Source organism: Oreochromis aureus, linkage group 5, assembly GCF_013358895.1.
Source record: "Oreochromis aureus strain Israel breed Guangdong linkage group 5, ZZ_aureus, whole genome shotgun sequence".
Classification (NCBI taxonomy): domain Eukaryota; kingdom Metazoa; phylum Chordata; class Actinopteri; order Cichliformes; family Cichlidae; genus Oreochromis; species Oreochromis aureus.
This window is the reverse complement of record NC_052946.1, coordinates 5435381-5507469: the sequence shown is the minus strand read 5'-3', so window position 1 is coordinate 5507469 and position 72089 is coordinate 5435381. Positions and strand designations below refer to the sequence as shown.

The 72089-nt window shown below is 41.3% G+C and overlaps 2 long non-coding RNA genes across 2 annotated transcripts; one reads left to right on the top strand and one right to left on the bottom strand.

The window, feature by feature from the left end:
• Nucleotides 1-26084: 26084 nt before the first annotated feature.
• On the bottom strand, nt 26085-33402 carry LOC120440263. Its single transcript, XR_005613121.1, has 4 exons — nt 33193-33402; nt 31901-31956; nt 27287-27340; nt 26085-26769 (listed from the first exon to the last, which is right to left on the bottom strand). It is a non-coding gene; the product is annotated as an uncharacterized LOC120440263 (long non-coding RNA).
• Nucleotides 33403-36535: 3133 nt separating this feature from the next.
• LOC120440262 lies at nt 36536-66031 on the top strand. The gene is made up of 3 exons (XR_005613120.1): nt 36536-36894; nt 38566-38711; nt 56738-66031. It is a non-coding gene; the product is annotated as an uncharacterized LOC120440262 (long non-coding RNA).
• Nucleotides 66032-72089: the final 6058 nt, after the last annotated feature.

The window sequence follows — 72089 nt, the reverse complement described above, 5'->3', positions numbered from 1 at the left end:
AAGAAGATGATTAATGGTACTTGCTTCACCAGCCAGTAGTTTTCTTCTTATAGCTGCTTGGTGTATGTATAAATTGTGCTTTCACCTAATCTCACTGGTCTTCTGCTGCCAAAACAATAAGTGTTGCTTTACTTAGAGTAAATGTAGTTCCAAGTCAATCCCCCTCAATTTCCCCTGCTCTGTCTATGAGAGTGCAAGTATGTGCATGTTTGTTAGAAAGTGATTCAAATATAAAATACAGTGAGGTTTGACTGGGTTAATGCAGCTTATAGTAACTGGCACTTAGCCCTCAGAGTAGAAGGCGATATAGTCCATTTACCAAGTTAGCATCGCAGTGTATTACGAGTGATAATTATTAAAAGTGACCAATTCCTGATGCATTCACATGTGACTTGAATTTTAACCCTCTGAAAAAACGTTAACAGATTTTAAAGCATGACCATTAGGGCAATACCCTTATTGCCAAGACTTGTGAGAACAGAGTTTAAAAGAATAGAAACTGGATATTGTGATGGCATATGATTAGGGTTAAGGTCATTACTGATGATGACATCCACTTCAGAGAGTTAATATTCTAAAGGGCTCCAAGAAGCCTTCTGGCTTGTCTTTTAAGCAGTACAAGCCTGGATAGGTTCCAGCCCCACACAGGTTAGGAAGCAAAGTAAAATATATAGATGGATGTGACTTACATTTTAATTAAAACCAGCAGTACAGTGACATACCTTTTTTTTTTACAGGGTAGCAGAATTATTACTTGGAGATAATTTATCTGAATTTCAGGAGCAGGGCCATACCTCCGTATACGCAAGAGGAGTATTTGTACAGATGGCCTGTACACCACATTTTACTTTGCACAAAAGTGTATTTGCTGTCTTGGGCTGAGCTTCTCATAGAAACTAAAGAACTTTGCTTTCAGTCTGTGCCACTTAAAAGACCTGTAATGCTCAGGTAGATGCCCATATGGGTGATGGTTCCCAAGACCAAGATCAAACATGACTACAATCTACAGCTACACTGTACTGAATACAGCTGTGAGGCTAAATACTGTCTGCATGCAAGCATGAGATAAGATAAGATAGATAAGAGAGCTTTATCGTCACCGTTACAAGAACAATGAAGGCAGTTTGGCATCTCTCCATTAGCAGTATGTCGATTTTTATGTTAAAATTACTTTAAAATTAAAGATAAAAGATACACAGATATATACAGTTGTATACAAGTTATATATGCTATAAGATGCAATACAAGGAGCAAGTGATCAGTGCATGTTAACATCCTTACAATGTTAACATGCACAATGTCATCTTGTTCTTTAGTTTATTGTGTTAGCATGCTAATATTTGCTAAGTAGTGCTAGACACAGAGTTTGTAGTTATGTGGTTAAAAGCAACATATAAATGGAGATCAGGTCATATTTCAACCTGATGATGGCACTAGAGGAAAAGATTACAAATGTTTATTTATTTTATACTGAGGCTACATGATTTTCTGTAAGGCCTAGTATATATATATACTCTGAGATATTTAAATCAGGGTCAAAGTGCCAGAACATTTATCAGCATCAGGCAAAAGGTCGCCGGTCACCATACCAGAACCACATATCACTGATGGGCAGTTTTGAACAAACAACCTTGTTTCTGTGAGGCAATGTCTTTCCTAGATATTAAAACGTGTTGTGGTTTTCAGAAAATACATTCAAGGGGACAACATGGAAAAGATTTTTTAAAAAGAGCATCTTCTTCAATAACAAGGAAATAACAATGCAAATGGGAAAACTAAGTACAAAGGAATGTGCTGAGACAAAATTTCAAAACAATGGTAAGTTTAAAAACAGGTTAGGGAACAAAACGGGGTTGTCAAAGAACAGAGTACCGTAAAGAAAACAACAAAATAACTGGCCAAGAGCATGTGGAAACAACAAGCATGTGCTGTAGAAGAGCAGGTATGAGAAAAAAAATACTATGCTGTAAATATGTTCATATTGCTCTCATATGACAGGATCGCCTGAACAAACATTTTTAAGCCTGGCCAACAAAACAGTCTGTTACATTTAAATGTTCTAATTGTTGACTTTCATGTGCCACAGACGATATGTCAGGGCAGAGGTCAGAACACACGGCATACATGTTCAAATCATTTATCCTTGTTAAGAATAAGAAACTTTATTAAACACTAGCTTTATCAGCACTCTCCACAGTTGGTGTGCAGAAATGTGGTACACAAGCAATGCATTCAGTTAGATCAATTGAACTAGAAGAAAGGGTAATAGATAATTTACTCCTTTCTTGGAACTTGAGCTCTATCTGATGCATTCTCCATCTTGCAGTTTGGTCCACTTCATTGTCCAACTTTCTGATCTTAAGTTAGAACTGGAACCTGTTGGTTGTGAGCCTTTTTCTATCAGAGATTATGTTAACTCTGAAACACCAGTAAGGTACTTTACTGTAACTGGTGACCATCAAATTGTTGATACTGCAGGTGTGTACCAAATATAAAGCGATCAACCTAAGACAAAGCAGGGCACACAGCATCATCACTCACAGAACAAGGTTTTTCAATAGTTTCTCCCGAACAAGAGTCGGACTGATGGCAAAGCAAAAACCACTGAACAATGTGCAATATTAACTCCACACTACCTCACTTTACTTGTGATATAAATGACAAGTGAGAAATGTGCATATCCTAACTGTGCAAAATCTGCAATATCATCAGACTCTTGTGTATGTAGTGCCACCCCTCTTGTAAAAGGGTATAATTTATATTTTACAATTTATTTTAGCATTGTATTGTCTTGTTTATTGTTGTTGATTTTTCTAACATGCTTACTATGACTGAGAGAGCTCTCCAAAAGAATTCCAATGTGCCTTAACTGCTGGTTTTATGCACAAATGGCAAATATAGAACCTTGAACCTTGAATAATAAAGTATGTGGCGGATAATGCTTGATTGACATGGTCAAATCTAAGCTGTATCTACGGCCTAAACCCACTGCTGTAATCTGACATTTATCTTCCCACGAATGTAGCTACTTGTCAACACAGACTTCACTTTCAATTTAATTATATTTATAAAGCACCAAAATCACAACAACATTCGCCTCAAGGTTCTTTATATTGTAAGGTAGACCCTACAATAATACATACAGAGAAAAACCCAACAATCATATGACCCCCTATGAGCAAGCACTTTGGCGACAGTGGGAAGGAAAAACTCCATTTTAACAGGAAGAAACCTCCAGCAGAACCAGGCTCAGGGAGGGGCCACCTCTGATGGGTGGCAGTACCCAGCATGCATTGAGTAATACTGAGTTTATAATAGGGATGTCACTGTACCAGTCCCAGTACAAGACAACATGGAGCCAGCATTAACATTATAGTGAGTAGCTAACATAGCTAAGTTATAGAAGTAACATTACCTATTAGCTGCGTGTAACACGTAGTTACAACTTTGATATTTTACTGTAAATCTCTATAAAGTTTTTCTGTCTTTAGACAAACTATATTTTTAAATGGATACATAAAACCAGGTACTTTGGGGAAAAGAAACTGAGATAATGGAAAAATATCCAGTGATTTATCAATATGGTTGACATTATCTCTACATTTGGGTGGTTATTTTTCTTTTTAAAAGGAAAAAGGATGATGACAAGATTATTAAAGTTTAAAGTTTTTGTCAAAATAATTCCAAGTGCTTTTTTCAGCAGTGATTTTCCAACCTATTTCTAACTATATTAGTTTTCTTTATACGCATAAATAATTTCTGTTTCCAAAGGAGTCCATTTAGACTTGAAAAAGAACTGTTGATCGAATCAGGAGATGGATACACAAAGTTATCACAGCATTTAAAAGACCCAAGAACAACTGCCAAGACACAAGAGAGTGACGAAGTCGGGAATTGTGGTCTCAAAGAAGATGATCACTAGAACTCTGCACAGGAATAACTGTGAGGTTTCAGACCAAGAAAAACTCCTCTTCTGCAGAAGAACCACCTTCAAACCAGACTGAAGTATATAAAGATGACCTGAAGAAAGATTATTTATACTGGAAGAACATCCTTTGGTCAGATGAGATGAAACTGCATTTCTTTAAAGAGATGCTGCTATTGTTTAAAGAAAGAAGGGAGACACGAACAACCCACAGAACAGCGTCCACACAGTGAAACACACTGGTGAGAGTATTATGCTGTGGGGATGCTTGTGTTCCAGACCCAGTGCTTGTGTCTGGAACAGGGAATATTGTCCAGGTGGAAGGAATCATGAAGAAAGAAGGATGTGTGAAGATTGTGAAAGAAAACTTCAAGCTGTCAGCAGCAAAACTGTGACTTTGTCCCCCAGCACGACAATGACCCAAAACATACATGCTCCTGATGAAGAATGACCTCCAGAAGAAAAGGGGAGCATTAATGACTGACCTACACAAAGCCGTGACTTGAATCCCACTAAAATTTGTAGGATAAACTGAAGACCAAGGTTCATGCCAAAAGATCATGAAATCCTGACGGGTTTGAGAGATTTTCCAGCAAACGACTGCAGGCTGTTATCTATCAAAAGGGATACCCAACTGACTATTAGCTGATAATTGGTATTTTTTCTTTTTTTGTGAAATAATAATGTTTGTGTGTAAATTAAAATAATGTAAGCATCCAAGATTCAATTGGGATATTTGGAAAAGCTGTGTTAAAAATCTCTTGCTCTGTTTAACAGAACTTGGAAACTGTTTTTTAAAAATTGTTTTTTAATTGCGATTTTTACAGGGTGGCTGTAGAAATCAGTTTCTAAGTAACATTTCTATGTTGGAATATCTGCATGTATAACCAATGCATATTTCTCTTCGTAGCCAAAGAACAAGCACAGTTTAAATTCTTGAGAGAATTTCTGTTTTTAGTTGAGTTTATCTGTTAAAAAGGCTTGAGAACTTTTGAAAGGTTCACTAAGAAATGCTGTTACATTCATTCAGTGAAATGTTTCAGTGCTTTGGCTGCTCGCATTAAACTTTTCCCTCTACTAGATAAATTGTCTTTATGAGCCTGCTGAAAAACAGCATGGCCTTTGATTAAACATTGTAACTCAGCAGACAAAGTGAAATGGCTCATTGAGAACAATGTGAAGAAAGAAAAACAAGTCTGAAACACTGATTTGCATGCAATTACTTTGGATGTTTAGAATCAAAAGTGGAAGATGTAACAGTAAGGATAAGCAGGGCTACAATCTGCTGAAATTTATGAAGATGGAACAACAGGGAGGAGGCGTGTTTGTCTGTGTGTGGGAACCATTGTTTAAAGTCTCCTAGCTGAGCTGTGACGTACTGGCTGGGTAGAATCGGCCTCCTGGCAGCAGCCTGCCAGCATGCCTTGGTGGTGTGAAACAGCAATACAACAAAAAGCCCCTCAGTGGATGATAAACAGTCTGGCTAGCAAGCATTGTGCAAATCAACAGTGAAATCAGTCAACATACTGTGTGAAAATTTTGTGTGGATTGGATGTCTTGCTTGGGAGACCGAGGAAACACTTCTGATTTGTATTATCTGATTTAGCCTGACTAGTTGAATGAATTTGACAAAATGAACAAAAGCATTTTAACCTTCATTAGAATAGGTTTCATTCATTTTAACATCAGAATAGTTCTACATATAGACAATAAACCTGCTGCTGACTGTTAACAGCATGTCTCTAGGAAATGCTACTCTGTCAGTCTGTCACATCAACAATTATCAGACACATCGGTCAAGACAGATATAGATTTCCTTTAATTCCTTTAATAGCGACAAGTTCACACATTCAATTGACTTAACAACTGTTGTGTGCCATGAAATTTGGTAGACACATCCATGTCATAATACACCCGATACCATTTTTCAAATGTGTGACTCATACTCATCTGACTGGACAGACAAAACCCAAGTTGGGCAGTTTTTATGTAGGTTTAAAGATTTTATATTTGTATATTTTACTTTTATATCTGTTTTTAATGTTACGTGCATAATTATAAGATCTTAGTGTAGACAAAACGCATGTGATATATAGCTCAATATTGTGCCTCATGGTGGCTTGGGAGTCAACTGATGGAAAATGGTACTAACTCTCTACTAAGTCACGATACACAGGGGAAACAGGTCTTAAGTTTCAGAATGGGGAAGCATGGAATGAGGATTAGGTGGGGAAAGCAGACTGTAAACAACATTCATAGCAAAAGAGGCTCTAGTCAGTTGTCTTGTTTAGAGAACACTATAGTGGGGCTGTGAGTCTTAAGCCAGGGGTGTTCCAGAACAAGCGGCGTATGCGTCATATCAAAAATGTACAGGTAGATGTTTTAACTGATTTCCAGAGAGCAGAAGAGACAGGTGGGGGGTAATATGGACAAGATTGTTGCCACTTAGAGTGGAGACCTGGAGTGGGCGTTCTAACGGAATGTCAAGTTGTTTAGTTAGTTTTTTATGTCCAAAAAACTTTGTTCCTCCCTGGAATAATTTAAAGTTTGGTGAGACACGGAATAATTTTCACATCAAATCTTGGCTGAAACCATTAAATGAAATAGGGAGGTCTTTTGGTCACTGGGGGGCAGGATTCAATGAAATGTTCTTTCTCGCCACAGTATAAACACGTCCCAGTCTCAGTTCTTCTGCTACTTTCCTCTAGAGACAGGTGAGACCTTAGAATTGCATCGGTTCAGCACCTAATTCATCATACTCGCTCTCTTTCCATGTTCAGTGAAAGTGGAAGCTATCCACAATGAAGCCTCACAGGAACGATAAGCTTAAGTGAGGCAGTGCTTATGAAAGTGGTTGTCCATCCCAGTACCCATAGAATCAAGTGAGTGAAGGTAATCAGGCAACGCTGGAGCAGCTAATTCACTCCTCATGTAATTATTTAATCAATGAGAAAAAGCCCAATGGGAAGCTTTGTCCTCCCAACCACTGTCCTCAGCCAAAATCCAAACAAATCCATGGAGTAACCCTCCACACTTCTTCCTGTCACAGACTAAATATTCTGGGAGCAGCAGCATCTGAACCTGAACCTTTATCAAATACACATTGAAATTTAATAATGAACTCAGGCAGTAAAAAATGCTAATGAAGCTCTTGCTTATACTAAGTCCATTTGAGTGTTCTACCCCTTAATAAATGAATAATAAATAACGTTGACAGAAGACGTCTCGTGTAGAGGCGAGATGACAGAGGACTCACTCATGTTCTCCCAGCACAGCTCCATGAAAGGTAATGGCTCTCTGGATTAGGTACATGTCCGTTGGGTCCATAACCACCAGATTGTTCTTTCATGGAATTGGACTTGACCTGGACTCACACGCAGCACAGAAGGATCAAAGTTGAACAGGTTTAATGCAGACAGCAGAATGTTTGACTCAGACAATAACAACAGAGGGGAGCAGGTGGGAGGGCTGGCTGCGTTTTAGCTGAAGCTTGATCCATAGGTAAGTCCAAAGGTACGCACACGCACACACTTAACAATGACAGTGGCTTTGGCACAAAAAAGAAGCTTCCGAGAGAACATGGAGCCAAACTCCACCTCTACAGTAGACTCAGTGGTCTGGTAACAACTGAAAAATCTTGTCAGCCTTAAGAAGGCAGCAGGTGATGACCGCTTGCAAAACAAGTTAGTTAATCAGCAAACTGTTTTCAGGTGTGCTCGCCAGGAGGGCTGAAAGGCACAAAGGAGCACCCACCTCTGAAACCAAGTAACAGAGTAAAAACTACTCACCCTGACTGGAGAAAGAGGGAGCACAAGCAGGATAGACAGACAGAATAGGCAAGTCAGCACAGGTGGATGATAACTGACTTTGGTAGCTCCTATTATCATCTGTAGCTCAGGAGGTAGAGTAGGTCATCTACGAAAAAGAGGGTTGGTGGTTTGATTCCTGGCTGCTCCAGGCTGTATGTCTGAGTATTCTTGGGAAAATAGCAAAGTCCCAAGTTGCTCTCCGATGCAAATATCAGAGTGTGACTGTTTGGTCAAAAGCACTTAGGTGTAGAAAAACGTGCTTGTGAATGAGACATGTTGTATAAAAGCGCTTTGAGCGATTGACCAGTTACACCCCTCACACATGGTTATAAGCTTTGAGAATTCACTGAAAGTTCTTTTGTGTGGTTTGGGCTCACCATTCATGGGGGCTTCACACTAGAACCCATGATCCTTTGTAAGAAAAGGAGCCAGTTCAGGTGATTCAGATAAGGATGCCCCTCCACCCCCACCCCCAGACCCCAAAGTAGATCCAGAATACTCTGGAGGGATTATTTTCCAGGTACTAGACCCTGAACATAACATTTCATTGTCAAATGCCACTGTTCTGACTTTCTCATCAGCCTACTGCAGTGTGCTGGTGGTGTTAAACTAAAATAGAAATGGTAGTAAACATTATACAGACCCTATGACTACTACACAATGCCAATGTGAGCATGTTACCATGCCCACATACAATATAGCTGCATTTGATTGTTAGAAACTTCAAAAGCATAAAGGCTGTCACACTGTACTTATAGTAGATTATAGTATCTTGATTACAAGGCATATGAAATACCTAAAAGCAGCAATGCAACATTCCTTTTCTCAGATTTTACTCAGAACTCTCTCCCTTGAGTGGTGCTTCTTATAAAATGCTACTTACAACTGTAATCTATTAAACGTCGCACTGCACTTTTTAAAGTAATCTATGACTTTATCTGTTTAAAGTAGGGCTGTCAACATTAATGCATTAAAGCGGATTAATCTGTCATCACGGTTAATTCGATTAAAACGTTTAACGCAACTAACCCATCTGGAGCGCAGAATGACTCAAAATCCCTGAAATGTCTCTGTCAATGCGTCTCGGGCAGTTTTGTCCAAAGTGTGTCCATTCTGCGCTTCAGATTTGTTAAAATGCGTTAAAAATTTTAATCGTGTTAATCATGATGAGGCGTTAATGCATTAATGTTGACAGCCCTAGTTCAAAGTAATTTTTTACACTACTCATTACTTGTAGTGTTATCCAGCAACACACATATCAGCACTACAGTTTAATCCAGGGAATTCCCAGAAAGACAAGTCAAGACCTTTTCCCAATTCCCAGAAAATGTAATGACAGGAAACAGGAAAAAAACAACTTGGGTGCAATACATTCCAAAAATGTCTATTAATGAATACAAAGCCTTGTGGCTAATTAGTAGAACCATTTTCCAACTTCCTAGAATGATCTTGAGGAACTATGTTTGTATGGTAATGCCTCATTCAACGCCTCAGGCTGCTTGCATCATTACTGCAGTAAGCCTCATACAGATAGCTAGTACAGGTTACAGGTAGCTAGTACATGTTACAGGTAGCTAGCAGGCTATTTTGTCAATCAAGCTAAACACAATGTCTGTTACCAGCTTTGGCTTGCAGCACAGAGGATAGTGGTGCTAAATGCAGATTGTGTGACCAGGTAAGAAGATCTTCAGGAGTGTCAACAAGCAGACTGTGTGATATTTAGAATCTCAGCATGACAACATTTCTGAGGAAAGGGCCATAGCAAAGGCTATAATTTATTGCTTTGTTATTATTACAGTAGACTGAATACTTTGTGTTCACAGCCTCACACCAGCAGAGCGGCTCAGCATGCTGGATGTGAATGTAGCTCATATTTTACTAATAGTATTGAAGAATAAATTCTGGGTTTTTTGGCCTTAATGATGATCCGAATAATTGACATGCCATGTTGTGAACACATATTTAGATACTTCTCCTTGTTGTATTTTTTGCTGCTTTAAAAGCCTAAGACTTACCTGAAGTTTTTATTAGAAAGAAACATGTTTATTTGCTGGGATTCCTATAAAAACTGGCTTCAGTTCCTGGAATTAAAATGGGCTGATTTCAGGAAAAATATGAAACACTTCTTCTTTTGTCTGCTCCTTTTTCATCTCAAAGCTGCTCAACCTGTGTTGTCCCTCTGAAATATTGATTTCTAATCTTGTTCATCCTTCTCACTCCAAATGAAAACTTTAAAATGTTCAACTCTGCCACCACCAGGTCCTCCTCCTGTGCCTTTGTCAGTGCAACCATCTCCAAACTATACATCATAGCAGGTCTCGCTACCATCTTGTAAAGCTTCCCTTTCACAAATCACCCCTGACACTCCTCTCCACCCACTGTACCCTGCCTGCGCTCACTTCTTCGCCTCTCTTGTGGAGTGTACATTGATTCGGGTGGTTCATCCCATGTATTTAAAGTCATCTTACCTCCAATACCTCTGCTGTTTGCAGCTTTACTGGTACACCTGTCTCCCACTCATTCACGAAGATGTATTCTGGCTTGCTTCTACTGAGTTTTATCCCTTTTCTCTCCAGAGCATACCTGCGCCTGTCCGGGCTCTCTTTCACCTGTGATCTCTCACTACAGATCAGTGTCATCTGCAAACGTCAAAGTCCACAGAGACTCCTGCCTGACGTCATGAGTCAACCTGTCCATCACCACTGCAAATACGAATTGTATCAGAGCTGATCTCTGATGTAATCCCACCCCCACCTTTGACCAATGTGTGACTTCTACTTCAGCAACCTATTCCCATATCTTCATGGTGTGGCTCACCAGCTTTGTCCCTCTGTAGTTACTCAGCTCTACACATCAACCTTGTTGGAAATTGGTATAATATAGTTTTTCGCCTTTTTCAGGCATCCTGTCACTCCCCAAGATTATGTTAAACAATCTGGTTAAAAAGGATATCTCTTAACTGTACTAGTATGTCATCTGAACCAACCCTTTCCACTCTAAATCCTCTTCATAGCTTCCCTCACTTCCTGCTTACAAATCGTCTGCACTTCCACTGACTATCCTCCATCCATCCTCTCACTCTCATTTTCTAAATTCATTGGCTCCTCAATCTACTTCTTCCATCTTTTCAACACACTGTCTTCACTAGTTAGTACATCAATGTCTTCTTTCTTATATCCAGAGAATAAAACAAGAAAAATATTAGTCATCAGTATTAACAAACCCTAATAGGACTGGTTAGGTTATACCACAAGGTTGATACCAAACTCAGTCAAAAATAGAGCACTTCACTAAAAAGGTGGTTCTTCTGCCATATATATGACACTGATTAAATTAAGCTTTAGTAAGAAATTGAGAAAGTAAACAGAAGCTCCTTGAAGGACAATCCTACGAACTATTTTCGTATAAAATAACATTATTACATGACAATGCAATCTGAATTCTATTTCAGAAGAATGTACTCTGTTTGAATCTTTTATGTAGGACAAAAGCAGTGAAAGTTCATTTTAAAAATGAACCATTTTCTGTTGCCTACATTGTAGAGGGTGATTTTACCCCCACACCTAAACAGTAAAATGAGTACAGTCACAGGTTAAAGTGGGATTTAGCGGGGGGGGGGGGATCTATGTAGAGGCTCAGCACAGGGAAAAGAATCACAACTCAGTAATCACAATAATTTCTAATGTGAGCTCCACTGGGTTTTTCAGTCTAGTGTTTAGTGTCTATGTGGATTTACACAATTCAACCAGATGTCACCAGTTTCACGAGCTGTCTTGGCCCTACACTGACACTACACTGTTTATACTGTCTTTATACAAAATTCAGTGAAGCATCATCATCTTAAAGGTAAATTCATCTCTGCTACACCTGATGTAAACTAACTCTGACCATGAGCACCACAGCCACTCTGCACCAGGCCAACACAGTGCTTTACATTTGAATAACACAAAGTCAGTATAGCTTGGTTTGGTTTGCAGGATGTTTGCTTTGTACGTCGTAACTTCCCAACTCTGATCCCTGACAAGTTGGTGCTGTTTTTACACTGATGGATTGTTGTTTGATCTGTGCCGTCCCATTCTTTATCCTTCATGGAATTAGAAGTAATTTTAATTCTTGAAAGGTTTTAGGTCACCATACATTTTCTCCTTCCACATAAACTCAGTTTAAATGTCAGTATTGGTTGATTAGTAACTGCTATGTTGTTACTGCGTTTAGAACATGTAGGATGGTGACCATTTTACACATATTATATTGCTATGGAGTTGCACCTGACACTGACTGAAAGTACAGTGTCATGTGCAGCCAAACATTTTTAGTTCTCGGTAATGAAAATATTTCCATTTTTACTCACGCGATTTGTAAAAAAAGAAACTTATCAGAATTTTTGATTTCCACTCCATCCACTTGTATGTGTATCTGTGCTCATAAGACACAGCCATTAACAAGAATGTTACATGTGTGTTAAGGAGCTGGAGCACTTTTATGTCACCATGCATGTGTCTGTGGGCTGATGATTGATGATGAGCATAACGATAAAAGTAGTAATCACCCTGCCAGGGAACTGAAGGCACAGTGGCTGCTGTTTTTAAAAAGTGGTACATTCTCGTGTGTGTGGGTTCGCAAACAGATGACATTTGTGTGTATGTCTCATCAACACCCCCTCGCCCAACTGTCTGTCCATCAAGATGTTCCGTGGCACAAGTTTGTGCATGTGTGTGTACGCCCTTTGGATGGGTGCTTGTCGCCTGCTACTACAGTATAGTGAGTGCGTGTGCGGCTTGTGTAAATGAGCTACCAAGCATGTGTGACATCTTAAATTAGACAACGTTCCTGGCCGCAAAACCATTCAACCCTGCCAAACACAACGCGGACAGCACCATTCATGTGTGGCAGACTATGATGATGAGACACACACAGTCTCTGTCTCTTTCTCTCTCTCTCACGCACACGCGCACACAAGCGGACATGGTGACTCATACATCTTAATTAGAAGCTAAGCAGCATCGTGTTAGTATTAGCGAGGAGAGGCGAGCCTGTCACTGGAGGCAAATGAGAAGGGCCACGGTTATATGCACAGTCACATTAATGCATATGAAGTAAATGCATGGCCTAAAGTCCAATTAGTTTACTACCTGTGCAGTTGGCAGATTGTGTATGTGCGTGTGTGTGTCTATCTAGGACAACACACATATTGTACATAAATATCAGGTACACACACACTAGTATAAACTTTTGGGGGAAAAAAATAGCAGTAGCAAAGAAGGGTAAAACAAAAAGCTGGCTGCTGTTAGTGTATGTTTGTGTGTGAGCGTGGCCTCGGCTTTGTAAAGCCAGCCCTCCTAACACGATCTGAAAACCCTACCAAGACCCTGTTGTTTGGCTTGATAGTGTCACCGGTCAGTGGCGTTTGTCAGAGTTCAGGAAACACAAATATGTGTACATCCACGTTCACACAGACACACACAGACACAGACACACACACACACACACAAACAATGGCATTTGGCCAGAGTCGTGTCGTGGTTTCTGGGAGCAGTGGCAGTGATGGTAGGGGAGTTCACTGACGTTCCATGTTGCCACGGGGACGAACTGACCTTAAACAGCTCGTAGTGAGGGACATACGGGGGAGTTTCCAGTGACTGATCAGCTCACCTTAACGTCAAACACACAAACACACAAACACACAAGCACACACACGCACACACACACACACACAATCATATATCACCCATCATTAAAGCTGAGTGTTCTCATATCCCCTTTGCTTGTTCTCCATCTGACTCCATTCAGATTTATTTAAACTTGACTCTGTCACCCAACAGCCCCTTTCCAGTTATCTTATCTCTGCTTCAGGTTTGGATTGGCCGTCTTTTGACATTCAGGTGTCCAGTTAACTTTGTTTTAAGCCTAGGTCTAGGTTCATTTATATTCCTAGTTTTTATTCCTCATTTTATAATTCTACATTCCCCATTTTATCCTTCTACATTCCCCAACTCCTCCTTGTCTCTGCTTCAGGTTTGGATTGGCCGTCTTGACATCCATCAGGTGTCCAGTTAACTGTTTTAAGCCTAGGTCTAGGTTCATTTTTATATCTACCCCTTTAATTATTTGACACACCCAAATTGATATCTCATAGTAAAAAAGAGTTATTATCTTCTGCTTATTGAAAAGCTGTTTTTTAGTTCTAAAACCTGATATACCCCTTTGTTTTTTCCTTGTTCTCCATCTGACTGAACAATTTAATTCAGATTTATTTAAACTTGACTCTGTCAGTAGAACTTTTTATTCATCTCATTTTATAATTCTACATAACCCCATTTTATCCTTCTACATTCCCCAACTCCTCCTGGTGATCTCTGCTTCAGGTTTAGGATTGGCCGATCTTGACATCCATCAGGTGTCCAGTTAACTGTTTTAAACCAAGTTTAGGTCTAGGTTCATTTTTATATCTAGTTTCTATACAGCTGTGTGGGTGCTATGTTACTGATTTAATTATTTTGACACACCCAAATTGATATCTCATAGTAAAAAAGAGTTATTATCTTCTGCTTATTGAAAATATGTTTTTTTAGTATCCAGGTAAAACCTGACTCTATACCTAAGTTATAGGGTTTTTTCCCGTAACCTGTTGGGTGCTAAGGTGCTTAAAGCAGTGCCCAATAAAAAAGTGAAATACTTGAACAATTTAATTGTTCATGTGGCTTTTAAAAAAAATAATAATTCTGAGTCTTACAACAAACAAAAAGTTCATATATACCATCAGTCATCAAACAGATGGGCCGGTCTCTAAAAATAGACTCTCAGTTTGCAGCTCATCTGGTTGGTGCACTAATCAGTAGAAACAAGTTCTGAGTGGTGGAACTGTGTTGATGTAAAAAGCAGGCTAGAACCGGTTTGACATCTGCGGTCTGTGTGTCTATTTTTGCTTTCATGGTGTCATCCTGCATGTGAGATAGAAGACTGGCAATCTGGCTGGGAATCAGCTAACAAGAGCATCCAGTAAAAAAACTTTCTGTGAGTACCTGTGAGTTTGGCAAAAGATTTAAAATGGTCATAAATTATTTATGATAATTCCATCCACTGTCAAGGAAATTATCTCTTTTGTTTTTTTGTTTTTTTTGAAGAAATACTCAAAAGTCAATTCTTTTTTTTCTTTTTTTTTTTCTTTTTTTTTTTTTTTACCAGAGTTGAGGCTTTCTCACAACTTTCAGGATTCTGGTTGAAAGATAATTTTTAATTTTAATTTAATTTTTAAACTCTTATTATCCCACACATGGGAAATTTTGTAGTCCTCTGCATTTAACCCATTCACTCAAAGAAGCAGTGGGCATCTACGCCTGTCCAAAATATAGGTTCCACTGAGATTTGAACTCGGATTGCTGGATTCAGAGTCCAGAGCGCTAACCATTACACCATGGAACCACCGTTCTCTGTCCTGGCATAGGGATACAATCGTGTATCGCTATCATATCGACTACATTTGTAAACCAAGCATCCAGGATAGCTTGTATTTTTATTTGGCATTAAGTTTTAGAAAAAAAAAAGGCATTGTATAAATAAATGGAATTGAATTGAATTTTAAAGATTAAGATCCTTGATTTTCATTAAGAATATGAACTGACTGCACTTTGACTAGCACAACTCCACCTTTACATAATCCCAGCTATATACTGAGAACAAATATTCTTTAAAATAGATAATTCTGGTGATTAATAACCTAATAAAGTAGGCATTTGGCAGAGTTGTCCTTCAGTGTAAGTTTATCAGTTTTTTGTTCAGAGCTGTATAAAAGCTAACTAAAACTAAACTAAACTCCACAGATGTTATTTTTACCACATGATCCAAGACTGAAGCCTGACACTGTGCACAACTTGAAAGTAGACGGGGGAATGATAGACTGCTGAGCTCGAGTTCGATACCATCTAAAAAGTGCATGCAAAATGGCAAAGAGAGCTTTTCAGATTTTTGTCAGCAGCACTTCAACTTTATTTTTACATGGACCTCCTACCTAGCATGAATGCACAGCCACTAGTTTTTCAAATGCAGTGTGGTTCAATCAGCTTTTACAGCCTGTGTTTTGTCAATAGCTTTATGGCTGCTTTTTGTTTGTTTGTTTGTTTCATCATAGGTGACTTTATCTGGACCTTTTTCTATTAGAAGTACAGCCTGACACTTTTAGAGAAAAACAAAGGTTTCTTTTAAGACTGTCAAAATAGTCATTTTTTTCAACACTATTCATTTCTAACACCAACATGTAGACCTTTTATTCAGGGGGCTCACATACAAAAAATGCTTAGATTTATTTAAGTATATGATAGATCCCTTATTTTTCAGTTCGGTTTGTTTGGTGAAACACCTAACTTACCCTCTATGGCCTCAAACTGCTGGTTTTGGCAGAAAGAATACTTACTTTTCCCAGGTTGGAATACCCATGTTTAAAAGCTTTGAATTGAAAAACTGTCAAAAATAACCAAATGTATGAGACTTTCTTTGAAATGTAGCATCTTCTGTTTAGCATGCGGCCATACAAACACACAGCTCGAACCCTACACCCTTGCTGGTGATCTGATAAATGGAGAAAGGCTGGTGCTTTTGGATAAGGTTTAGAGTTAGGACTAGATCAGGTGACCCAAAATCATCCCTTACTTGTGTTGCTATATCAGCTGCCTGGATTCCCATGATGTACTGGTAAATGGACTTATATAGCACTTATCTACTGTCCTGGAGCACTCAAAACACTTTATACAACATCCCTCATTCACCCATTCATACAAGCACTTTTTTCTATGCGTTTCTGTCCTTGTAATCCTGCCCTTGTACGTCACAGCAGACAGCTGCTCCTCTCTGATTCTGGTTCTGTGGGAGGTCTTTTCCTGTTTAAAGTGGGTTCTTCCTTCCCACAGCCACCAAATGTTTTCTCATAGACGACTGGGGCTTGTAGGACCTTAGCTTACTAAAGGTCTTTGAGACAACTGTTGTAGTGAATTGGTGCTAAATAAATGAATTATATTGTAATGTAATGAACTCAAATCACTTAAACAATAGTAGGCAACCCCTGCAGCCTGGACCTGGATAAGTGGATAAGTTGTTGAAGATGGATGGGTAAACAGTTTAACTTAGTTCTAGTAAAAATGTGGTTAGAGGCCATACACATGAGCACAGCAAAGGCCAGCTGACTTCAAGCACAGGCTGCAGATGTATGCCAACAGACCGTATAAATCCTGTTGATATTTCTTGAAACACTGCTAATACATATTTACATAAATATTATATTCCTGTCTTCTTTCTCCTTTTTGCAACTTTTCCAACCGCAACCCTTTCTCTATCAACCATCCCTCCATCCGCCCTGTTCCTTAACTCTCTCTCCTCTCTACCCTCACCTAGCTCTTCACTCGTTCCTCTCTGTTATTTTCCTCACCATTCTCCTATTGATTTATCTCCATCACTCCTGCATTACTTTTCTCTCCTCCTTCTGCCTCTTTTCAGCTCATTCCTCCATCGTCCATCTCTCCATCCCCGCCCTTGTCCACGGGCTGTTTGTTCACCCATGTTACCTCTCCACACCCATCTCTTTCCAATTTTCCTACATTCCCCCCCTTTTTTTCCCCACACTGATGAGCTGAGATGCAGCTCTACTCATCAGATTGCCTGTCTCTCCTCCTTGCTTTCTTTAACACTTGTAGAAATGACCTGACACATCCAATCCCAGGTTATTACACAGATGTGCCAAATCTCTCTCTCTCACACACACACAGACACACACACTTAGTGCAAGAAAAAGCACATTCCCCGCGGCCGCTACACAGACACAAACTCACCCTATTACAGCAATCCAAATGAAAATGAATTATGCATTCTGTCCTGCCACTTGTAACAAGTATATGATGCATCCCCCATTTCCACACAATTGGGCACACAAAAACACGTGCAAAATGGGAACGGACATGCTCATGTAAACACGCAAACACAAAACGTAGCAAAAACAAAAGCACGAATGCGTTATTGATGGAAATATCAGACAAGCACAAGCTCGTTCTTCACCAACATGTTGCTTCGCACTGGGCTAATGAAACTCTTCACAGCCCTAATGCTGTTATTTCTACTTAAATGGACGCGCACATCACACAAGACCATCATTGTTTTCAGGCCTCGTGTTTACCGCAGTTTTGAATGATACGCCACCCACAACCAACCCCTCCTCCTGCCTTCCAAGTCCATACCAAGGTCGTCGGCCTCCCTCCCGGCTTTAGCATTCTCCTCATATCCCCCATAATCCTCACTGTTTAAGCCTGAGGTACAAATACATTCTATTCAACCTGCACCAAGGGGGCTGATAATACCCAGCAGAGTGTGTTTGTGTATACGTGTGCATGCTTAAGTGAGAAATGTGTGCCTATATACACCTCTGTGTGTGTATGCACACGGGTGTCTGTACAGGGCTTTGTGTTAAACACCCATAGGTGCTTAGTATTCTCTCCGCCACGCGTCCTTGCATCCCCGCTCTTATTTTTTCCGTCTCTGTTCTCCTCTCTCAGATGAGAATCCCAACGGCTGATGGAGAGTGGAAAGAAAGAGGGTTGGGGGGAAAGGGGGAAGATGGAGATGGAGGTATGAGCAACAAAATGCAGGTGGATAAAGTTTACACAGCGTGACTGATGTAACCTTGGCGCTATACCTTGCTTTCTTTATAACAGACAGTTAAAGCATTGCTAATGCTGAACAGGACATTATCCACTGAGTGTCGATACACAGTAAACGTGTTAAACAGAGAGATGGAGTGCAAGGTACACCCACCTGCACTCAGTTTATACACCTTTAATAAGACACAGCTGAATATAACCCCCTTTAATGCTCAGGTCTACCTAATATCACAGTAAATTGAGACAAGTTATATAATCCATACTTGTGTCACACATACACACGCCTTTAGCCTGCGGCGTGCTTAGTAATCACAAGTGATTAGCTATATCCCAACAGAGAGAAAATTGAAGCTTGTAGCAGCACGAACAGCAGTTTACTCCAAACAAAATCTAATTTGGCGTCTTCTCAGGCTGCTGCCGAAATGTGTCCACGCCAGATGGTGAGGCTTGCATGTCGTGGTGGGAGCAGACATGCCTTACAACGTCCTCAAAGCAAAAAGTACAGACAGGAGTTTTAGGAAAACTAGTAAAACAAAATGTTCAGACCAAATTCCTTCATGTAACTGTGTAGACAGCTGTACTTGAAACTATTGCAGCAATTGGTCAAGAAGATTGTGCAACAGATGTGATAACCAGAAGTGTTAGAGACTGAAATAATTAGTGGAGGGAAAAACGGCTACAGGTCTGGACTCACTGGAACTCGTTGGGAAACAGTATGCAATGCATAGTGCTTCCATACATGTGCAGTACCTTTATAAAGGAATGCTGCAAAAGTTCTGATCACAGGCCAAAAACAGAAAAGCCTTTTGTCGTTTGAAAGTCAAAGCAGTGATTCATCAACTTGATTTTCAGAACTTTTGAGAACTACACAAAGTTGTAGGGAGGCAAAGTTGACCTGACAACAAACGTTCTCCTGGCACAAACTGCCTGGCCATAGCTGGAGACTCGTGTGTTTGACAAACTTCAAGAATATTTGTATTTTCTTGTTTTTATGACAGGTGGTCTAATCAATTTGTTAAGCACATTTTCTTGGTGCTTTCTTTAAAAGTATTTTCTCTCTATTTTCTTTTGTATTTTTGGTAGTTTCCTCATGTTCCAAATTATTTTAAATTGACCTGACACCTGTGTATGACCAATTATTTTCAGCATTGGTGTCTTAATGTTCTTTACTGTTGTTGACTTGTGTTGTTTTGTGGTTTTAACTATATATCGTTTCTCAAAGAATGGGCCAGTGCTACTTAAATAAAGGTTAAGCGCCTATACAATTGAGGTGGGGGGGAAAGAACTGCATTTCCATAATCTAGAGGTGGTATTAGTAGCAGTAAAAGTATTAGAAAGAAAATTCTCACTGGGTTTTTCCACAGTAGGGACGCTGGTTGCCCCAAGCTATGTTGTGAATAGCTGCTAGCACTTGAGCCACACTGACACATTTTAAGTGTTTTTCCATTACAATGCAAGATATGGTTGATTAAGTAACAGAGGTGTGCTGTATCTGTTTGTGCTATTGCATTACACAGGTCTAATTTGATTATTCTAATATAGAATTCACCTGGGTGAATAAGCATACACTAAATTCATTACATTTCCTTTAAGGTTCTCACAATAATAACATCCCAAAGAGCGATGTGGCAAATAAATATCTAAAGCAATGGTTAGCAATGAATCTCTACAGTTGGGCTGAACTGACTCACCATTGTTACTGGTGGTACGGATCATTTGCTCATACCAGGTACTTTTTAGCTAACAAAGACATTTACAATCATAATCTGATAACATGTGATAAACATAACGTGCAGTGTGCTTAGTTTTAGATTATTATTTTTTAATTGAACAGCTTGTGGTCAGTTATACTCTCAGAAACAGATACTGCAAATGTTCTATCCCTGTAACTAAAATATAAACAAATTGATCAGCAAAGGCTAATTTTGGATCTCAGGATAACTGTATATCTTTTTCAAGGGTCAAAAATATATATATTTGCATTGTCTGGTCTAAATTTTAAGGAGCAATATCAGGAGACAATTTGTTTACTAGCTATATACATATTATGTAAAATATTATTTTTATTATTTGATTTTAAGGTTTTATCTTTATTTTCCTTGTTTCTGGTGAGTTGCTCTGGTTTCCTCCCACATGCATGGTGACTGTAGGTGTGGGGATAGATACACCTTTGGGCTGTCAGTAACAAAAAAGTACTTTACAGAAGTTAGTCCAAAGCATGCATAATACTAAACCAATACAGAATCAATGCTTGACATCATAACCATCTACCACTGTATTCAATAACTAGCTTAATGAAAAATTAACATCCTATTAGTTAATTATGAATCTTTTACAAAAATAAATCATAATTTGAATCACAACATGCTTTTGTGTTTATTTGCTGGTATGCCAGTGTAAACATAATGTAAATTATGTTGGCTTTGTATCAGCTCTAACTTAGCACAGCTCTGATACAGTAGATTAAAGCTGACGTCTGCAATTACCAAAAGAAGCAAAACTTGAGGCCACAAGTTTCCTTACCACTTTACGCTGGGCAGTTGAGGTCGTTGGATTCAACACTTATCACAAGCACTGCACAGGCACATTGGCATAGTTATACATTATATTACAGCATTAGCTGATAACGTAGCACTATGTTCTCTCATCCAAATATGGATGAGCTAATGCTAGAAAGCTTACTAACTAAGCTTGCTTACAAATCCAGATGTAACTTCTGGCTCCAAACAAAACCAACAGGGTACCAGTCAAATTGCCAAAACCAATGAGTGGCATCACTATGGCTATGTAAAATATATATGTATGTATTATATGTAAAAATTCTGTTTAATCTCATTGCTGACATAGTGAAAGGAAGCTGGTAGTTTCCACAGACAGAATGACAGGATTGGAATGATATTTAGCAGCATTCAAACACTTGAGCCCTGTGCAAAGATATCTCCCAGCACAGAAGATATTGTGACATCAAATTGGCTTAGAGAAGTAATCTTCCTCACTGAGCTGTCAGTCAGTCTTCATTATGAAGCTCAAACAGTGCACATATTCAATTTGACAGTTTTTGTGTGAAATTTTGAGTGTGCCAAGTTACATTTCATTAGACGCACAAATTACAGGCATGAGAAAAAAAGCCCTGTGCCCAGGTTTCTGCAATCATGGAGGATACTTGACCTTAAGAACTGTTTAAGTGGATAGAAATATGAATAAAACATGAGAAATGGCCATCACATATAAAGAATCAAAAATAATTATATGGTTGCATAGGTGTTTTGCAATTACATCGCTTGCTGAGAAGAAATGAAGTACCACTAATGCCAAGTGACAGCTGCAATTTCCAAGTGGGAAAACATTCCTATGGTATAATTTTTGCCTACTTAATTTTGAGGGGATTGGAAGAGAGGGCAAAAAGTAATAAAAGAAAATAAAGGCAGTTTCAATAATAGTTAGGAACATCTAGTTAAATTTTAAGTCTATGTGCAAATTTAGAATTTAGAAAAAGAGATTTTAGATCTAATTCATCTGTAACTGACAGACAAAAAAGACTCTGGAGATCAGCTCAAACTCGAAAGTCTGTTTCACAAATATCTGTGCATTATAACTGTGGTATGCATAAAATACAGTTATAGTTTGTTATAACAAGGTCAACACCAGAGCGGATTATTACACCATTACTTCACCACACTGCATGAACCGTAAACTGCTTCCTAGACCACTGGATGTAAATCATGTCTTGCAGAGACACTCAATACAAACATAATTCCAAGGCAGACTGCTCACACAGAAAGAATTCTTGTACAAGAACCACAAATATCGGTGGCATTTGTTCATAATAGTTTAAAGAACTCATTTTTTACATTTTGCTTTGTCAGAGCCTGACGTCAATTACAGTCTGCTCTTTCTGTCTTACAGGTTGGAAATGCAAGAGTTAAAAGCATTTGAAATGATTGTTTATCTTCAATAATTTTGCTTTGCACGACCAACAAGTTATTATTTGTTTTCTTTGTTAGCATTCATCTTTGAGCTGGTGTGAAGCTGTAAATCAAATCCTGGTATTGACTATATACACTATACTGACAAAAGTATTTACCCATCTACCTTCACACATATATGAACTTGAGTAACATCCCATTCTTAATCCATAGGGTTTAATTTGATCTCAGCCCACCCTTTGGAGCTATAACAGCTTCAACTCCTCTGAGGAGGCTTTCCAAAAGGTTTGGAAGTGTGTTTATTGGAATTTTCATTCTTCCAGAAGAGTATTTGTGAGGTCAGACACTGATATTGGATGAGAAGGCGTGGGTTGTATACTTCGCTCTATTTCATCCCAAGGCTGCTTTGTCAAGTTGATGTCAGGACTCTGTGCAGGCCAGTCAAGTTCTTCCACACCAAACTCGCTCAGCCATGTTTGCAGCAAATTGTCCAAAATGTCTTAGTATGCATTAAGAGTTCTTTTCATTTGAACTAACAGGCCAAGACCAACTTCTGAAAAACAACCCCACACCATAATCCCTACGTCCACCAAACTTTAAACTTGGCACAGTGCCGTCAGACAAGTACTGTTCTCCTGGCAACCACCAAACCCAGACAGAGGAGCCTGATCTGTCATTTCACAGACCCTGCTCTGAAATTTTACGTGGTCTACCACTTTGTGGCAGAGTTGCTGTCACTCCCAGTCACTTTAACTTTGTTATAATGCCATTAACAGTGGAATTTTTGTGGAATATTTAGTAGCGAGGAAATGCAACAGCTGGACATGTTGCATGGGTGGCATCCTATCACGGTACCACGCTGGAATTCACTGAGCTCCTGAGAGCGACCAGCTCTTTCACACATGTTTGTAGAAGTAGTCTGTATGACTAGCTGCTTGATTTTATAGATCTGTGGGCATGGATGTGATTGGAACACCAGAATTCAATGACTTTGATGAATGAGTGAATACTTTTGGCAATATAGTGTATACAGCCAATTCCATGTTGACTGTCTTCTTATTTATGGTGGCAAAACTAAACGAAACATTCTCATAGTGTGAGTACATATGCAGACTAAAGCCTCACACAGGCCTAGAGACGTGTCAGAATCCATGTTGCAAACAAATGTATATTCACCAAACAGTTGCAAGTGATTGCTGGCAGTCACTGGGGAATCTATAAACCCCTATTCATATGACATAAGCTATAAATGCACATTTTTTCAGATAGCCCTGACCGGGCTCTAGGCCTTGGTGACTGAGGCATAAGTAATTTTAATCTGCAGTGTCATGAAAATTAGAATATGATGTGAGTCTGAGTATATCAGTAAAATGCTAACAATAAACAAGCTACTTATGAGTCCATATCTATGCAGAAAATGTTCATACAGCATGTGTTTGAGTTCATCTTGTGCACGTAATCGAAGAAATTTGCTTCTGTTTTAATGTTTACAACATGAAACATGTTTGCATTGCTTTTGTTACACTGTTGTGGAAGCAAAATTAATTATTAATACCCAAGCTACAGATGTGGAAGCACATTTATACTAATATGCAGTGCTAACAACTGGCTATAAGAAGTCACTCCCCTGTGGATTAGGATAATAAAATCTCCAATCTCCCAACATGCTCATACAAAGGACAGCTCTCCACACAGCAAGTAAGCTTTGACTAAACTAAAGTTAATGGAAGCTATTTGCCATTGCCTGGTCCCACACATGAGCATTTACTAATCCTATTGTAAATGCAAAAATTACATTTACAGGGATCTGCAGCACATCTTAGATTTTATTTGGGGAACTGAGGGAGCTAATTTCTTAGAGTACAAAAAGGAGAATGTAATTTATGTCTACTTTATTAATATCTGTGCAAAATATGTCATTCGACCTCTTTTAATTGTATTGTCAAATGAAAGCAATTTTGACAGTCCATCCCTGCCACCTGGACCTGTTTTAGGTTGCCTGTGGCTCAGGAGTTAGAGCAGGTCATCCACTAATCAGAAAGTTGGTGGTTTAAACTTGGCTGTCTTTGAGTAGAAAAGCACTATATAAGAAAAACCACATTTACCATTTAGGTGGTGGGCCATCTGCATTGACTGTATGTAAAAGATGGATTTAGGCACTGGCACCTCAACTTTGGCTCTGTTGTTCTTTTGGAGGCAGAAGTAACTGCATTTAGATGAAAGGAGGCTGAAATATCAGCAGAGGTTAGATAAAGGGCATTTCAGAGCTGATTTAATTTCTTAGCGCTCCATGCGGTCACTGGCCATCTGCAGTGGTTGTTAGCTATAGCTTTCACTGTGTAAGATGCAAACAGGTGAGGGTATTTGATGTCTTATGCTGTCATTCTTCCCCACCACTTGACAATGCAACATTAAAACATTTTTAAAGGATTTTATGTGGTATAAAACTCGCCTGTCTATGAGTGCATACAAACTAGTGTTCAATATAGTAAACCGACAGTTCACTGATAACTTGTTGTGCAGTTATCAGTTATGTACTGCAAAAATATGGGGACCACGTGTCTAGCAGCACCTCTGAGGTAAGGTGGCCAAAATCAGGAGGAGCATTAAAGGCATTTGCTCATATCTGTTGCAGTAATGGCTTAGGATGAACCACATAACTGCAGTATTTACCACTATATCAGATCTGAATGTCAGTGTGGTGTGCGTGTCATCATGGTTACAGCCTCTATGGAGCATGTTATGAGCCACGTAAGTGGTTGGATGGAGCTGCGCTCGCAGCTGATTGATGCTGGCCGGACCGGCTCTAATGCTGTCTGGCTTGCAGCATACAGAATGTGACACTGGTTTGGTCTGGAGAATATTGATCTAGAATGGTTCTTGCCGAGCGTAGATATGGGGGCCTGTATTGATGTTCACTATGGCTCTCATTTCAGGCTTATCTCACCCTGCCTCTGTGTTTGTGTGAGGGCGTGTGCATATGTATGTGTGTGTGTGTGGGGCAGCAGCAGTGCCGGAGGCTACTCAAGTGTGAAATCGCGTGACGTTTTCTCCATTGCGCTTCATTTAGCCACACATCGCCCATCTCTCATTCCTGACAAGTTTCTTAACTGCTCCAAAATGTGAGAGCCTCAGGGCGGGGTGGCCATGTAGCCCCGTCAGTGTACAATGAAGTGTGTGTGTGTGTGTGTGTGAGAGAAAGTGGGTGTGTGTTTGTGGGGGCTGAAGCGAGAGTCTAATAAAGCTAGCAGCTGCCATGGAAACCAGGGCAGAGGCTAACTCATCCTCTGTGTCTAGGGACCCATCAGGGCCTCGGCCATGGTGCAAACACATGCATGCACACAGAGATACACATATAGACACAGACACACACACACAATCAGGTACCAAAAGCATGGTAAATGACTCTTACTGGGAGGCCTCTCATACACGCTCTCATATAAACAGCAGACGAAGAGCCGTGAAATAAGCTATGGCACCACAAGAAATGGGAAAGCAAGCTGCCTGTTCAAGAGCCCCTGTGACTCTACTTCGTCTGTCTCACACACACACACACACACACACACACACACACACACACACTGGTACAGAATGACATGAGAGTCAGGATGGCTTAAGATGCTCAATATCCAGCTGTAATCCTCTCCCCTTTCTTATCAAAAGTGTGTGTGTGTGTGTGTGTGTGTGTGTGTGTGTGTGTGTGTGTGTGTGTGAAATAGGTAGATAAGAATGACAGCAAACTCAGGTTTTGACGACATGACAGCAGCATTCTCCATGTGGCAGGTTTATTGCATTTTTAATCTCTGCTTACATAAACCCTCAAACCCTCAACATCTGACACATGCACGCACACACACACACATACACACACAAACACACACATATATATATATACATATATGCATAGTGTGCACACACAGACATTTAGGCACACACTTCATCATCTCTCCCTTCACTGTCGCTCACACAATGAAAAGGGCAGCGGAAGCCAATCAAAATGATCTCTAATAAGAATATTACCCACCACGCTATTTGTGTGTGTGTGTGTGTGTGTGTGTGTGGGTGGGTGGATGGCTTGCCAGGCTTCATCTGACATTTATAAAATGAATTGCAGTTCACATGCTGAGGAAATGGTGCACGTCTACGCGTTATGCGATGCAGGTTCTTCCCCGGGCTCGTGCTTGACAAATCTCATATCCTCGCCGTGGACTGAAATCCCAGCACAGAATTAGGCAATTGCAATTGAAAGTGTGATTGAAAGGTGGATGTTGGTGGAGGCGACTCCGAGCGCCACTCTGGGTGTCACTGAGGTGTCACGAGATGAGGAAAGATGACAGCAGTTAAGGCAGGCGACTGACTTGTTTCCTTAGCTGGGCTGCAGATTCTGTTCGGTCAGACGAGTTCAGACTTAAACGACCCCGGTGGGGAATATCAGCTCGACGTGTCAGGAGAGGACGCAGAGAAGATAACTGTAAGACAAATAGTGAGCAGAGAAGATGATTATAAAAAAGAAAAAAAAAGCTAGCCTTGCTTCTTGTGTCATGTTTCTGTAAACAGGCGATAAACTTATTAAAAGTGCTTTTCAAAGGTCTTCCATTATGATCTGTAGCCAAAAAACTAAAAGCTTCAGAAATGTATTACATGAAAAACTGAGGCATATTTGTGAAGCTCTTACTAACTGCTATAATCTCAGGGGGGTTTGATAAAGCCTACGTTATAAATGACTAACTGAAAATGGCATCCCATAGTCTTGAACCTAGCGCGAGAACAAAGTAAGCCACCCACCACGCCTTATTAAGAAAAGAAGAAAGAGAAGCTTCCAGGGCAGCATTTCACAGAGAGTGAGTCCAAGTTTAAAAACACTGGGCACATATTGTTCTTTGATCACAGAATGTGATGCAGTGTTGATCAGCCTCTGTGGAGACAAATATGAGATGATTTTCTACAGCAACGCTTTAGGATATTAAATAAGGCAGGTATTCATACCACACTTTTCTCCCATCCCAACAGCACCCATTAGAGAGCATCAGTGGACGATTCCTATAAAAGACAGAGGGTGAAAATAATTACATAATATAATGCCATAAAACCAGATTCATGCTCCAAAGAGGATGAACTCGATGTCTGTCTCTACTGTCACCCACAGCACTCTTCACACAGTGCAGGGTGTTAGCTTTGGTCTTTAAAGCTGCTAAATTATGGTCTGTATTCTGTTCAGTGGGAACAGAGCACAGTGCACTGCTCCAACAATGGTAGTAGTAATTAGCATTTTCATGTAAAATGGTTGAAGGCATACTGGGAATACTTTTATAATCATTAAATGTTAACACTTTCACACTCTAACACCTGTAACAATGAATGTTAGAGGAGAATGTGCCATTCAGAAGGTGAGCTTGTTGGACACGATTCTATTACGTTTAAAGGCAGTTGCTGTAGCTCTCAGACTGAAAAGAAAGACGGGTGTATTTTATTCTATTAAAACTTTTCTGATTAATCCTTTAAAAATTGAGAGTTACAGATTTGCACTGGTTACTTGTCCAAACAGTTTGTTTCTATATATTTCTGCTAATGTACATTTCTGTAGAAATAATTGCATTCAGTTTTATTTATACAGCAACAGCCTTCTTTACTTTAGGTAAAGACCTTATAAGTATAGTAAATTATTGTATGGTCTCTACCTTATTGTAAATAATTATTGTAAATATGGGGGAAAAAGGCTAAGGTAAGGCAAAAGCTGTATTACACACCTTAGATAGACATGGCTCAGAGCAGTTACCTGACTCTACTATGGACTGCATCTGAAAAATGAATGGCTTACAAAGACTCCATATTCTACTTTAAGTAAATAAGAGCAATTTTAAATGGGTTTAAATGGGTTCTGAAAACAAATAGCTAAATGGGATTAGAAATGGACTTGATACTAATCTTCAGTAAATATCTAATCACCTGTCTGCTGCTCTGCCTTGGTCAGTTTCAGTGGATGTGTTTCAAACTAGCAGAAATATTTAGGCAAAAGTAATCAAGTAAATAAGTCGGGTGAAAGGAATGGATGAGAGGTTCAAATGTTGAGCTTTTCCTTTCCAAGTGCAGATGGATAACTGCAAAGTGCATTTCAACTATTGCAAAGAAATCACTTTTGTAAGCATGATGGTTGAGAATCATTCATGCAGTATTTTTGTAACTACTGGAGGCTCTTATTGGCTGAGGGGTCGCAAGACAAAGGAAGCTTTGACCCAGTAATTCAGAGTGCACACAATTTAAAAACCAGTCCATATTCCATTTATATGTTGACATATGCATTTCCCTGTGATTTCTCAGTTAGTCTTTTATATGATTAGGTGTACGTATGATGGGGTCAGGAATGTTTTGGTGTTTTTTTATGTTTGGTCTTTGGGTTTCTGTTAATACTGGATACTGTAACTCACCAAGCGCATCTCATATTCATTCTAAACACAGCCACTGCTCCCACAAACAAATTAAATCCCTTCCTATATGCAATGGTGCTTTTTCCTCTTGGGTAAAGAGAGTGTGGCACTAGAACTACTGCCGTATTTGTTGGTTGGAGTCTGATTATTTACTCTTGCACCTGTTCGGTAATTTCGAGGCTTCAAAACAATCCTGCTTGCGCTGAGTTGCTTGGAGTGGCGCAGCTGTGGTTTTACTTTTGTATTTGTTATGAAATTGCACCTCTTACCACGAACACAAGTGCAAACAGGTTTTTTTTGTTGTTGTTTTTTCAGACGACTCATATAAAGCCTTTTGTGTGCTAGTCCTGAGTTGAGATATTTCAGCTTTAGCCCTTAATGTAAGACTACACCTACTGCTGTGGCTTAACATATTTGAGCTTATCACTGATTAATGAACTAAAAGCTGGAAAATGTACAGAAAATTTTTCAGTGCAATATTTTTTCTTCTACTTTTTTCTGTGATAAATGGCAAAAACAAAAAAAGCAATATATATATATATTGTTTATACACTGCACACTTTCTGACAGTTTAATAAGAAAATCGTAGCTCTAGCACGCACTCCAGCACAGATGCTGAGGGAGAAAGGGAAGTTATTTTTGTTTCCTTTAACATTTTTTCCAATAGACAGACTTCAAAACATGGGTCAGCCTGTATGAAGCATGTATCCAGTCCATTAAGCCTTTACAAAGGAATCTGGGATCTTTAACTAGTCTTTTCCCAACTCATTAATCCCTGGTGTGATCAACAAAGGAATAGATTCTTTGGCAATGGGTCTAGTAACGACTTGCTGATAAAACTGAATGTGATTAATCACCCCACTAACAAAATTAAAAAAATTTCCCAAAGCACCAAGTGAATTATCATTATCATCACTGATTATCATTATTAATCAAAGCCATTATTTTAAAGTGGTAGCTTCATTTGCAATTTGTTCAGAACAGTGTTTGTTATTGTAATCACAACATTTATGCTTTGGGTATTTCACTCAGTAGAAGCAACTTTACTTGTTGGCTATTAATTTAAAGTGGTAGAGCTTTTATAAACTGGTTCCATTTACCATCCACCCATTCTATTCCACTTATCCTTGTCAGGGTCGCAGGGGGCTGGAGCCTATCCCAGCCATCATAGGGCGAGAGGCAGGGTACACCCTGAACAGGCCGCCAGTCTGTCGCAGAGCTAACACATAGACAGACGACCAGTGGCGCCCACATTCGCACCTATGTAATGTCTATGGGCAATTTAGAATTACCACTTAACCTTACCCCACTAACTACAAGTCTTTGGACTGTGGGAGGGAGCCGGAGTACCCGGAGAGAACCCACGCAAATATGCGGAGAACATGCAAACTCTATTCAGAAAGCCAGGTGGTGGAATCAAACTCAGGACCTTTGTGCTATGAGGCAACAGTGCTAATCACCGCACCACCGTTTTGTATTCTTGGAAACACAAAACCAAATTTTTCCCTGACTTAACTTTAGCTTATTTCCCTTCCAAGGTCATGTTTTCGAGCATGTGTGATTCAGCACTGCTGCCATTTCTAGATCATCCTGTTCTGGCACCTACACTTGTGCGTCTGCATAGCATGCATCTTCTTGAAATGATGCATGTCGAAACAGTTACTCTTCTACTTGATTTTCATTTGCCAGATGTGGACAAAAAAAGACACAAATCTGTCAAGATGATTTAAGATTGTGTTTGTGTGTTTTCACTGTGCTGCGTGCTGGAACCAGTCCATTCTCAGTCGCCGTGTGCCAGTCGGTGGGGTTTTGTCAAAGCCTCTAGTCTGGTTCATTTATGCTTGTTGCCTGCATCCTAACCCACTACATTAAGGCATCAGTGAGATGGATCTGTCACTACCAACCCTTTACTGCTCAGGACCAAGTAGTTTTCAGTCACTTAACCTAACCAAACAAAAGTAAGTGCAAAACACAAAGATGTCAAGAAGGCAGAACACGACAAACCTGTATCTATCCGGTCTTTAAGTCTGACGTCATTAGCCGTTTCCGGGTCTAAACTCCGCTGCAGGTTCCAAAGTCAAACGAACACTGCGGCATCACTGAGAGTTACAAACTGTCTAAATTCTTTCATCTTTAATAAAATAATCAGTGTTGCTGCTTTACCAGGTGTAACAATTAAGTTTAACATCCAGATATCCATGAAAACAGAATTCATTAAATTTAACGTAGTTAGAAGTTAGCAGGAGGTTAGCTCGCTTGTTTCCACCTGAACATAATATAACATGTTGTGACTGAGAGAGTTCTGAAAAAATTAAAACATTCAGCTCTGCTATCACTTCCCACATAAATGAAGACAGAAAACTAAACAGTAATGACGTTTGTAGGGTTACTGAAGTTTGGCTAGCTGGTATATAATGATGTGCTACGTGGTGGCTAGCGACACAGCTATGTTAGCATAATATAAACACATAAACACAGTGAAGCTGGAGGATGAACGCTAACTTTTTTCCCCTCGATGAAAGTTAACGTGAGGGTTCCTGATGGTTAAACTTCAGTCAGGAGAACAACTGAAATAATCCTTCCACAATACGAGGTTAGTCATTAATATACTGCTGCATGGGCTGGGCTGTAGTTACATCGTAAGGTTTTAAAAACTGAGCTTTAAGATGAACAGTGGTAATAAAAACCGAGAGAGGCCGACAGTGATCACTGACTTTTTTAGGGGCTTGTTCCGATTAAATAGAACAAGATACAAAGCATTAAAACATGTTAAAAACACAACAGCCTTAATAAACGCAGAGTAGTTTGGACCCGGAAGCAGGGTTCTTACGTCACCACTTAAAGACCAGATTGCCATTACATCCCATCCAGCCTCCTAAGGCACATTTGTTTTGTCTCTAAAATAGGACCATTATCTCTGGATGGCCAGTATAGCTGCAGCTGGTCAATCCAGGTGAGAGGTGAAGGCAGCATATGATAAAACAGCATCATATCTTAATGTGGTATGAGAACAAAAAGCAATTCAGGTTCTTTCTACTGAACGTTTCAGTAGAGCTGTCCATTGACAGCACTGAGGATGAATTCACTCCAGTATTCAAATTTTCCCCCTACTCATTATTGCAGAGTAAAGATCAAGTAAAGATTTTTATCATCAAAGTTATTCTAAAATGCCCACCTTCAATAGGAACTCCATTTTTCTTTGTTGTTCCCAGCAGCTGCCTCCCTCTGAGACTATTAAATCACAAACACACAGGATTTGGTGTGGCTCCACTGGAAAAACACAGCAAGCTTACTTGATAAACAGTAAATTCAAGGTTAGGCATATAGGCTTTTGCTACAGCCCATGTAATACGACTTGCCCTACACTTCAACTACCTGTAGACTACATCTTCAGCACTGGGCCGACGTGCTCTTCTTTTAACTAAAGCATGGCTTCTGTCGGCTGACATTGGAGCTGTTGGGCACAAGGTGGTCACTAATGGGAGCTTAATCATTCTTACAGCATTTAATAGGCGCTTAACAAATGCTTTTAGTGTACATTTAACACCTACATTAATTAATTCCACTCATTTAGTGCTTGCCTGCTAGCTATGTAATGTCATTAAAGTAGAGCCATGCAGTAAATTGACTGTTCAAGCGATGTAACATGAGCTTCAAACATAAATAAGTGAACAGTTGTACCAACCACAGTTTGGTAGTGTGAAAACAGTATTAGTCCTCTTTCCCTGTGTTTCAACAACTGAACACCATTTTTAGCTTATTCTGACCTTTAGTAATGTCACGGTACAGTTACACAGAAACCCTCATTCATAATTAAACCTGCTGGTTTGTCCGTGTTTCTCTTTGTTCCTGCTGGCTCTGTTTATAATCTGCTTTCTTCTTCGTTTCTTAATCTGGTCTCTGCACACAAACACAGCGGATTTTAAATCAAACAGCCAAGGTATAGATTGTAAAGCTTAGAGTGAAGAGGTTCGACAAAATTATTGCATTAATGATTGCAGTTGTTACATCAGGTAGTTTCATAATCAGGTGAGGTCTGTTACAGGATAGCTCGATTTCTAGGGATTCGGTTTAGACAACTGAACAACAAGTTTGTTTTTTTACAGACTAACCATTTTAGCATTTTAAAGAGAGACATTAGACATGATATTTTGACGAAATGATATCATTTCCTGTACTTTCACAGATTATTTCAGTTCACTATGGTTTATTGTACAGTAGTGATGTATGATACCACTGATTTTGTTTCTGATCTGATCAAATTCAGGCTGGTATCGGCAATACTGATCTGATAGTGATACTTTGTGTCAGTATGCACTACAATTTGAACAAATGAGACTTTGTCTTTTTAAGGATGCGAACAATTCCCGTCATTTAAACAGAGACAAAAAAACCTAGACATACGTCACTTTCCAAAATTCAGCACCAGTGCTACATGTCGCCAACAGCTCCACATTTCATTTGTACCTGTATAGTGCCTGCCTGCAGCACCAAAGGACTCCGCGAGCTATGTTTGTCTCGCCCCAGCAGCACCTGTCCCTCTCCTCCTCTTCAGTTTGCCTCATCATAAACTCATCATCATACTCTGTGTTATAATTTACTTTTGTTTCTGTTTGACAAGGTTTGCGGTCTTGCCACATGTGTCACAAACCGCGTCTCGGCTGTTAGTGGAGCTGAAATAGCTCCACACATGACTCCACTTACAATCATCAACTGAGTGAGCGAGCACAAGTGACCTGTGACGCACTTATACAGCCGTATTTCGCAGATCACTATGACAGGCGGAAGAAGAAGTAGTCCTTACCAATCATTTAGACAATCCCTGTAATATAGGTACTGTGTTCCTGTTACTCACAAAGTACAAATTTACCACAAATTACTAAAATATCAATATTTTTATGTGAGAATCGATTCTAAAACATAAATATCTGGTATCAGAGTAACTCATATTTTGTATTATATTTATATTTAGTATTGATCCACACTCCACTAGTTTATGGCAGTGGCCTTCTTTCAGGGCATGCAAGGCAAGCAGTGCTTGTCTAGTGAAATCAAAAGCAGACATTAATTAAAGCATACCAAATTAAACAATCTTGTTTCACTACACATAGCATTCTGTCATTAAATTTCTCTCATGGCTGTTTGCATCCATGCATTACTGCCATCTTGTGACCACAGATGGTTATTGGTACTGGAAACAGAATTCTTTCTGCGTGATAAGAGTATGGAGTAGGCATTCTCATGGAGATGTCCATGGCTGGTTGATGATGGCTGGACTTTCTCAAGCTGAGAGCCAGCAGCTTAGAGTTCGTTGTTTGGGCTTGTGCATTGGGGATAAACCTCTGGTCTGATGATTAGCATGCAGGGCCAACTGCTGCTGGCTTTGCATCTACTGATCTGAGCTGTGTTTAGTGACAAAACAGAGCTGGAATTGGCAAGTAGATGAAAACTCTATTATCATGATAAAAGATGATGTTTCTCTTACTAACCACTAAGAAAGTTTTATGATGATGGCGAGGGGAACTAATGCTCTGTTTGGCTTAATAAAACACCACCAGGTAAATAGGTGCAGGTTCCCCCAGCATTTCATTACTTTATGTGGAATTTCAGATTGACTTCTCTGAGGAATCACTTGGTTTACCAAATTTACAAAGTTAAGCTGGTTTGCTAATACACCACCTTCGTTTTTCATTCATTTTTCCCCACTATAGATATCGACAGCTATGTCACACAGTGCTCAAGCCTTTTAATTCAGCTGTTTAAAAAAATATATAAATTACATATATATATTTTAAATCAAGATGTAGGTCTGTTTTTCAGAGCTCATTAACAGCATTAACAGTTTTTCAGAGATATGTCGTCCTCACAATACAGCGACAAAAAACACTAAAAGTGACTAAAATATCATTTTATAGAATGTGATGCATTACTGTGCACTGAACAGAATATAAATTGTTTAAAACAAGCTCAATGCAACAGTAATACTAGTAATGCTGTAGGAGTACAGTAACACAGTAATCCATATAACACCAATGTGGAACATTTTTCAGCAGGATAAGTATTTTCATTTCATTATCTTATACAGTGTTTGCCAATAATACAGTTCTGAAGAATGTATATGTAGAGTACGGTATGTGTAGTCAAGCATTTTTATTCTGTGGTTTGTTTTGCTAAAGCATTGCTTACAGTTCTATAGAGTGCAGAGACATAATTTTCTGTACATGCTGTTGGTTTATGGTATGTAAGTATTTACTTTGAACTTAAGTGATTAAAGGTTGCAATTCGGGCATGTTAAAGCAATAGATAACATATACCACATGGATGCAGCAAGCTTTGGCAGCTGTGATGTTGTTTTAAAAAAAATTAATTTATGTTAGCTAGTATGATTAACGAGATAAAGCCATAAAATGTCAGCTAAATCGTGCTAACAGACTCATAAAATAATAGTTCCACTGCGTAATTTGCATCACACATCAAGCCATGTTCTTGGTGAGACAGTTTTTATTAGCATGCTTCAAAATGCACCAAACTTGGTGGAGTGGTGAAGTTTAGTGATGATAATTAGCAAGTAACTTTCAGCTCCAGTTGCCCGTTAACCAAAACAGCAACCACTGCAATTTAGGGCAATTTTAGAACAGTGTGCAAAAGGATGATTTAGTACAAAATTCACGAGTTTATATTAAGAAGGGAACCATCTAAACTATTGTTTTAGCAGATCATCAACAAGTACTAGTAATGGTTTAATTAAGATTGCGTGCTAATGCTGTAAAGTTGGTTGTCTATTAGAGGAACAGCAGTTTTTGCACTCTGGCTTTTTTATGCACTCTGCTTTCTTGTGTGAAAATTATTGGTTTGGAACATTTAGGCAATTTCTAAATTTATCATCACAATACATGTAGCATGTGCAATATTTCCCCAAAATGGCATTTGTCACTGCTTCCCAAAGTGCAAGGATCCAGTATGACAAGATAATGTACTCCACGTTGAGCTGTGTCATTTCAGCCTCACAAAACTACCCTGTTAGATATATGAGAAAAACTGATGCGAGCTGTCAAACACAGAGACGCCTAACATCCTGTAAGGGGAAACTCTTGGTGGAAACAGAGAGTTCTTGTCACACTTTTTGCTTCATCTCAACTTGAAAAGTTTTGGCTGGCGGCAGTTTGAAACCCGAAATAGATGTGGAGCTCTTGGCTGAAACAGATGCACATGTGCGTTGTTTCGGCTGCTTCTCGACAAGAAAAAGTGCTCGTAGTTGTACGTACATAGACACACACACACACACACACACACACACACACACACACACACACACACACACACACACTGAGAAGAGCATTGACTGGAAACAACAGATATGGAGGGGACACCTGCTTGCCTGATATACACCCCCCCATCCTCCCTCCCATCCATTAGGATTCAGTTCAGGGCTCGGCTCTGTCTCCGTGAGCAGGTTAGCCATGTGTGTCATGGTGAAATCCAGTGAATGATAATGAACTAACTGTGTGTGTGTGTGTGTGTGTGTGTGTGTGGAGAGGAGGAGGAGAGGAGGTGGCATGCTTGCTGAATCACTCCCTCTATCCATCCCTCCGTCCACCTATCTATGCAGCCATCCAGCTATTCCTCCTCCTCCACCACCTCCTCCTCCTCGTTGGCGGTGTGTCGGCTAGAAGGACGGCCCCCATGCTCTGACACACACATGCAGACGCGCACCTCCGCGATGTGTCACTACCCATTCCACCTGCCTCTTCTCGTCATTCTCCGCTCACCGTTCCATCTACCTACACTTGCTCTTTCCCACCCTCTATCCCTCAGTTTGTCTTTATTATTATTATTTTTTTTTTTAGTTCTCTCTTAGTCTTGCTCTCCACCCCCCCACTGTTCTCAACTCCCCCCCACACTGTGTGTCACCACTGCCGGGAAGGAAGAAAAATGCTCCGGCACATGAGAGCGAAAGGAGAAAACGGTGAAAAGAGTCAAAGGGAGAAGACAGTGAAGACTGGAGTGTGCTCGGAGCACAGCGATGCCTCCATCCGCTATAAGCCACAATCTTCTTTGATGGAATATCCCGGACAGCGGAGGGCAGAAGGAGGGAGAAGAAAAAGAAGGAGAAGAAGACGATAGAAGTATAACGGGACTGAGAAGACGGCCAGCGCTCGCCTCAGGAGGGTACGGCAACACAAAATGAAAAGAACAAAAAAACAACCCATGTATGACATGCTTTTGCCAATCATTTCTCTAACAACTTCAGCTCTTCTGTCCCTTTTGGCATTTTTCATTTTGGGTTTTGATCTCTCTCGCTCTCTCCCTCTCTCTCTTTATTCCCTTCTCTCTGCTGAGTTGTGTCCACAGGCTCTGTTTGGGACTTTGGCTAATTGTGAAACTATTCTCCGGACTCAGGCAAAGACGAGACTTTCTATACCCCTCATTTCTTTTTCATTCTAATTAATCCCCCCCTGTGCAGACCCTCAAAGAGCCCATCTCTCTCTCTTGCACTCTCCACAACTCCAGCTCTGCCTCTCTCTACCTCGCTCGCTGTTTTTTTTCCCTCGCTCTCTCCATCTGTCTGCCTTTGAGAAGCAAATAATTGGATGTGGAGATTGGCTTCTCTGTGGCTGAGCCAGAGGATTGAGGCTGCACGGCACTTCACACACAGACACACACACATGAAAACACAATTACACGCACACACACACACACACACACACCTGCAGCTCAGGCTGTGTGTGTGTGTGTGTGTGTGTGTTTGTGTGTATGAGTTTGAATATGAGCTGTGAAGATCTCCCTCTTATCAAGATTATTTTAAATTAGTTTATTAAAAAGACTAGTTTTCATTGTTTCTTTCTTTTTTCTTTTTTTTTTTAAATTTACCAACTTCTGAATGTGCTCTGAAAGCCAAGTATAGATTAAGAGTTGAAGAAAAGGGAAAATAATGTGCTTAAATGACTGTGCTTTTTCTTGGGGGTGGGGGGTGGGGGGGTGTTACTGAAACAGAAAACAGTAGCCCTTTTAATAGGCACTACTTTTAGCTGTGGATGAATATTTGATCCTCTGCTGAGGTTTTTTTAGGATAAGGAAAATATATAAATATATATCTTTATATATATATATATACACATATATTTCTTCTCTTCAAGTTATGGATGTGAGCTCATTTCTTTGGGGAAAAGAGTATTTATTGAAATAGTATTTTATCAAAAGTATGTTTTTTACAGTGCAGAAACTGAAAGAGAGAGAGAGAGAGTGAGCTTGAGCGGCTGAGAGACCTTTGAAGAGTTAGTGGCAGAGGTATTTCCCTGCAGAGAGGGAGAGAGAGACAGAGATGAAGAAGATGAACAGGAGGCTCCTGAGACAAGAAGACATGAGAGGTGTTGTGATGCTGGCGAAGTTACAGGCTAGCTGGCTGAGTGGAGGACACACACGCGCACGCACGCACACACACGCGCGCGCATGCACACACACACAGACACACACACACATCAACACTTAGAAGAGATGTGAAGCTCCTTTCAGCACACTCTCTGCTCTAAGGCAGGGCGCCAAGTCTCCAGGGATGGATAGGAGACCTCTCAGCCGTTACACTCACTCTCTCTCTCTCACACACACACACACACATAGTTAGTTACCTTAACACATTTTACACACTCACAAAGACACAAATGGAACAAGAGGGACTTCGGCAGGACCTTTTTCACATTTCTTCTTCGTTTTTTTATTGTGTTGTATTTCATTATTCACTCTCTCTCTCTCTCTCCCTCTCTCTCCTCTTTACCTTCCCGCCCAACCACACATCTCCCGCCTCCCTTTTCTCCTCCTCCTTGTGCTCCTGCTGCTGCTCAGCTCCATCCAGCTCATTGTCCTCTCAAACGCGCACACACCTTGCCGCTGAGAGTGTTGCGTGCACGTGCGTGCATGAGGACGGGGGTGTGTGTGCGGCCGGTCATTTCTACGCAGCAGCGCAGCCCAGCGCCAGCTTCCACTCTGAGGTGAGTGTTTGTGCGCCGTCTCTGTATCTCACAAACTCACCTTTTTTCTTTTAAAACACAGTTTTTGTGTGTATTGAAGTTTGTAAAGTGTGTGTATGTCATATTATTTGAACTGTAGAACCAGTGGAAGTGTGTGCGTGAATGAGTGTGTGTGTGTGTGCATGAGTGTGTGTGTGTGAGTGAGTGTTTGCGTTAACAGGGGTCAGAGGTTCTGCCGGTGACATTTGGATGGCAGCAGGGTTGGATATGGAGCTGAGATTGTGTCTCAGGCTGCTGGTGTGACTGTGAGTGTTATGAGCGAGCGTGTGTGTGTGTGTGTGTGTGTGTGTGTGTATGTGGATCCGTGCGTGTGCGTTGCCAGAGGGTGAGCTCGGCTCAGTCTGTACGTGCTCTGCTTATGAATTACTGACCACGGCTTGAGTTCTGCTCCCTGCTAGATCACAAGGAGCCTGCAGATAGCCTCTCGTCTGTGTTTTTTTCTTTCTCTTTTCTTTTTTCACACTTTCACATCGCTCCGTCTCTTCCTCTGTCTCTCTCTTTTCTCATTCCGTCTAATTTGAGTTGGGCGTCTTAATTGGCATACCTGCTCGTAGGCAACCACACCGCCAAAGCTGTGGGCTCAATGCATATTCTCACACAACCAGTTTATATATTGAAATAATCTCCTCTGTCACACACACACACACACACACACACACACACACACACACACACACACACACACACACACACACACACACACACACACACATTCCACGGCAGATTTAAATATTTCCCGGCGGGGTTGGAGGGTGAACAGAAATAGATCTAATTCTAAATCAGGACTAGAGCTCGGCTCAGGCAGCCACGCCACCCCCCCTCCCTCTCTCCCTCTGCTACAGCCAGCAGCTACAACACTTGCACTCCAAAAGAAGAAGAAGAAAAAAAGAAAGTTCAAAGATTTGCTGTGAGTTTTACCAGCGAAGTATACTGCGACAGCGTGAGAAGAGCAACTCTGAAGGCTTTCCCTCGCCAAACTCCGCGCTCTTCTTCTACATCAGCCTCAATGCTGAACACGGGGAGACAAAAAGAGCTTCTTAGTTTCAAAGATGCTGATAATCAGACTTCCTTTATTTTTATTTTTCAGTTTTATTTTGATGCAATAACATTAATAAATTAGAATATAAATTAAATACATTTTAAAAAACGGTTCATTTGCTTCACAGAAACTTGACTTTAAAAAGATTTTGGACAGTTTTAAGCTGTATGGATTTTCCCGTTCCGCCTCTTGGCTGCTACAGTAGCTGGCTGCGGGCGGATTAAAACTGGAGTTAAGATACAGATCTGGAGTTGATGAGTTTCTAGCTGCCTGTCTGTCCGCCTACCTGTCTGTCTGCGATGCCGTGTCTGTGTGAGTTGGGCCTGATTCCAGAGCGGTGATAGGATAGGTCACGGCCTGCTGGCTGCCTCCAGCAGTGCAGGAGAGAGAGAAGGAGGAAAAGACAGAGATATGGAAAAGAGGAGGACGACAGGGGGAGCAGGTTGAAGGAGAGGCTGTGTGTGTGTGTGTGTTCATGTGTCAGGTTGTGTGTTTGTGATGACCATGTGGGAGATAAGGCAGAATGGGGGTGGGGGGGTGGAGGATAAGCTGCACCTGGTTTGAGAGAGAAAATAAAAGATAAGAACACACAAAGAGAGATGTGGGGAAAAGGGGAGGTGGCAGGTCGCAGGAGTGTGTGTGTGTGTGCATGTGTGTGTGTGTGTGAAGCCTCCGATATCTACCTACTGTCTCCTACTACTCCTCGCCCGCAGTCTCCCTCGCTCACTGCCCTCTTCCTCTTCACTTCTCTCCTCTTTCTCTTTTTTGACAATGAGCCGACAGCAAAGAACAAAAGAAGACATAATACATGCAAGCCCTCCTCTCTCTGCAGTCAGGAAGGAGAGGAGGAGGAGGAGGAGACAGGAAAGAGGAGAGAGGTATGAGTAAGGCGCAACATGCAAGGCAATTGTCGTAATCAAATTATATAAAATAAAAAAGGAATAAATAAAAATAAGCCGTGTGGTTGCTCCAGAAATGTCAAACTTATGAAAGGAAGGTGAATCAGTGGGTGAGTTCCTGGATGTGAAATGGTATGAAAAAAAAATGAAACCAAATGAAACCAAAGTTTTCAAAATGTGCAGACAAACAAGCCTTCTGCTGTAGTTGTCTTACTGACTTTCTGCACTAATAAGACAAGGTGACATTGAAACAACAACCCTCAGGTGACTCTGTGCTTCATCTCTTAACAACTGTTGAGCCGTCCTGTTTCCAGACTCTCTCTGTTGTATTTAATCTGGACGCAGCGACCTCGAACTGCACTCGTAACGTGTGTTTGGACCATAATTAGTTGGAACCAAGAGCAACGACCGATCACGTCAGAATCTAAAGTGTGCTGTTTTTATTTGTTGATTTTTATTTTTAAACGTAGAGATGTTAGCAAACCGCTACTTTCACCAGTAGCAGCTACATCTAAGTAGAAGTCATTTTAAGTTCATATAGTGAGATATTAGATTAAAGGTTAGTTCTTTACTTAATGAACTGTTAAGTAAAGTTAAGTAAACCTGAGCCTGGTTCTGCCGGAGGTTTCTTCCTGTTAAAAGGGAGTTTTTCCTTCCCACTGTCGCCAAAGTGCTTGCTCATAGGGGGTCAAATGATTGTTGGGTTTTTCTCTGTATGTACTATTGTAGGGTCTACCTTACAATATAAAGCACCTTGAGGCATCTGTTGTTGTGATTTGGCGCTGTATAAATAAAATTGAACTGAATTGAATTAAAAATAAACAACACGGCCACATAAACTAATTTTAGCTAAAACAGTTGTAGCTGTAGTGGTTTCATATTTGTATTTTGTACGCTGAAAGGTTTGCTCAGCAGAAGGTGTCCTGTTCTTTCCATTCGGCTATTATTGTCTGAAAGCAGGCTAGCGGCAAAGAGTTCAGACACTGGAAAGAACAGACTGGACAAAAACTCTTGAAGCAGTCAGAGGAACCCCAAAGGTTAGACAGATTGTTTGAGCCAATTTATTTCTTAGCAAGTATGTTCACACACAACACTATTAATGTTACCAGCCATGCAGTTCATTCACATAGACAGTCTTTTTTTTTTTTTCAGCTCAATTGGTTTGAATGATGTTGACACTGGGGTGCAGTGGTTAGCACAAAACTTCCTTGTTCGAGACTGGAGGTGGAGTTTGCACGTTCTCCGGGTTCCTCCCACAGTCCATAGACATGTGTCTCAGGTTAACAGGTTGATATGGTCTCTCCCTAAGTGATAGACAGGTGACCCGTCTGGATGTTCACCCCATTATTACACAGATGCTTGTTAAAAATCTAACCGGCAGGAGTCATGCTGCAGATATAAAGAGGAATGACTTAACCTTCTGAACTCTTCCACGGCATGCATTTTTAATTTCTCTTTGATATTTGGGCTGATTGGGACCTGATGAATGTAAAAACAAAGAATTAGCTGATTTTTTTTTTTACCTGACTTTTGTTTCTGAGAAAAATTAGATCCACATATGAGAACATTCATTTTACATTTTGATAGAACAGTGGCAGTATAATGTCCTCGTAAGTGGATATCAGGTCCTTGTAGAGCAAAATTTTGTATTTTGGTCTAGACAACCCAAAATGTGATGTCCACATATGTGGACGCCAGGTCCTAGGAGGTTAAAAAAGCAAAAGTAATTACTCTTACATACAGATTTAACTAGCTAATTTGTGGATTGTATAGCATCAACAGGATTGCACTGGTTTTCTCTTTGCCTTACTTACACCAGATAATTAATGGTTGCTGATTATTACACATAATAGAGGACTCCACACACACACATGCAGTGATCACACCCGGCCAGCGATTTCAGCTGCGGTAATTAAAGAAGCGTTAACAGTGAGTGAATAAAACATGCATCAATCCCTCTTCCCTTCATTCAAACCCCCTCCTCCATCTTTTTTTTCACTGTCTGTTCCTTTCTCTTTCCCCCACCCTGATGTAATTCTCCAGCAACTTCTTTTCTTCCAGTTCATCGCCCCCCCCCACCCACTATTATTGTGCTGCTTTCCTCATCTCCTTCCTTGTTCCTGCTCTTGCTCTTTTCTGCCCTCATTTCCTCCTTTATCATAGTCTCCCTCCTCTTACTCTTCACATCCTCCCGTTAGACTCCAGCCTCTCCTCTCTAGCATTCCCCAGAGATGAACCAATGTGTGCAAGCTGTTGCAGCAGGAGCAGTACGGGTGTAGATAGAGCTATCGTGGTGGGGATGAGATGCGTGAGAGTATGTGCGCGCACATACGCGCTTGGAAACGTAGTTTTTTGCACGCGCGCACACACACACACCTTGTAGGCACTGCAGGTGCTGCATCAAGATAAATGAGCCGTCATTAGCCAATCAGGTCAGCCGGTGGGAGGGCGATGGAATACTGAGAAATGAGATCAGCTAGTGGAGGTCAAGCCTCTGACAGGAGCGATGTGTGTATTTATGTGTGTGTCTGTTAGTGTGTGCTGCATGGTGAAAGTGAGAAGGAGGATTCCCTGATTAGATGTGAGCAAAGTTTTCTTCTCCTCCTGCTTTTTACTGCTCAAACTTCCCCTTCCTTCCTCTGTTACTGTCTCTCCCCACCCTCCCTCTCCCCACCAGCACTGCTCTGGGAAAGTTGAGCGTTGCTGAAGATTGTTGCACTGCCATTTGACGGCCTAATTGGTATCTGCAGCTGGTTGTTTATCTCTTCATGGTGACTCGGTGCAGTGAAGGAGACAGCGATTGAGGAGGAATTTAAAAGCGTTTCAAAAGACTTCTTTGCACCTCTGAATTTCTGCTGGAGGGAGAAGCTGATGTCATATTGTGTCTTCAAGCTCCAGGGGAAAGCCTAACTAGTTAGAGAGAAAGTCAGACTCACATATATTTTCATTAGAGCACCGTGATCCATGAGCGTGCATGTGCATGTGTATGTTTGCCCTCCTAACATTTACTCTGGGGCTAATACAAATGGATTTATGCATAACGTGCTCATTCTCACAGCTAATGTGCTGCTGGGACGGAGGAAGGTAAATGATAAACCCCATGGAAAAAACCCTCTAATCTCACTTATTCTCTCCCTCTCTCTATGAATGTGTGTGCGTGTACATGTATAAAGGGCTTTCAGGATGGCCACTAGCTTTCTTTGATCACTAATCCTTTCTCTGGCCTGACTTTCTGTCCCTCGTTCTTTTTTTCCTCTGCCCATCTCTCCGCTCTCCTCTCATCTCCTCTCCCGCGCTCGACTCGCACGGCCCGTTGCCATGTCTGCATTGTGAGCAGCTTACAGGCGGATATCTAGGACAGGGTGCCCTCTCTCTGTCTGTTTCTGACTCAGGGTAGTTCTCCTTTTTCCCTTCACCGCTGCTTTACTATTCTCTGATTTCTCAAGCGTTAAAGATGCACTCCTTTCTTTTCTTCTCAAAACACAATACATTCTGTTTATTTAGAGTTTCTGGTCCACGGCATCATTCCTCCTGTGCTTGCTGGGTATGATGCAATGCTTTTCCTAGCACACCTCTGAGCATAAAGTGCAGTGCAGAGCAGGCGTTTCAATGGAAAATCAAGTGCACCAAAAACGTGTGTGAGTGTTAATGTGAAGCACATTTTGCTAGCTTAGTGTGAGTATTTTTATCTGTTTGGCCTATTCTACAAAAATCTGTGGAAATAAGGATCAAAATGATTTTTAACCAATACAAACTGATGGAATAACATAAAGTACAAGATGAAGAAGAAGAAAAATAAAGGAAATGTTCAAATGACAACAGAAATGCAGTGCACTGCAGGGTTAACAGCTACACAATTAGCCCTTAGAAGTATCACGAAATGAGAAAATTAGTGTTTTGTAGTTGTTGCCTGGGCTCTGGGAACTTTAGTAATATATTCACTACTGAAAGGTTAAAACGAGACATGCAAATACAGACAAACAGGTTTGGTGCACACAAGACTAGCTTGCTATGTGCTACAAATATGAGCGAACACATTCGATGTCTGAGATCAATAGAAAGACTGCAAAAATGCCACTGTTGAGTATGGAGTAAAAATAGCATTTTTTCAGGTCAGGCCACACATCTTAATAATTTTTTGAACAAAACTACATATTTTAGTTACTGTGCTGTAAGCTAACATCATAAGCTAATTTGCTAAGACCTTAAGTTTAGCATTTTGTCCTCCATTTCCTTTCAGGTCATTGCTCTAAGAAGAGATACCTATTTGGATAAATGGTGAATTAAGTTTTTAACCAATATATATGAACTGTGAGTACTGAAAGGACTTTTATTTTGCCTGGCAAAATAAAAGCGCCCTCTTTCATTTTTCTCCATTCATTTTCCCTATCCTGAGATCACTGTGACCTTTCTGTCCTCTTTTTTTCTTGCTTTCTCTCTCACTCGCTATCTTTCTCCTCGCTCTCAGTTTCAGGTAATCTGTCCAACCAGCTGAGGCGAGAAATCTCTTGACTGCAGCGCACACAAACAGTCTCTCTCTGTCCCTGTTGCTCTCTCTGCCTCTCTCTCTCTCACACAGTTCACAGCTCATCTAAAGCTCCTGCCAATGCTCACGGCGTTATTATTCACCATGTTCATAACTTTACCGAGGAGCCCTGTGGTCGGCCAGACAGTTGTAGTGCTACTGAGACCTCGTAATCTCTCTGCTCTCTGCGCGGGCCTTGTTAAACCTTATTCTCCACTGGGAACCTGGAGGTTATAATTATCCTACCTCGAGCGGTCCGGGAGCACCTCCGTGGCTCTCTGTAGTTCCGGTGTCGCTCCAAGAAAAAGGCAACAGAGACTTCTACAGAAGGCAAGTAATAGCACAGAAGCACCAGCACTGGGGACTTTAAGCTCTAAATTTTCCAGGTAAATGATTTTGCTGTTCGTGAGTGCTGTTTCTACACCATCTCTTACAAGAACAACAGGACATGTAGGACCACACTTAGCTTTGACAGTAGGCGTATTTTCTATTAATGTTTTGTTGCTCCACGGGTCATGCTAAATATGTACTCTCCACTTTCTGGGAATCAAGGAGTTGAACAAAGCAGCGTGAAAACTGTATAAATATACCCCAAAAATGTGTTCTTTCTTTTGTTTGATTTTCTTAAGCTCAGTTGTTCTCTTGGTCTCTCCAGTTGTTTTGGGGAGCTAACACGCTATCGCCTGAATAACAGTGTTTATTAGAACCACAAATTCATGTGTTGTAGTTCTGCAGATGGGATTACTCCCACGCACGGACACATGGAGATTTTCTCTGTTTACCATCAGCAGGTCCCACTCCTGGGATAAATAAATTCTCTTCTTGAACACCAAAGCAATGAACAACACCAGTTTCCCCGGGTACATCGCGTCTAGATAAGACCCTACTGTCGGTCAGCCTCTACCTCTAGCCACCCACTCTTCCATTTGAGAAGCCTGCTTTCTAGAATTGTGGCAAACTGACAGACTGAAATCACTTGCAATTATCCTCAAAGTAATCTGGCATTACATTTTACCTTTTTTTTACCTCTCCAATGTAGAAGTGCCTTAAACCTGCTTTCTTTCTTGTGTCCAGCAAGATGGTTGAAAAGGAACTAAACCTGTGTAGAAAACAGATCTTGAGCTGCCTTGCTCCATGACCTCAGTAAACACTTTCCTGAGTTTATTGTCTTAGTTGGTAGTTTCAAGTCTTACCAGGTTACTGAATGCATTATGGCAGCAATTCATAAAGTCAAGAGTGCTGTGGCCCACATAAAAGTCCCACAGGGCCCACCCGAGCTTCACTGTAATCAAAATACAAGAGAAAGTGATGTGTTTCCTTGAAGATTTTATTTAAAAAAAAATTAATCAAAGTCAAAGTCAAAAAGACTTTATTTATCCCCAAGGGGCAATTAAGATAGACGATACCTACCGCATCAACGTGTTAGCGTGGTTAGCTCGTTAACGCGTTAGTGACATCCAGCCCCACGCACAGGGCGATCCGCGATAACTCGCTAATGGAGATTTGCTGCGTTAATGCGATTATGGCGTTAACATTATTTTAATGAGATTAACGCTAACAACACTAATATAAATATGTAAGTGAATTTCTGTTGTTACTACGGCCCACGTGCAGTACCTTCAAGGGCCACCAAGGGGCCCCGGCCCACACTCTGGGAATCACTGCATCATGGTTCTCCATGATGCATGATGACTATGCAATCATAGTCCCCCGTTTGTCAAAATGGACGATGAAGCAAGACACACTTTAGGCCTCGTAGCTAGAAAAGTTACCACTGTATGAACATACAGTGTGTCAGTCAGTCCAACCTCGAACTGTCAGCATAGTTTGCAGAGGTTATTCCGTGTGACTTGTAAAAACAGATATTTTATGATTCTCAGGTGAGAAGTTTAAACTTAACCTGTAGAAAGGATGGATAGGTGGAGGAGCAGGTGAAGCAGTAGTATGGGTTTTGGTGTGTATCAGGAGGCAAAGATGTGTGTGTGGAGGGATTGAGGGTGATGGGAGAGAAACACAAAGCAGTGGCCTGTGGAGAAGAAAGAGAGCTCCTCTGTGTTTAGAAGTCAATAGGCTCTTTGTTCACTGGTCCTGGGAGACAGTTAGCCATGAGACACACTGACACTTCATACACACCATAATGTACCTGCGGACACACACATGCAATTTAAATACCTAAGCCCGAAAGGGCATTCCTCCATTTCCAAAGTAGCTGCTTTCCAGGTTTTAATCTTTCTACATACATATGCCACCCTTTATCGCTCAGCCCTCAGCTTTGGTGTCTTTATGTTGAAACAACAGAGAAAACCATTACCTTGACTTTTTGTTTCACTTATCTGGGAGGGGGGATGCGGGGAGTGGTCAGTGCGTTTTTCTTTTTTTTTAAACGAAAACTGGACAGAGGACATTTTGTGTGAGAACAAGAGAAAGAGGGTTGGGAAACAGAGAAGGGGGCAGGGCTGCAGGTACAGGTAAAAGCTTTGTGCAGGTACCAGAACCGAATACGTGAATTCAGATGGAAAAGAGAGCAGGAGGTAATCTGTATGTTGGAGTCAGTCGCAGAAAATGGCAGGAATTGGTTCTTCTGTGGCGACACAGTGACCTGGAAAAGTGCATGATTGTAAGTAGAAAAAAAATCTTCAGGTATTTCTCTAATTTTGTGTTATCTCTTGAGCTGGTAAAAGAGGAACTCGTGACTTTTGGGAGCTATATTGTGTTTCTTCCTAGTTGTGCAACCAGGACTCGTTTCGGGCAAATATTCAGAAACTAGAAGATGTTTCCTTTTAAATGAAGTCTTGTGCATTCAGTTTGGCATTACAGTTTTTTTTCTGTTATAGCTATTTGGTTTTTATGAAAAGGGCATAAGGACATTCATCTAATTACACTTAACCTTAGATGGGTTGCCTGTGACCCGGTGAACCCCAAGAGGTTAATAATGTGTAAAACTTTCCATGAAACAAGTGCTGTGGAATTCAGGATTTTTTTGGTCATTGCAGAGTAGAACTTCTGGTTCTTGCAGCAGTGAGAGCAGGTAAAGCGCTTGATGGGAAATGTTCTGGATGGGAGGTTTCTCAGTGGCTACTTATTTTCCATGAGAAGAAGTCGGGCACATGTCAGCACGAATCACGCTCACACACAAGGTTCCTGCTTTGTATGTATGTGTGTATGTGTCCGAAGGCAGGCCCGATATAAATAATGGATAAAGGTCTAATAAGTTTTCTGTGGAATGTCTCTGGGCTGTTGACCATTGGGATCAGCATTAGGATTCTGTCACTCAAACTGTGGCACAACACTCGGCTTATCTGTGTTCTACGCACACAAATGCACACACACGTCCACGCCAACACTCCCACACGTCTGCGTACGCGCTCGCAAACACTGATCACCTTATCTCATTGTCCAAACAAGAAGATAACAAATAAACCACATTGTCTGTTTCCACAGAGGATCTCGATAAGACACAAATCAGCTTACGCACACGGGCAAACGGACACGCGTAAATATCTACAAACAGCGCACACAAGGAAGCGGTGCGAGTTTTCACAGGGAATGACGGTGGGAAAAAAAGCGGATTAAAACGAGAATGGATGACTTTGACATTAATCCCACCTGCTTCAAACTCTTTCTGAGTGACCCTTTTGCTCCATTTTCAAGCCCTGATACCTTTATCTCTCATTTCTTCTTATCTTTCTGGCACGTCTTTGCAGCCCTCTGACTTTCCTATTCCCATGCCTGTTGATACAGCAGGCTGCTGAAATAAGAGGGGATTCCCCTTCAGTCTGAAAAGTAGCTCTTTGTTCACCAAACGAGGTACCACATATAATATGTGGTACCTCGTTTGGTGTGATGTGATTGGGGTTATTACCTGAATGAGTATATACTATACTGCTGATCACAGTAGTAAATATCAGAGAAATAATCTGACACTGATCATTTCCAAGCACTTTTTTTTGGCACATTAGCTACTTTTTCACATATACAAGACTACACCTAACAGCAAGTTAGCATGGCTTAGCATAAAGAAACATACATCACAAAAACTGATACCGCTGAAACTCCGAAGTGTTCCAAGGATTTAATGTAATCCTTTTTTGGCCTTTTATCTCAAAGCAGGTGTAAATAATTATTCTATTATGTATTCAGGTAGCCTCATTCATTCCTATTCAGTGAGGCCCATCTCATAAGTACCTTCTTCTGCACCCCCTGACTAAACTGCAGCCAAGGCCTGGTTCGATAGATCGGCTTCATCTGTATTTCTGCCGTACAGCAGGTACCATAAAAACTGTGGGAACAGCACTAGTTGGAAACAGCGCCATAAAAAATGGTCGCACACACTAAAAGTCATGTATAGAGAAATTATGCAGTTGAGTTGGATAATCTGGAAGAATTCATAGAAAAATAACAGTCAACTTACCAAAGCTGCTCAAAGACAGACCGAGCTGTATGCAGAACTGAAGGTGAGAGAGCGTTTCAGCTATAAAGGCTGTGCTCGTGACGTTTATGCCACAGCTGGTGATGCTGGAGGTAGAGCAGGTCACCTACCAGTTAGATCAGCGTCAGTCCCCAACCTTTTTTGCGCCATGGACCGGTTTAATGTCAGACAATATTTTCACTGTGTAACACATTGTGTAACTTTATTAGCAGCGTCCCCCTGAAATGCACCAACAACATTGAGAGTAACATCCTCCTCTCTGCCCCTTAATGCTCTCTGGTCACTATGGTAACGCGTAAATATTTCTTTCAAAATAAGATGCACAACTACAACACAGGAAAAGACCCAGGGAAACCGAGTTAACGATAAAAACCCTGAAACCATAAATTTCACTCCTGAGCCTCAACTCTCGCTGCCCAGGGGGTTGGGGGCGCTGAGTTAGATCAATTATCAGATGACCTGGTGGTTCGACCCCTGGCTGCTCCAATCTGCATGCCAATGTGTCCTTGAGCAAGATGATACTGAACCCCAAGTTGCTCTCAAATCCAAGTGTGAATGTTATATAGAAAGCAGTTAGGCATAGAAAAATGTACTTGTATGAATGAATGAATGAGGCGGTTTGTTTGAAGTGCTCGAAGTGCTCAAGTAGAGTAGAAAAGCACTATATAAGAAGCAGTCTTTTTACCATATAGGACGACTATAAAATCTGAATTTAAAACATTCACCTGAACGAGATTGTGAGAAACAAAGAATAATATATTTTCAGAGTGAAGATTAATAAATAAATTGCATTTGTGAAAGACAAACATTTCAGCGCCTGGGACACCTCATGACATCCAAAAATACTAATATATGAAAACTTACTGCTACCCTTTTCATCATCTGCTGTAATCCAGACCCTGACTTGTTCTCCCAGCATCTGGTATTGTTCCTGGTCAGCCTTTACAAGCAACACTAAATATCTCTGTTAACTTCAGAAGTTACTTCTAGTTAGAGCTGACTAAGCCAACGAACTATTCAGTGGTAGGGATACTTGGGCATATTACCGCCTTGTAATCAATAATTTACGAGTGAAACTTTTATCAGAGCATTAAATAATTCAAATTCATTGCTGATCTACTTTTTTCACAAACAAAAACTTACGCTCTAACCCGTGTTTGTTTCCCACTACGGCTGGTTCATGCACAGTGCCACGCTGTACTTTATGTGCATATTTGTGGATGCACGTGGGCTATTTTTTTATGCCACCCTCCCTCTCCCTTGCTCTCTGTTAACGTTGACTCATCCATTTTCAGCCGGTTAATAATTCAGAGGGTCTGCAGGCTGTATTTTCATCTATCTCATCTCTACACTTGCCTGTGAAAGAACCTCTAGAAATTACGCATCGCCAAACAAGACGGTGACTCCGATGGCTGGCAGCGTGGCTGGAGATAGAGAGAGACGGCGAGCCGGATGAGTGGGAGAAGAAGAAGAAGAAAAAGGAAAACAGGAGAGAGTGAGTGGGCCAGGAGTGGGGGATTGGAGGATACATGGGAGACAAGAAGGATACGCAGTGGAGATGGGTGTCTCAGCACTGCTGTAAATCCTCTGCAGGGCCTTGTAAGCTGTCAGACAAGCTGAGGGTGTTAAAGGCATGTAGTGAGAGAGCTGCACACACAGACACACACACACTGCGCGTGCATCATTGTGTGGAAAGAAAAGTTTACTCTTGCTACCAGCGTGATGGCTCGCTGCTGTGTTTTATGGCTTTCTATTCCTATGTGATTTTCTCTGGCATGTCACATAGGGTCTAAAGCCATTGGGTACAGAGTGGGAGATCTGCAGACAAGGATTAGATGGATATATGGGATGGCAGTAAAGGGATAAAAGAAGAGCTCATGGAGGTTTAATAGTATATAGTACACACAAATGCATGCGCGCACACACACACACACACACACTGCATATGGCCCGAGGCATTTTTGTCTCTGCTCTCAGGCAGCCCAGAGCCCAGCTCAGCTAATTGCCCCCATATGAGACAGGTTGAATCAATCCTTAAACCACACACACTCAAACACACGCGTGAATGCAGACACTTCATGTTTCGTCTGTGCTTGTGTTTTTGTCACCCACTCACTCCCTCTTGCACTGCGCACACACACACACTCTCCAGCCAGGCCTGCTGGTGCTGCTGACTCAGGTTGGTATTTAATGAAGCTCTTAGTTTCACCTCGCGTCTCCTAATCTCAGAGCTCATTTGTGATTGGCTGCTCGAACACTGGCGAAAAATGTTAACGCTTGGAGTTTAGTGAGCCTTAAGACGTGCGTGTGTGTGTGTGTGTGTGCGTATGTCTGTCCATCTGTTTGCGTGAGAGGGAGCCAGAGATGGAGACAGAGTTGCGCAGGGAGAGAGTAACTGAAGCGCAGACATGGAGAAATGTAGAAAAATATGAGAAGTGTAGCAATAAAATGACTTTTTCTCCTTGCTGAGTGACAGCGCGCAATAGACTCTGTCTCTGTGTGTGTGTGTGTGTGTGTGTGTGTGTGTGTAATGACCTACTGACTGAACCCCTGTAACTTTATCTACATGAAGTTTTTTCTTGCTTTTTTCTTGCTTAATGGGCTGAACATGGTTCTCCGTTGGCGATGTGTTGCCAGACTGTAGGCTCCCTACAGTCTGGCAACACATTTGGACCGTCTACCTGCAGAGAGCGTCTGTTACCAGATGGAGGCAATGTCCAAAGTATGTGTTAGACCGGTCTCTGGGCTACTGTTGCATGTGCTGCTGTTGGTCGCTCAGTCAGCCGTGGAGAAGAGCAAAGTCCTAACATTCAAAAAACTGAATTCGACTGCAACCGCTGTCTGTGCTTTTCAAACTCTGGTTTTGATCTCATTCCTGTTGATTTCCATGCACGAGAACACGTTTGTGTAGACTGAAAATCTCTCTCTGTAGGCAAATACCTATGCAAACATACAGCAGCAGCATAAAACAAGTATAAGGCGCTGCAAATATGTGGAGACAACCACATGCAGATATCTACACAGTCACACAGTCTGCCTTGAGGATCATACTGACAGCTGCCTATTGTGATTTACTGAATTAACATCACTTTCACATCTGTACACCTGTACCATATAAATGACAATAAATCTCAAAAGATTAAGAAGTTGATCAGTGTTTTTGCAGGTAAGATCATTTAATCCTGATCACACAGGAACTTCCATCAGTCCATTGGCTCTAACTCTTTCGTTTTGTAGAGCGAGTGTTCTCAAACTACAGCCAGTGCTGACCCCTAACCCTAACCCTTGACAAGAAAAAAAAGTTCTTGTATGCTTAGAAAAAGATTGTGATTTTTGTTAATCTCTCATCTTTCAGCCATAATATCAGGGTCATGGCTGGTACACAGCGGCCATTTTGCTGAACAAATTTACGACATTTATTTTTTCGAACCAAGCTCGATTTTTGTTTGGATCCGAATAAACAGATCTGACCAGTCAGACCACTGCATTTAGCAACAAGTGCACTCATAGCTTAAAATCTACTGAACCAGTCGTGAATATAAAATTATATGGAAATGGTTAAATATCTTTTAGATCAAGTATTACCTTAGACACACAGCTAGAGCTGCTCCGGGTCAATCAGCTCTCTGATATTATTTCCCTGCCTCCTCAGATGGGGTCCCAACTCTGCCAACAAGAGTTCAACCTGCGCCACTGATATCCTGAAATATGTATGAAAGTGTTCGTGATACATCTTCATCTCGTGGATCAATCCATGAAACTCTCCCTGTTGCTCCCTTATCTCAAGAATGGGATGGGTTAGGCATCTGTTTCTTCCTCATCTTATTTGGAAACATTGGGACCATCTCATCATCTCTTGATGCCGTCTTAAATTTTTTTTACACCGCGTTTTTCTTTTGTTTTTTTTTAGGACAGATTTTCCACATAAACACATCACATTTACAACACGAACATTGACAAATACTACAGGTGTCAAATGTAACCTCAACAAAAATGTGACTACAAAAAATTTACACAAATATAAATGATCATTTTGATATTCTACGGTCAACTCAAGGTGCTTTATATTGTAAGGTAAAGAACCTACAATAATACAAAGAAAACCCAACAATCAGAAGACCCTCTATGAGCAAGTACCTTGGCGACAGTGGGAAGGAAACACTCCCATGTAACAGGAAGTAACCAGGCATAGGGAGGAATGTCCATCTGCCAAGACCATTTGGGGTTAAGGGGAGGAAAACCGAATGAGAACATACATATACGTTCCATAATAACTAATGATAAATACAGAATAGTGTATAAAGACATAAATGGCACATTGCAAACACTGAAAGTGTTAAAATGTACATGATCTTGTGAAACCCACATTTGTACATTTGGGCCTAAAGCTTATACCAGCTGACACTCGCTAAGAGGCGGCGTGCACCCTCAACAACAGATATGTGTTAGTTTGTATCAGGTGGTTTTGAAACAGATTCACTAACATCAGTGTTTACGAACCAACGCACCTGCTTATTGGGACATAGACTTGCTGTGTTTTAAAATACTCTAGGGTTGGGCACCTTGCTGCCACAGTTGCCTAGCTATTGCTGATTGATTTTTGGCAGCCTTAACGAAAAAAGGTGAAATTCTAGACTTCCACCAGAAAAAAAAACACCAAATGTAGTCAGCAAGAGCTGCCAAACACATCAATAGACACATACATACAAAAAAATAACCCAATTTGAAAAAATACCCAAGTTTCTATGCATAAAAGATACCTAGAAGAACTTTAAATAACAATAATTATCCTCGTGTTTATTACTGGCTTCAAGGAAGGTGTAAAAACATATAATATGATCAAAACCGTAAATTTTGGTTTAAATAACTAACCTGAACAGTGAGTCAGTGAAAACAACTTTAATGAACATGGTTCAGAAATTGTTAAGTACAGCTGCAGCAAATTTGATGCAACAGCCATAATTACTGAGTGAGTGATGGCCTTTGGTGAATATGCAGTGCTTGGCAGGAGTTTTTGAAACATATCAGCTGTTCCTGGTCCCAGTTCAAGGACAGGGAGAACATCAACAACAATCTTCTACTTTTTTATTCCCAGAGTGAATGCACACAGTATGAAAACAGTAATTCTGTGGGAGTTAAACAGTAAGTACAGGCCAATGTAACACATCTTCTTCATGTGAGCGTGACCTCTCAAATGCCCATTCTTTGTCCTGATCTAGATCTAAGTTATCATCAGTTATGAACCTGACACTAACCCCAATCTTTACTGTATGCCATCATATGTCATTTGAAAAAAAAATGTTCTTCCAAGTGTTTGATTGTCAAAAGAAAAAAAAAATCATTCTAACTCAGCCAACTTCAGACTCATGACACTGACCAGCATCGTCTTCCCAACGGTTTCTTTATTAATGGCAACATACAGTCTCCTCAAAACAGAAGACCAGACTGAGATCACCTTCCTTTTCACTCAGTTGTATGAGTGTAATGAGTTGCCAGGTTTTTTTTTTTTAACTTACTGATATAGTGGATGCCAACTGAATGTTGCGTTCTCTCCACTAAAAGCCTGTCCAAGGTTCACACTTGTTTTACATTCAATATCTGTCACTTTTCCTTTAAAATGGACTCTTTTGACATTGGGTCTAGTTTTTTCAAAGTTTTTCAGATTTACTGAATTTTTAGCTACGTGAGTAAAGCCACCAGTGGCTACATGGCAAAGCAAAAGTACTGTTGTCTGGGAGGTTTGGTACCTGGTGGCAGACAGAATGTCATAGTGAAAAGGAAACTTATAACCAGTATTTACTTCTTAATGGTATATTATACCAAAAAAGTTGTCTTTTTCCCATTTAACCCTCAGAGGTCGTCATCGGTGAACACCCCAATAGTAGCTCAGTCCTGACTCCAGTGTCTTAGAGAGAAGCAGAAAAGCACTCTTTCTATATCCCCTGATTGCCAAGACTTCAGAGAACAATTAAAAGAACACAAACTACATGTGTAGGGTTAGTGTCAGACATCACTGGTGGCGCCCTGGACCACACACGGCCTCATTTAGAAGTGGAAAAATACTGTTGGGACTAGCATCTTTTTCTGCTCAGTAATGTGGTAGCTGTAGCGACTTCTATTTAAAATTAACTGTATGTTAATGTTGGTAAGTATTTTCACTGTAGAGACTTCATGTATTAAAATAGAAAGACTGTCAGTGATGAACCTGTATGCCATCATAGCAATATTTTATAGGATCACCTGATTTAATACATTTAAAAAAATGTTCTTAACAGGCAGAGAACTAAGAACTGTAAAACTCATGTTTTTTAATTGGAGATAAAGTATCTGAATTTCGGGAGTGGGACCACGCCTCCAAACACGCTCCTTCCGGTTCTCATCTATATATGTTCCCCAGTTCTACAAGCTGTTCGTTCTCGTTTACTCCCTCCACTTTTCAGTACTTAAACTTTTCACTTCTATTTAGTACATGGGGATCTGCCAGGCCTGGGAGCCGCCGCCTGTCCCCTTCGAGGCCTTCCCCAAACCGCAGCTCAATTCACGTCCAAGCCATTCACCTTTATCTACTAAAATGCTGTCAAACCAAAAATGAGGACATGGGCCCAGCGAGTGAAAATGCTATTTGATTAGGGTCAGGTTCAAAGCTAGAGTTGGGACCGTTTCCGATGATAACTTTGACCTCCGAGGGTAAAGAGCTTATAGGTCTGTGCAGAGTCCTTAGATTCATGTTGATTACAGTGAAATTTAATTTAGTTGGGGAGGCTCTCTCCATTTGTGTCTCAAGCATAAAAAGGGTGCTAATCACTGTAGCATTTATTGTTTTAGATGGTACCTCTGCTTAAAGAGTCCACTGTACAGGAAGAAATGGTCACTATCTTAATCGTTGCTAAGTTCCATCCATCACAGATCCATCCAGAAAATTGGCTTTGCCTGAAACATGCATGAAAGACTAAGGAAAGCTTCTTCTTCTATTCCAGATATCCATGCGTGTTCCAAGCAAAAGTCCTTATAATGGGCACTAGATGAAAGAGGACTGTTTTAATGCTCTACCTATTCTTCTCTCTCTCCCCCTCTTCCCTCTGTGTCCATTCACAGGTTCACGTAGATGCGGTGCATCAGATAGGACATGCCGTTCACCTGCGCCTGCTTCTGTGGCCTTAATGGCTTCTGCTGCAGACGAAGGAAGAAGAAAAGTGATCAAGTGGAGGACGAGGAGTGTGAAGAGGTAGAGCAATGGAGGGATCAGGAGACACAGGTGTGACAGCATTGCTGTCAGCCCAGCTGTCTTCACCTTTTCTGTGGGATTTATCCCTTATGGACTGAAATGTGTGGCCTGGGTTATCACAGCTCAGTACAGACTCCACTGTCTGATATGCTGCCTGGAGACATTATAACAGAGATGGTAAAGGGGGTTCAACGAGCACAGGCTTTTATTTAAAGTTAAAAAAAAAGAAAAGAAAAGGTGCTTTTGAATCAGGTACTGTATTTTTCCCAGAGTATCGGTGACTAACACTCTTCTTCTTTTGTACTTTTTAACCTGGCTAAACTCAACAAGCACAAGGCTGTCTTGAGCCACGCTCTTAAAGTTGAAAATAAAAGCCTGCGAACTCCTGGCTCATGCCCATTACACATCCCTGCAGCACTCTCATTTCTCCCTTGGCAGCTGACTGAGAACTTTGCTTTTGCTGATGTGATTCCAAAAAAAGAGGAAAAAAAAATCGTATCTGTTTGATTAATTTCTTGCCATAGCTGGCGTTCCGTACAAGGTGTGAAGAGGCGATGGACTCTAGAAATCCATTATTTCTCTGAGTCGCACTCCTCGCCGCTCCTCCGCGGGGGCTGAATTAGAACCATTGCTCGACGGAGCTCTGCACCTCCTCACCTCCTCACCTACCTGCTTATGTCAGATCAACTTAGTGAAAACTTCAGCCGAGTGAGAAAGTGTGCAGTAATTTGTAGAGTCACCCATGGAGGGCTGGAGCCCATCTCGGCTTTTCACGCTGCGCTGGGCTCCATCTAAAGCCGAGCAGCTGTCCAATCAGCAGCTTAGCTGGAGTGTGAAGATAGGAGTCAGGGGTCAGAGTGAGCAGCGGAGTTTGTGAGAAGTCCTTCCGCTTACGGCGTAGCATCTCTGTCTCATTAACAGGCAGACGAGTAATTACAAACACACGCACACACGGATGCAGACCCATCAATTAATGTCCCCCATTGGGAGAGGAGTGTCTGTCCGTAAATGCCATTGCGGTGCTCTTCCAGCTGTCACCTGTTTGAGTGTAGGACTCTGCGAGTGTTGTGTGTGTGTGTCTGTGCTTCTTCTTGGCTGCAACAATAGCTTTTCAAAGCTGAAACAAGTGCTTAAGATATCTGCTCAGCCACTACAGTACAGCCTTTCCAGAATGCACATGGAGACACAAAGACAAAAGAGACACACACACACACAGGTCTCATTAGCATGTGTGATTATGCATGGCACGTCCAGTCAGGCAGTGGAGATGTAATTAACCTTTTCCAGCAGGAAACAGATGCCTGGATGTCACACACAAACACACATGCGATGGCACACATACACACACACTGACACACACACACGTCTGCTGTCAGGGAAACAAAGCCAACGTCATGGTGTCACGGAAACAAAGCCCCAAAAGCGCCGCCTGGCACTCTGTGATAATCCCCTCACGCATATTTACATTCAGGGCTTAGAATATGCCTCGGTGCCGCCGTCTCCACCCCCTGCTGCACGCTGTTTCGCCCCCCTCCCCAACTTCTTCGCTGCCATCCTCTCTCTCCTCTCCAATCTACCTTTGGGCCTTCCACCTCATTCGCCCGAAATCCTCCTGCTATCTCTCCCTCTGCTCCATCTTTCACTCGTCGCGTCCCGAAACTCTCTCCTTGCTCGGATTCATCTGTTTATTATCGGTGGATAGTACATGGCCTTGCATGGCAGCTCCCATAGATTAGCCCCCACCCCTCTCTCTTTCTCTGTCTGCGAATATCAGGGATTCCTTCAGGCGGGCAAAAAGCTGCTTTACGACAGATTAATGGACGGCCCTGATTGTGTCTGTTGGTGTGTGTCTACGCCTGCATGGAATAGATTGTCTGTTTACTCATTCTCCTGCTACAAGCGGCGAAATGAGACAAAGCTAAAGCCATTTCACAGTGTAGAGCACCTATTATGATTCACTGTGTTACGACGCAGCCCTAATGAGAAAGAGAGAGAATGAGAGGAGGGACGATAGCGGAGGAAGAGAGAGAAAGACGATAATGAGAGCACGAGCTGGATGTGTGTGTGTGGGGGGGGGGGCTAATGCTAGACAGAGCAGTCATGCTAATTGGCTACAGTGGATAACTTTCTGTGGTGGGGGATGACAGTGCGTGTGCGTGTGGGGGGGAGGCAGCGAAAAGAACAGCCTGATCTGTCGGCGTTGCACTCGTTTAACGCTCCCTCCATTTCACCTCTTTAATGAGAGGAATATTCGCTCCAGTAATGGAGAAAGACTTTAAATTGGTAACGATTTGTTGCTCACACACACAGGCATGCACAGAGGTGGTACGATGTGGTGGTGGGGCAAGTGAGGATGGGGTGGGGGTGGGGCTGGAGGGTGAATTGGCACTGGCAAGGGTGTGTGTGTGTGTGCGCGCTCATGTTCTCCCTCAAGCACCACAACCCCTTTATGGATCATAGCAATTTTCGGGGATTGTAACTCAAGGACAAACAGCTAAAAATAGAGGGGAGGTGCACGACTCCTGCGAGAACGGCGAGGGGGAGGGTGGGGTGTGGGAGGAGGTGAGCGCGCGGGGACGGCGAAAACGAGTCCTGTCGCATTAGATTTGGGTCAGAAACGAGGGAAGAGCCAGCGAAGCGGAGAGTGTTACAGACGGCTGGAAGATTCATCACTTGCTGCTCCCTGTACGTCTCACGCGTCTCCTTCAACACCTTGCTGCCCCTCCTCTCTGCTCCCACACATCATACGCACACCTGCAGGAGATGGAGAGGGGAGGGTGCCGGGAACAAGGACGCCCAGAGAAAGGGTGAGAAATTGGTGAGAAAAGACGGTAAACCACCGGAAAGACAAAGACGTAATATCAGGGCAGAGAAAGCAAATTTGAAATGTGGCAAAAAAAGAGAGAGTGAACTTCAGTTAGGTTAGATAATTTAATATTAATATATGCCATCCGATTCAAAGGCCCTTTGCTGCATAATGAGGTCATACATAAATTCAAATGGTGGATGATACTAGTAGGGAATGAACTCTAATGAAAGGGACTTACTTCTGAATTGCATCAGAAGCTCTGTTCCCCCAGCTTAAAGGAGAAGCTTCACACAGTAGGCTTATTTGCTCCTGTGTCAAAATGGCTAATCTTCTGTCTGCATGTTTAATTGTTAGCAAAAGGAAAAGGGCAGACTGAAGTCTTTACAGGAAAGTGTCATTTCCAAAATGTCGGACTTCTGCTTTATTCTGAAGGGGAGAGAGTTAGTCTCTACCTAACCCCGTGTAACCCAACGATAGTTCCCTGTGAATTTAAAATGAGACTTCTGAACCACATTATTTAAGTTCCATTTGAAAACAGGAATCACCAAAAATCGACCACTCCAAAGATATTTTCATTGTCGGGTATTTGGATACAACCCAAGATTTGTCTTAGTTGGTTTGCGACTACATACAAATCATGAGTAGTTCCAGTGTCACGTATATATTGTATATATAAATTACAGATACAGTCCAAACACCTGCCTCCAAACACGCTTAATATGTGTCCGCATTTCCAGCAGGTTAAGGAAATGACATGATGTTGCAGATCAGTGTTACAGGGGTTTGTGGTTTGGTTAGCTGTACAGCATGATTAATATAGCAGGGTTAGCAAACTCGACCACAGACTGTATATAAAAGATGGATATCACCAATTTGACTCTGTATTTGAAACCTCAGCACTAAATTATTCATAGAGACCAAAACATGTTTTTCACTATCCCAGGCTGTACTAATGTACTAATGTCATGGCAAGAGTTGACCATCTAAATATGTCCATAGTGACTGACTCACTTTTAGAGCCACCCTCAAGTGGCCAATATAGGAACTGCACCACTGTTGTGCTTGACTTTTTAGAAAAGGGTAGAAACTCAACTTCTTATTCTCATTCAGAGAAGTCATGATCTTCACAAGCTGATAGATCAAATTTATTTGTAAGTGATGCATAAATCAAAGAGGACCTTTTTAGACCCCAGAAAAATGACAGTATTGCTGGCACTAACATGAAGTTGTGTGGTATTCAGGGAAAACCAGTGAAGCTAGCTCGCATGGTTGCACCACAGTTGCAAGCTGTTCAGTCAGATGGGTGTTCTAGTAGCCTGGTATTGTAGATGAATGCATTATACCTGCAATATGCCACAATTTGATTCTGGCCACCAGCCTATGTGTCACTGTCAAATAAAAGGCAAAATTCCAAAAGAATAATCTCAATAAAAATAGGTAATAAGTGTGCACATACACTTAGGTGGCAGATACACAATCTCTCTGTGCAAACATCCTCACATGCAGATAGACACACACATCACACACACACATACACCCTACCATTCATCACACTGTTGTCCCACCATTGCTTCTGCTTCTCTCACCCACATCTGTTGTGTTGTTCCTAATGAAGAGAAAAGTGATGGTCCCACTAAGGCTAATTAGGAGAAATGAGATGCGCAGTGATGATAGACTGGTGATAGTCAAGAGGGAAGTGCTAACGCCGGTCGCTTAGAGCTCCCACCGGCCCTGGAGTATCAGAGGAGCGGAGCGGGAAAAATGCCGAGAGAGGGGATAAAAACAAGCAGTGGAAGGAGAAGGAGGGAGAGATATATAGCGTAATTGAGACCGTAATGGGTTTTGTCAGGAGCACCTGTCAGGGTCAAGTTAAAATGGCTTCAGTTAGAGAGGAAGAGAGGGATGAGAGGATGGGAGAGCGGAGAAGGGGCCAATTGGAGTCAGGATCCTGGTGAGGAGAGGCCCTCGTCCATGCCAACCTCACCTGATTGCCAATTTGTGCCAGTCTTCAGACATCAAACACAATATGAGCCACAGTGAGACACACAAACACCTCTGATTGCAGAGTGGTAACCAGCTAAAAGCACCCATGCACACTCAATCACACACACGCGCGCGAACTCACACTGACAGCCCACCTACGCCTGTTGATTGGGCACATCTAGTCTCTTAACAAGGTGTCCACGGTGCAGACCCAGGCGTGTGATTGAAAGATAAAGCTGTCGCCGTTAAATATCTAATTCTCCCCCACATCTCCATGAAAATAAGGCGCGGCGCTGATTAGATTGCAGCCTGCTGTGCCAACCTCAGGTCTGCGCCTTGGTCATTACCAGCCCCCCACCCAACTCCACCAGCCCCAACCAGTCCTTGAGTTGCCAACCACACATGTGCTCCTCGTGATAGAAAAGCAATTCTGACACCCTCGAGAGCTGAGGTCAATGCCTGAGGAGTTATGAAATTAAGTTGAGTAAAAATGTATTTATAAATCACTACTAAAGCTGCACCTGGCAATTTAGCTTGCTGCCAGACCCAAATGGCTGCACTGCATAACTGAAAATGTAAGACTTTACAGAAAAATTCTGTTAAGGTGGCGCCTGACTCGTGGGCCAGGGTAGTGGAGGTGCTGTAGAGGACAAGATCCATCATCCTGGGGATAAAGTCCCCGCTGCTGCTGTGTATGGATTTGCTTTTTTCATTTTTTTCCCAACATTTTTTGTACTAGCAAACATTTTGACGCTGCATGTCACATTTGAAATGAAAGGTGGTCTTTGCTTGGTGCCTCAGGTAGGGATATCAGCTCTCAGTGACATCATACAGAGCCAAGAGTAGAAAAAACGGTCTCAAACCTAGAAGTGTGAATCCTGACCTTTGGCTGTCTGCATTTAAAACGCCTAAGAACCGAAAATAAGTGAAAACGTAGTCTTCTGTAAGAGTCTGAGGTGACATCCTGACATTATTAGATAGAATGTAACCTTCCACCAGGTTCCTGTAACTCCTGAGTGGCTTATTAATAGACGTGCTGCACTGTTTTTAAAATGTGGTATTTGCAAATGTACTTGTTTTTTTCAAATCCTCAAATTAGAAATTCATTCATTTCCCAGCAGTGTTATAGTTTGTTCACAGTTCCTGAAAATTTTCCATAAATATTCAGTGATGGTTTGGAGAAAATGTTGTGTTGGGTAAATTAACACCACAAAGAATCATTCAAAAATCACAACAATGAAAATTGTTTTTTTTTTTAAATCATGAAAACAGAAATATGGCTTTCACCACACAGAGATGTTAACATTTGTGAATACTATTTACAGATAATAGATGTGAATTTGAGCTAAAGGGTAATTGACAAAAGGCAGAGTAAACAAAAGAAGCAGAAAATGTTTTTCCAATCATGCAACTAAAGAGAAATAACAGATAAAAGTCCCTAAAGAGCTGAGTTCAGACATTGAGAAATGTGATAAGTAGTTACGAAAAAGAGTAGATGTATAATTTAAGAAATGTGGGGTGGGTAAAATGGAAGGGCTTTGACTCCTGACATTAGAGTTTCTGGCTACGGCCCTGGTGCTCATCTACACAAACCCCATAATTATCCCTTTGTGCTGCGTAATTTGCCTTAAACACAAACCAAACTCCTTCTACCAACAGCCTGATTTTTTTGTACTAACTTTTTTAGTTTGTTGATTGTAAGCTGGAGTAAAATCCTCAACGTCTGCTTGCTATGTTTTGCAAATACAAATACAGCATCAAAGCGTCAGGAAAATGAACTCTTTGGACTCTTCTCCCTTGTGTATCTCCTCAGCCTTCACCACTAACTGGAGAAATGAAAAAATATCTTCAAGTGGAGGCTTTCGGTGTATTTACTCTTCCTCACAAATTAGCGAGATACTCAGCCGTTTCAGTTGCCTAATTTTTCGACCGGGTGGGGGTGAGGGTGGTGGGAAGCTCTGTTTCTTGGAACATTTTCTGCTAACGCTCGAGATGTGAGATTATTTCGTATACTTCACTGCACCAGGAGCTTCATTGGGGAACTCACTTTGCAGAATATAACCTGGTTCACTGGCACAATTTAGGCTTCGGAGCAGTTTAGCTTAATGGTCTTTAAGTGTCAGGATTTAGTAAGGGTAATGAGAAATTTTCTTTAAAGAGCAGCCTCAGCAGCAGCCTTGCCAACAAAATATCAAATTGATGTCTATTTGAGATGCTGGAAATACCCCGGGGCCTTCAGTTTTAGTGGGCTGAAGGTTAAAGGAGATGCACAGCGAGATGGTCGCTTTTTCCCACTGTCACCTTTAATGGAATCTTCCATAAGTCTCCACAACTGATTCAGTCGCTTCAGGCTGTCTGCTCTCTTACACGCGCCATTTTCCACACATCCCCTGTTTTATACTTTTGTGTTATTGAGCTGTGTTTTCAAGCGTACAGAGGAAAACTTTTCTAATTGGCAGGCGGAGGAGGTGGGGGGGCTGTAAATAAGGTCAGGCATCCCACATATCTGATGCCAAATCACCATCATCAATGGGAGATAAATCAATCCCTCGCTGCTTTTTCCTCTTCATCCTGCCCCGCCTCCCATTCTCTCTCAAACTCCCTCTCTCCTTCGCGCACATAAGCGCTCCCACCGAGGCCGATCGATACCGGAGCGGGTATTGAGCAGTGGCTGTGGTCCAAATGAGAGTTTGATTTCTCGTGGGGGGTGTTAGCCCCTGTAACCATGGTGTTGTGTCCCCATCGGGGACCTCTTCGCCAAACGCTCGTTGATGAAGTGCGTGTGAGAGCAGCGAGCGTGCGCTTTAAACACCTTTTGATTTAGCTGCGCTCGAGAACAATACTTTTCATTAGCGGCTGATAGCATTCATTAAGAGCAATTCAGCATGGCCGCTAATGAGCTGATCTGCTCTTGAACACTTCATCCTCCTTGAAAAACAATCAAGCGCGAGAGAAACTTGCCCTGACTGGAAAACCAGAGTTAATCACAGCTCCAAATCAGTGACGAATAGCCAGTTGATTCTTTGCTTGGGAAGCTCTAGCTTTGAGCTCCTGACTGCAAATCCACCCGTTGGAGCCTATTCATTTACTAATCTGGCGATACAGTTTGTCTAAACTGACACAAAGCCTGTGCCTTCAGTCCAGTATGCGGGCAGAGCAATCGCAGAATCCGTCCGTCAGCCGCTTCTTTGCCCACGGGAGCCTCGGTTCTCTTTGACAGGAATTCGTTTGTAGCACCTTGCAAATTCTTTCATCCCCGTCAGATTTCTTTGCCCGCTGTCACCTAACAACACACGGAACAGCCTGTTTGTCTGAGGGCGAGCAATGCTGCTTCTTTCTTATATTATTCATATCCCAGTGCCTTTGCATCGGGGAAACAAGCAAGGCAGAGACGAGGAGAGAAAAGATGGAGAAGGGACCTTTGACAGAGCAGCTCTGATGAAGAGTGCGACATAGTGAGATACATAAACATGAGGTCAGAGAATGCTGCGGCGAGAGACGGAGGAGGGAGGAAAAAAGCCGAGAGAACGAACCAGTACAAGGGAAAAGCAGCTGAGAGGCAGTGCACAGCTTCAGAAAGGTTGTCCGTCATTGACGAGCTCTCACCCTGCTCAGGAAATCCACCAATCAATGCTTTGGCACAACACACACATTAACCTGTGATGAAGGGTGTGTGTGTGTGTTCATGATGGAGGAGAGAGTGTGCTACGGGTTTGAAATGCAGAACACGTCAAGAGTCCTAGGGAGCTCCTTTTGCAGCAAAGCCTCATTAAAGAGACACTTGCCTTAAAGCAAGGATATACTGCCAGACCACACACACACACACACACACACACACACACACACACACGCAGGCAGACTCACTCAGGCTAACAGAAAGGGACACACACGCAGGAGCAGCTCCGGACCCGAGTGCAGAGATAAATGTAGACGGGTAAATGCGGCGCTCTAATCCCTTTCCCCATTTCCTCTCCTTGTTCTCCATTTGAATAAAGTTTCATTTAACACCCCCCCACCCCCCACCCACCCAACAATCTCACACTAATATTATATTCATGTATATTTGATTGTGTCAACTCTGTGGAGATTGGCTACGCTGTATCTTGTGTGCCTTTTTAAAAATGCATCGATGAATAAATAATGTCTGTATCCGCTGATTGAAAAAGCCATACTGCCAGGAAGCCATGATGAAATGATAATGTAATATCTGTCCCTGTGCCGAATAAAGTCAAGCCATCCCTCCACCCCCTCTTTTTTTTTCTTAATTCTCTCAGTAAATGAAACCTGAAGCTCTGCACCTTACACTGCCTGATGACATTCTGCTGTATGGTTTGCACTGCTGCACTAAGTGTGTTTTAATAAAGACGAAGCTTCTTTCTATACGTCTGAATGCTGTGTGCTTGTTTCCAGATATTAATAAAGAGAAGCCTGCCATTTGCAGTCCAAACCCCCCCCCCCCCTCTGAGCGTCTCCCCCTGCTAATTGACAGTGATAGCACAGACTTGTCTCCTGGGCTGATGTTGGGAGCCTAATAAAGATGCATTACCCACCTCCCAACTTCACATCCTCCCCCACCTCCTCCTCCTCCTGCTATCCCCACGCAAGCTGATTAAACTGATAAACTGTGCCAAAAAAGAGCCAGAGATGGGGATGTAAATAATGAAACAGCAGCGAGTAAAAGGAAGAGTCAGTAGGGGAGGTGAGAGCAGAGACGAGCCAGAGAGAGCAACCCCATTAGGAGCAGCTCCATGTCTAATGAATAAAATGCAAAGTTTGATATTGCCTGCTTAATTTCACAAATTCTTAATTGGTATGACATTTTAAGTTAAAGGCTCTGGCCTCTCAGCGACCTCTGAGGTGTCAGACTGTAAATAAACCACACACACGCACAAACTCTCTCACGTAAACTCGACAGGCAGCCGCTGCTGCTTGTGGCTTTGATATTCTCTCATTAGCATAGCAACAGCAAGATGACCATCCGCAAGGGATACAGTAACCCAGGCAACCAGAGCTGGCCAGTCCAACTATGGGAACCAGAGGCACGATCAGAGCTCTCCTCCCAGTCCTCACAGTAATGCTTCAGTACTCACGGCTCTGAGCAAACGCATTTGCGACCCAAGGGTGTAGCAATGGTTTGCAGTTTTTACCATAAGTGAGAAATACATTGATGTGTACTCGTAGTCATTTTTTGTTCCCTGAATCACATGGGTGACTTTCGTGAATTTTGAATAACGTTAAGTATCTGCAGCCTCTTCTCAAGGAAACAGAAAGTTATAAATTTGCATGTGATTGAAGAGGAAAAGGTGAAAAAACAGCGCTGTGTAGATGCTCTTCACTTTATTTTCAGTAATGAAACTCAGTAGCGCTTTTAATGCCAGCCAAAATGTATCTGACATCAACTGCCAGCCATCGAAAGTTTGAACATAACCCTTTGTCCTTAAAAGCCACAAAAATGTCTTATGCTAATGCAACCTTATCACCATATTGCACAATTCTGCAAAACCCTGAATTTCCATCAGCCGCCTTTCTCACGACCTGTGCCAATCTTTTTTTGAATTCCTGTTTTCTCTTAAGCTTACTGAGCCCCAAGTGACTAAGAGCACATGAAGACTGGGGTTATGGTTAATAAAACACGATTTTTAATTGTGGCATGGAGTGAATGATACTTCTTCAGTTCCCCGACACCTACAGAGTCTACCAAGGTACATGCTGGCATGAACTTTATGTAAAAGACAGAGCGCTGTGACATCACCTGTTAGACTGTGCTGTCCCAGAGGGTGGCAGATCTGACTGAGATAGCGAGGGACACTGCATGCTCACAAGGTAAGTAATAAAGATTTTAACCATCACATGCAGCCAGGGCATCTTCAGTCACCCCTGACATTAAGTCTCTGCAACACTACAGGACCAATGGAACCTTCTTCTTGAAGATATATTTTTTTTCTTGTTTTGATGATGGCAGCTATATAGAGCACCGTCAAACACATCATTCCAAAACCTTCCATGTGTTTAACTTGGATGAAAGCACATGGTGGTTTGTAAGAAGTGGTTCTTCTGAAAGATACCAGTGGCATCAGGCTAGAAATAACACTTTCCTGTTTTAAAGTCTAAAACCCTTGTTAGAAGCTAAAACAATAAAATCACATTGAAACACATTAAAAACAATCATTCAGAACAACTTAATGGATGGTGTCCAGGCTTAATGTTTTGGGATGATGATTTTTTGCAGGTCAACCCAAAAGATATCCTGGTATCTTAAAAAAAAAAAAATAAAAAAAAAATAAAAAACCCAATTCAACCCACATATTTTGAGATTTTTAGAAGAGAGAAACCAAAGAGCAAAATGCTAACTCATTTCTAATTTCAGGTCTAGTTCCTGCCACACTCTGTTGCTGCTTTATCAGGATGTGCCTATTGTATCTGTCTTTCTTACATCTTTCTCCATCTAGCACTGTGCACCAATCTGCAAACAGATTGAATGTTTGAGGTTATTTGTTGGGCAGTTAGAAATGTTGCATTTAAATTACCTGACACACAAAAAACGTTACTCCCTTTAGGTTAGCTCCTCTTCTGAGACACTAGCTAAATGCTAAAGTATCACAACCACAACCACAACACGACAAAAATGCCATTCCGGATCATTCCAGCCTACTTTAACCCTTGTGTATAGGGCTATAAATGATGCATAATGATGCCTCTTTCATCTCTTTTTATGCAATAAGCTGGGTGACGAATACGCTGATAGGACCAACTTTTATGTGTAACCTTTGCTCCATGTTGCTGAAATCAATCTGATGTTTGAAGGAGCACAGCGATGTGAAGTAAAAACATCGAGCAAATGTGTTAAACTTAAAATGACAGGTGTGTTTTAAAAATATAAGGATTAGAACATTCATATATTCATGTTAAAATATAGTAAAAAGTTGTCAGAAAAATACTCAAATGAAGTATTGACACCTGAAAAATCTCCTTAAAGCACAGTAATAATGTATTTTTACGTTGTTACTACCCATCTCACGGTGCTGGCAACTTTTTTGTCTTTAGCCTGTGGAGATAATCCTGTTTACATCAGTTGATGGCTTCTTGTAAAGAAATTGGACTGTTTTTTATCAAAAGTTTAATCACTTAAGAATATGGTTTTTTCCCCCCATCTAGCAGGTTTGGAATTTAGGAAACATAAAGTAAAAACTGATTATTTTAGATATATTCACATAAAAGATCCCTGGAACTAAGAGGCAGGAGACCAATAATGTGGAGGGCTGTCAGAAAGGGTGACTAGCATAAAAAATTTGCAAAATTAAATATGCAGATTCATAGACTGTGGTGACCTGAAGTCCCACAACTTCAACGAATGTGTTATCTCAACTGAATGTTAACCATACATGCTGGTTTGAGCGGGGAGTCAAGGAGGCCATTTACGTAAAAAGGGAAAGACCATCTCTGAATCGAGGAGGGGACCTAAGGGTACATCTTTCACCCTCTTACAATGCTGTGATTGCAGCCATTCCCCAACTCTCTGTGAATGGTACTCATGGCCATTGATCAGTGGGCTCTGATCAGTGGTTGTTGATCAATGGTCATGAGAATTTGCATAATTAAGATTAAGGAACTGACCTCCCAGCCCATTGTTCCTTCAGTGGGCTGGTTTCAGTCATTATGCAAATGTACTATTTAAAAGATTGGGGAAACCTGCAGTCATGTGAGACTGAAGAAGTCATTTGGATGAGTGACGAAACGTTTCTCCCACTGAAAACGCTACGTCCAGATGAACAGAATCAACTTTTGGAGATTAACCATACATGCCAACTCTCCCGATTTTTCCGTGAGAATCCCGATTTCCAGTACCCCTCCCGAATTTCTCCTGATTTTCCATCCGGACAACAAAATTGAAAAACCATATCCCAGAATTCATTGCGCGGCCCAGCTAGTTCCAGTTTCCAACAATGGTGGCAGCTACTTAGTTTTAATATTACGGTTTCTGGGTCGCAAAATAAACTTTTAGCATATTTTCAGGCGAAAAGGTAGCTGTGTAAACTTCAGATATCTGAGCCGCCGACAACAGCGAACTCCTGGCGCATCAATTTCAAACCCCTGTCACTTTAAGTCACTTAGATAACCTAAAAATTTTATTGTTTGGCCTTTTTCAGTGTTTTATTTGTTCCTGAGTAAATCGGTTTGGCTGAAATTAAAGTTATTAGATTAGATTAGATTAAATAAAACTTTATTAATCCCTCGGGAGGGTTCCTCCGGGGGTTTTCACACAGCTGAATAAACGTCAAACAGAAAACTGATTAAATAGAAGTGTGAGATGGTCGAGAATTTACGCTAGTGTCCGGTTATATTTAGATAGCAAGGAGCAGACAGTTGAGTTTCACTCCACCGAGAGGGCCCGTGATGTAATTCTGAAGGCGAGACCGTCACAGTTGCTCACTTCTGGCCTACCCGGCTTTCGGAGGACCCGGCCCACTTAGACCACAAAGGCTGGGTCCTCAGGTGGATGCAGCCTCTGAATTTGGACAGTCCCGGCCGTAATAACGGTGACATTTAACTTACTTTAAATAAATAATTTTAAATAAATAAACACTGTAAAGTTCAAGTTTTTTGTATATGTGTACGTATATGTATCCCCCCCGCCCTTTTGAATGTCTCCCTAATTCTGAGGTCTCAAGGTTGGCAAGTATGATGTTAACAGCAACTTTACTTTCAACTAATGAATCAAAACAGCTAGATTTTTTTTGCTATGTGCACAGTGTCTCAGACAAGAGCAGTGATTTCCACCATCACGCTTAGCCAAAAAGTTGTTCAGACTGCAAATGTATAACCTGATGTGGCTCCATCTTCTTTTGTTATTTTTAAGGGTTAAAGGCCATTTGCCATGTGATATCTGGAGGTGCTGCTGAGTAGAGCAGGGCGATTTGGCCAAAAATATTTATCACGATATATATTTGAAAATTTGCGATAACAATATAACTGATGATATAATTGATGAGAGACAAAATACAACTCCACAACTTTACTAGCACAAAAAAACTCCATCCATTTATTTTCACTTAAACAAGCAGCTGTTTTTTTATGTGCATTAAAGCTATGTAAAAATTTAACAGTGCAAATGCAAATTCCTTGCTGAAAGTTTAACCAAAAGGCATTTCCAGTTGAAATGGGCTGACATATCCTGAGCATAACCATGTATAATATCCACTGAAGTTAAAAAGAGGTGCTTTGCAACATTAAACTGCAGTGTGCCAAATAAAAAAGGCAAATGTGTATTTTTCGGACCATAAGGTGCACGGGATTATAAGGCACATTAAGCGAAACAAAGCAGTCAGATAAATCAAACTTTATTCAACTCATTCTTCTTGCTTCCTCCACTTCTGTACCATTGATTCATTAATGCTGTATTCTATCATAGCTGCTCTATTCCCATGTTGTTGCAGTATATTAATGACTAACCTCGTATTGTGGATGGATTATCTCAGTTGTTCTCCTGACTGAAGTTTGGTCCGTTTACAGCATCCTGCCATGCGATTGCATTTGTCTCTAAGCAACAGGAACCTACACGTTAACTTTTATCGAGTGGGAAAGTGTTAGCATTGATTCCTGCAGCTTCACTGTTTACTGTATATAGTATTTTATTTTATTTTATTCTATTCTTTACAGTTGTGTACAGTATTCTTATTTCTATTCTATTCTATTCTATTCTTATTGTATTCTAATTTTGCTATATAACTTTTGCACTGTCCACTTCCTGCTGTGACAAAACAAATTTCCCACGTGTGGGACTAATAAAGGTTATCTTATCTTATCTTATCTTATCTTATGCTAACATAGCTGTGTTGCTAGCGATCACGTAGCACATCATTATATACCACCTAGCCCAATTTCAGTAACCTTACAAACGTGCTGTTTAGTTTCCTGTCTTCATTTATGTTGGAAGTGATAGCAGAGCTGTACGTTTGAATTTTTTCAGAAATCTCTCAGTCAGAACATGCTATATCATGTTTAGGTAACTAGCGAAACTAGCGAGCTAACTTCTGCTAACTTCTTGCTAACTTCTAACTCCCTTAAATGTAATAAATTCTGTTTTCATGGATGCCTGGATGTTAAACACCTGGTAAAGCAGCAATGCTGATCGTTTTATTAAAGATGAAAGAATTTAGACAGTTTTTAACTCTCAGTGTGCCGCAGTGTTCGTTTGACTTTGGGACCTGAAGCGGACGGAGTTTAGGACCCAGATTACTCCCAGATTTATGAGCACCTTAGTCCGACAAATACGACAATAATGATGGCCCGCTTGCATGTTCTACAAAAAAAAATATGCTTTGTTGTGTATCTGACGGACAAACATCAAACCAGTTCCACATCACTGAAGTTGCACCATTTTTACAAACCAATTCTGGTTCATTCTCCGTTGCCACCGTACTTTTTCGGCC